This window comes from Tiliqua scincoides, chromosome 2, assembly GCF_035046505.1.
Source record: "Tiliqua scincoides isolate rTilSci1 chromosome 2, rTilSci1.hap2, whole genome shotgun sequence".
NCBI classification, from domain to species: domain Eukaryota; kingdom Metazoa; phylum Chordata; class Lepidosauria; order Squamata; family Scincidae; genus Tiliqua; species Tiliqua scincoides.
In genome coordinates, this window is record NC_089822.1 from 165,117,814 (window position 1) to 165,189,902 (window position 72,089).

Consider the following 72,089-nt stretch of genomic DNA (forward strand, 5'->3'; position numbering starts at 1 on the left):
TCATTTGAAATAGTGTCCCCTTTCAGGCATTGCATTTAAGACAAACATTGATAAGGTGGAACAGGCTCAGAGGAAGACAGCTAAGATCAGGTGCAGTCTGGAATCAGAGTCCTATGGTTAAGAGTGTGATGTTTTAATCTGGAGAAGAGTAAAGACCCAATGGGCCATCACACAGATGAAAGGTCTTCTGCTGTGGCTTACGGCTTACTTACTAGAAACAATAGATTGAAACTACAAGAAATCCTTAAGTCTGGCTCCTGGAGTTGTAGGCTCTTACTGGAGATTTTTTCAAGCAGAGGCTGGATGAGTACCTGTGAGGAATGCTGTAGCAGCTCCCTGCACCATACTGGGGATTAGACTAGGATGACATCCAAGATCCTTTCCAATTTACTATTTCCACAATGACTAGTCATGGTGCTGCTGCTTTATGATTTGTTTGATACTTCTAGATTATAACCTTGTTGTCTTTTTCCTTAACTTTTGTACTTTTTTGCTATACCCCACACCACTTCAGATAAAGCTGTTAAGAGGGTCATAAATTTATTACATTTGTGCCAGTAAGTGATTCAGCAAAGCAGCTCTGCCCCCAACAGCAAGTTATGGAGAAATATTACCAAAAGGCAGCCACTTCCAAAGCTATCCTGTACTTCTAGTCTGTAACACAGAATTTCTCTGATAAGATGCAACACATCCCCCACCCCCAAATGCCAGAAATTAGGACCACAAAATCACACATAAAGCAAAGGCAGAAGCATCTTTTCTGCAAAAGCCAATGTGTCCACGTTAAAAGATCTTTATTTTGGACCATCTCTTTTGTTCAACCACAGGATGGCAGTCACCACAGAAATCTGATACACTGTCCTAGGGAAAGCATGCCTCAGAGATTCTGAATAAATAAAGCTACAAAGCCCAAGTTATGTACAAATATCTCAGGCAAAGATATTGTTTACAAACCTATGTACAGTAAAACAAATGTAAACAGTCAATGCAGCAAAGGATGCACAGGAAAAGGGCAGACTAAATCCAACCTGTGAGTGGCAATATGCCCTCAGCCTGTTTGGGCATGGATTCTCTTCTCCTTCCCTTGCTCTTGGGCCACTTCACTCAGCTGCCAGAGAGCCCAATCCACTGATTCTTTTGAAATAGAATAGACCGTCAGCTTCATGAATGAGGCTGACTGAAAAGGAATTGCCAACTTGGAAGGGGGAGGCGGAGGGCTTCTTCATTTTAAAAATCAACCAACTTTGGTGAAGACACATAATTGCACAACACACATTTCTTGTGCTCCATAAAGGAGATGCAGCCACACTTAAGTATTTTCCATAGCTCACAAACTAACTTTTTTCACAGAGTGCTGTGCCACGTCCCAAGAGCCCTTGGGTATATCACAGGTTCATTGGAAGTATGGAAGGTCTATACCTTAAATGCAATTTCATCCTGCATCACCTGTCTCAGTTCAACAAGCTTGCCAGAAAAATTTTAGGCTTTCCTCAACCTCCTTTGAACACAAATTGACTTGGCCAGGTGGGGTGGGGGGCAGAACAGGTACAGGAATCTTGTGTGCCTAAGTGCAAGGTTTGGAGAAAAGGGAAGCATTATGAAGAGGTGAGGGAATTGCCAAGAGGAGAGTCGGCATCAAAGCAGGCCCACATTAGCAAAGGTACAAAATGGTGGAAGGGGGAAGAAGTAAAGTGATTTGGGCAAGTGCAACTCCAGCATCCTGTGAGATAGACATCAGCGGTGACCACGTTAAAGAACGTCCACGATGGAAATAGAAGAAAATAGACTGTATTGACATAAGGAGTGCTCTGTGTGTGCTGGGATCTTCTCCAGGCAGCTTCTGGGTGCTGCAGCACCCACTCTTCTCCAGCAGGGGGCACTAACAGAAAAGCAGCTCTTTCCTTCAAGAACCAATTTCAAGTCCCAACATAGCCTTGTAACCATTCATACACTCAAAGGAAGCATGCCTGGTGTCGATGTTGGTCTTGAACCTCCTAGACCCAGTGGTGGGCCTTGGTCAAATCCGTTGACTGCCCTATGGAATAAGAGAAAATGGTTAAAGAACTGACAAACAAAACCACTTGCAGCTGAACTTAGCACTTGGGTGCAGAGCTGATCCGTATCTTATAAGGGCCTCAAGGGATCATGGAAGAGGGGAGGGTAGTGCTCTGCAAGCAGCCAAGGGAAATCATGCTCATCAGTGTGTGGAGTTAAACTGGGAGACGCCAAACAACTGTTAATCTGAGACCACAGACCAATAGAGTAGGCCTCAGAACCCATGAGGCAAAGGCCAAAGCACCACCCAGGCATGGCAAATTCCTTCACAGACACCTCTTTGAAAATTTCAAATGACTAGGAAAACTTCCTGCATAGGTACCTAAGCTGTTGGGCTGTCACCAGACAGGTCTGATCCAGAGATTCCCCATATATGCCTGCCTGGTACAGGTATGTGGGCCCAGCATTAGTAAGACACAAGCATTCCTATATAACCAAGCACAAATCACTTCCCATTTTGCCAATCTCTTACAATCCTCTGGAAAGCAGGAGAGACACCATGCAGGTACACCAAGCAACACTTCATCTAAGGAGTCCCTTTTCCACTCCAAAGCTCCAGCTGCACATGCACCCCCAAACCAGTTTGTTTCTATCATCTTAATTCTTGAACCCAATCTTCATTTGACAAAGAAGCACACAGAGGAACTGGATGCAGAAAATACCACATGCGAATAAAGTCAGGCTGCATAGCAGTGTGGTACTTTCCTATCACAGAACAAGAGCCAAAATGAATGACAAGATGGATCGCAGAGACACTGGATATGGGTTTGCTTTTATTAAACTGTGGTTTGAAAGCACAAGTGTTGAGAATTGTTTACATTCACAGGATCTAAAAGTCAACTTTTTAACTGTAAATTGAAAAAGCAAGCTACTAAAGTGTTACAGAATAACTCACACCATCTAGCCCGCTGTTTCTCAACTCTGAGTTTGAGCCCCAGAGTAAGTCTTTGCAGGGGTGGGGAAAATGGCAGCAACATGATCTTCAGGATTGCACTGCTGCAGGGAAGAGGGTTTTTTTTTCTAATGTCCTTCACTTGCTGCCAGGATCCATGCAAGTCTCCCTGCAGCTTATAGAAAGTAAGAAACCCATCACCTTTTCTTTCTACAAGCCACAGGGAGCTCTGCAGAGGCTCTGCTGAGGCTCCCTGCACCTCCTGGACCGTGGCAGCAAGTAAGGGACATTAGCAAGAAACCCCTCTTCCCCTACAGTGGCACAATTCCAAAAATCACATTGCTGTCTTTCCCCTGCCCCTTGAAGGGAGAAGTACAGAGGTTCTCAGGCTGGTGGGTTGCAACACACCAGTTTGAGAATCACTGATCTAGCCACTGTGTGCCCTGTCTAGATCAAGCCTGATCAGCACAAATTGCCTTGGTCTTGAAGTTTTTCTCCACTATTTGCCTGTGGTAGACTTATTTTTCAAAAATATTGTCAAGAGGCAATACCCAGTTTTAACTGGAAGCTGAATTCCAAAAATCTGCAGCATGGCCATGAACCATTCAGTTTCCCAATCCTACAAGCAGATACCTGTTTGGTAGAAAAGCCCATCTCCAAAGGGACCTGGCACATGGCTGACCAATGCTTCCAGAGACACTACCTCCAAATGCATCTGATGTTTATTTCTAATTTGCATTTGGCTTCAAGCTCTTGAAGTACTTAGCCTGTTTAGCTGGACACTTAAAATACAACCTTGCAACTGAAGTGAGACCCAAGGTGTTAGCTCACTTCAAATATTTTTCCGGTCACATGGCTTGTCTCATACAGAATATTCTTGTCTGGATTGCAGCAGAAGGATGCACTACAATTATGACACTTCCAAAGGCACTAAATAGAGCAGAATCCCTAAAGATTGCTTATCTTGGTCAGTTGCACAGTTCTGGCTTCCAGGTCACTGGCTCTAGCAACCATCTAGTGAAGTAGCTGGGGTTTCCCAGGGCATATTAAATAATGGGGTGTGAACATCAGACTGAGAAGTGAGCCAGAAACAGTGCCTCAGGCAGTTAGGCCTGCTTGTTCCTACTAAATCCATGAGGAAGCTGCTAGACTGACCACATAAGGAAAGCCAAAAACTAAGATATAAAACTGCTAAATTCCAAGCCACTGAACTACTGCTCTGATGCATGTAGGTTCACAGCGCAGGCAGAATCCTTCTCTGTAGACTGTTTTCATGGTAGGAATGCTAATTCATCGGCAACCAGCTATTTCCAGCACACTTATCCCAGACTTTGTTTGGTAATGACCTTGATGCTGGCTTAGGCAAGGCGGTTCACTAAAACGTATCTGTCCTTTCCTGTCACAGCAAGATGGGACAGCCAAACCTCTTTCAGATCTCTGCCTATGATACTACTACCTAAGGAGCTGTTTGCATCCCACTGGAAAGAAGAAGTGCCATAAAGCTGCACTTTCCAGCACACAAGAGGGCACTGCACACTCCCCAGTCATGCAATCATCACTGGTTCTGCTCAAGAGGCATGCATAAAGATGGCAGAAGCCAACAAAAAAGTAGTCATCTGCTACACTGAATTAGAAGTTTAATTACATGACAAATCATCTCAAAGTACAGCCATAAGATTAGTATCTCAGTCCCATCCTTGTGATGGTCAACTAAGTTCCAAGTACCAGACAAGCTCATCACACCAGATAGTTACCCATGAAATATGCAGGGAATCTGACCTGGCCGGAGAGGGGAGATGGAAACAAGTCATGAACACATTAAAAGTATCCTCAGAAGCCACTAAACCAAATTTAGCGTTGCCAGTAACTGGGGTGCCAATTTAGAAACCAATCCTCCAGCTCAAGAATTGGAGAGAGGAGACTAATCTGCTAATTCTGCTGAACAAGGCTAGAGCTCTGTAAAATCAGTACCATTTTACAATTCACTTTTATGTTGTGCTTGGGAAATATTTAAACCAAACACTTCATCCCCCACTCTAGAGACAGCTGTGCCTGCCTGTGTGCATCAATGTTTATTGTACATACAGTATTATGGTCCCAGAAGGGCTTAAGGGAAATGGGTTTATAGCAGTAACTGATACAGCGTCATAGCAACCGTGATCAGAATTTGAGAAAGCAGAACACTCATGCCAAGCAAGTGCAAGGTACAAAGTTGACATCATGCGGTTTTGCCTTGGATGGCATTCAAAGCATGCTCTACTAATGGCTCTGTCATGCAGCAACAGAACCATGAGCCTTCAAGCTTGATTTGAGCTACTCTCAAGTGAAGGAATGCTACCCAGCTGAATTCATTTAGCAAGGAAGAACTCAGAAAAGACTTCATATGTTCTCATTTCAGACACACATCAGTCACCACCCAAGCGTACTGCAGTGAAGTTGTTGACCTGGAAAGACACCACCTCAGTGACCAAGCTAGCTTTCAGATCCAGCCTGAATACCAAACTATGTGTTATGTTAAACATGTTTGGTCCCAAGTGGGATTTTTTTCTTGGGTATTTAACCCTTTCTGTTGTGCCATGTGCCCAAGAAAAGTTATACTCTCAGCATTACTATTAGCCACCTATTAGCAGAAATTAATGCCAAGGAGAACTTCTCTTCCAGGAAGAACTTCCTTTCCCTTCTTTAAGCAGAAGCTAGGCCACCATTTATTAGGGATGTTATAGCTGTGGACAGTCTGCATTGGCAAAGGGTTGGACTCTATCTTCAAGGTCCCTGTCAACCCTGATTCTAAAGATGAATAGCAGTTTCAGGGATACAATTTTCAGGATTCAATATCCCTTTCTCAATCTTGATCAGCCCACTCACTCACCACTCCTATTTAGCTGGGAAAAAGAACACAAACCCCAAATTTCTAACCCCACCTAAGTTCAGCCGCCATGACATCATACAGACTTCAAGTAGGCTCCTGTATAAATACCACTTAAGCAGTTTCTGTAACTCACTAGGCAGCCCAGTGCCCTTCCCACCAAGCTGAATTGGTGACCATTCAACTCAACTGCACCTTTGAGAGTCCAACAGAGCAGACAATGCAACTAGCAAAGCAGCAGCAAAGCCAGCAGTACAGCAATATACAAGTTACCTCAGTCAGTCCCACCACCTAACTACAGGTTGTTCATAAGGCGGCGGCGGCAGCAGCAGCTTGGGTCGGGTCCACAAACATACGTGGCTGTTTCAGGATCCAACGACAATTGGGGGCAGGGAGAAGACTACAGGGGCTAAAGAGAGAGAAAGAAAGAAAGAGGGGAGGAGAAGAAAGTGCATGCCTGAGCTCACTTTCCATGCCACAACGAGCTATAAGCCCTAGCCAGCACTGGGTCCAAACAGGGAGATGGTAACTAAATTAAAGTTACTCAGTGGGTTCTAAACACTACACAAACAGTTCGAATTAATATGACAGGGCAGGAAGAAGCAGCAGCACAAGGAAAGGGGCATGATGCAAGATCACAAGGGGGTTTTGGGACCAAAGTAGAAGCAATTAAAAACAGGTCCTTTAATGCTTATCTGAAAGCTTCTGGGTCACTCAGGCAAGTCTTTGCTGCCCAAGAACCACGTTTTTCATATTCATGTTTTCATGGTATACACCTCAAGTTGGCTTCTGCTTGTTCCTCAAAAAGCTGCAATCCTACACTTGAACATCCACAGAACAGCCATTTCCCCAATTATGCTGGAGACAAGTTGCAGAGATCCCCTATTTATTGCCTAAAGATAGGACTGCCTCTAACACTTATTTGTGCCGTGGGTGCACTAGCTACTGCACATAAGAATTCTTATGTTCTAAATCAGTGTTCTTCAACCTGTATAGGGGTTATGGCAACCTTTCAAAGTCCATGCAAGAAAGGGCTTGGATCCAATCCAATAATGGCAGTGCCCTATCAAAATTGAGTTCTTTTTATAATTCTGCACAGCGTCTTCTCACTGTCTTGTCCCACAGCTCCTAGGTCTGCTCAGACTGCTACCTCACATGGTTGTTATGAAGGCACATGAGGTGGGGGGAAATGGGGTGGGGTGGAGGCGTGCAGCAATGCAGGAGGGGGCTGGGTGGATCAGGCTGTGGGAAGGGGTGGGATCCCCAGTCTTTATTAATTTATTTACTGGTTCATGGCACAAAACTGATGAAGACCACTGATCTAACTAAAACAAAAAAAGGGTAGGGTGGAGGAAGAGTTTGAAGACTGGCAAATGAAAAGTGAAAGGAATCTGGTGGTTGTGAAAATGCAGGCCATAGGTATGCAGCTTGTTTGAGGAAAGCTTTGCAGAAGGAGGGCAACTTGAGGCAGCAATCGGTCCCAAAGGGAGATCAATATGGTGGAAAGTACAGAGAGCAAAAGGCAAGAAATTGGGCCACTGTAGGATGAGCTTATGCAGAGAACAGATCACAAATGATGAAAGATGAGAGCTATGACTGAAGCAGCAACAGAGGGGATAATACACATGAACTTTGAAAACTTCCATGTAAATACACTTTACATGACAAGCCAGCCCAGCAAGCAGGTGCAATAAGAATTTGGCTAATGAGTGACCCTTCCCCCCACCCTGCAATCTGCTTATGTTCCCAGCATTGGTCAAGATAGCAAGCCTGGGTTTTAAGACACTTGCTTTGGGATTCAAGATAAGGAACAAGCAGCAGTTGCATTAGTTTCCTTCTGCTGCAGTGCTGGACATGAAAGGTAGGTATCCATTATGAAATTAAATGGGTCTGCAAGCAGTTTCTTCTCCACGTGTCACAAGCTTGGTCTACAAGATTTCCAGAACACACCACTCAGCCAGGCACAAAGGCAGCCAGCAGAATTCTAAACATGCTTGTCCCTCTCAAATTCTGACCAACTCAACTCCTAACATGGACTTTTCTCACATTTCACATAGCTATGGTTTATTCGTGTTGTAGTCATATCTTGACTAAAATACTTTAGTTTAACATGGAGTTGTCTTTGGAAAGTGTCCAGAAATAGCAATTTACTCAAAATGCAGCATTCAACTGTTGAATAGCATAGATTAAATGGCAGGTAAGACCCTAAACTTGCAAGACCGTCAATGGCACACAGTTCATTTATGGGTTCCATTTAGAGTGCTGGTTTGGGTCAACATTTTATCTCAAGGATAGTGCTCCCTAATGAACCTATCCACGTGTTGATATATTTCTCAGAGATCCTATGTTAGGTGTTCTCACCATTTAAAGTATGGTGGACAAGGTCTACAGTGGCACCAAAGCTTTCTAGCAAAATTCTCCTTACTTGTTTCCTTAATACCTTTTCGGTGTCAGGTCAAGGCAGCTCTCTTCCAGAGGACTTTTGGGTTATCTTGGTTACCTCTTTTTCTCGTTTCTATTGATTGATCAATACTGCTGCTAGTAAGTGTTTATAGAATGTTTTAAACATTCAGTATGCACTACAATTTTAAATTTTTAATATGTCAGTTATGTTGGAGATTTCTAGTCAACATCAGGCTACAAATATTTAAAATAAAATACATTTGTTGGGTAGGCCAACTTTCCTGACAATCTTGGATCAGTGTGAAAAAGAATAGGAACAGGGCTAACAGTCCACTATTCTACCTATTCCTACAGAACCTTACAAACATGGCTGTGGCACAGCCCACCCTCCCTTCACAGTGGCCACAGAAACACCAACTGCCCCATGAGGAGGCAGAGAAGCAGCAGCCAGCAAGACAGAGAACCAAAACTGTCCCCTCCATTTGCTGCTGCCTCTAAGCATAGACTGTACCCCTCCTCCCATCAAAACACCAGCCACCCTGTGAGGAGGAAAATATTATTTTCAATGTTTTCATTAGTATGTTCTAATTTTATATGTTGATTTTAGTTTCCTTATACTGTTTTAATTTCTGCCCTCATGGCCCCTATGGTAGTGGAAGGGTGGGGTAGAAAACTCTAGTCCAACAGATCCTAGCTAAACATTCTGTGGGAAGCCTAGGGAGGAGAATTGAACACTATGAATGTTGAGATTGGAAGAGTCAATTGTTTCTCACTTAAGTCACATTCCCCTAGGAAGGGATACCCAAGTAGGAAATGCTCCAGTCCAAGTCACACAATTCCAGTTTCCCTGTGCCCTGCTTACTCTGAGGAAGATAGCTCTGTCTACTGTGCTTTGCTTCCTCCAGCAGAACACTATGAAGGATCTACTATGATTTGCTATATGCTCCTCCACCAGCTCCCCAGCATGCCAAACTGGATGCCAAGAAAACCAAGGTTTCCAGCCTCAAGGACACAAGGCATGGCTTGGAGAGGCCTGTGGATGAAGCCTCTCTCAAGTGCTGCAATCCACATCATAGAGCAGCAATTTTCAACCTTTTTAATCTCACAGCACTGACAAGGCACTAAAATTGTCACGGCACACTATCAGGTTTCTGGCAATTAACAAGGCACACCATGCTGGGAGGGGGCTCATATCCCCCATTGGCCCTACTAATAAATGACCTTCCCCAAATTCCTGTGGCACATTTGTAGGCCACTCATGACACACCAATGTGCCACAGCACAGTGGTTGAAAATGGCTGTCAGAGCAAGATGCCTATAAGTCACAAGTGAAAAGCTTCTGCCTATTAGAGTGCAACAATGAAAACCACAGTAACTTACGCTTTGTCGTAGAATGTTGTGTGTCCTGAATGACAGAACTTCATGCCATTGCTATTGATCATGCTGCTATTTATATTCCCTGAAATGTATGATTTCCGTGATGCCTGGTCCTTTGCAAAGTTTCTGCAAGCAGCTAATTTGGATTCCAAAGCCTGAGAAAGGAGTGAAAGACAGAGCTCATTATTAAAAGTAATTAGTCTTAATGAGAGAATGGGGAAGTAGAATCATCAGCAGAGTCAACACAATAAGAGTTTGAGGAGCCATGGGCCAGACTATTTGCAGTCCCTCAAAACCATTGGAACACTACTTTTGCATTCTTCAGAACAGCAGCTTGGGAAGACTGAAGGCAACAGGCCAATAAAAGTCCTAGAAGTGTTGGTTGCAGGGAAGCTGGGAACATCAGAAAGATTATGCACAACCACCACTTACTGGGAAGTGATAAGAGATACAGAAGTGGTTCCTTGAGGCAGCTCCCTTAATGGATTTCTAGGGTGACTGATACTTTGGGGCTCTGAGATTTTAACAACTGCCCACCAACTTAAGAAATTATCAATATATAAGAAAATCTGAGCATTTCAAGATGCAGAATTCTGCACGGGGTGAGGGATTCTATATTTAGGGGAAAAGCCTTGTGTTCAGAGTCTCCCTGGCCCTTATCAGTTCCCATTCCCCAACTAATGCCTGGTTATCCTTATCCAGAACATGCTCACACTTGCTCTGGCAATCTTCTCACTCTGGCTAACTAAGGAGGGTAGGAGAGAAGGAAAGGCAGAACATATTCAGATCATGCCCTTTCAAACACACAGGGGGGACAGGACACCCAGGACACTGCCTGATGCTGTCGCAGGTCCACCACCTCTGCACTTAAAACCCTTACCATATTCCTTGCATGCTGTTGTGAAACTCAGAAGTATGGACTTCCAGTTCCATTTACAGGGACAGCACAAACTTGCATGTGTAGTAAGAAGAGGAATTATCTGCTTTGTGCTCAAGTTAACAGGAAGCAGATCAGGCTGGAAGGAGATGGAGGCAGACTAAGGTGAAAGGCAGCCCAAATCTATGTCCCTTTGCAATCTACCACTGATGCAACCTGCTGCAGGTGGGTTTGTGAATGGGCCAACACTGCACACAAATGCTCAAAAAGACACAACAGAAGCTCTGTGAAAAACCCTGTATTTGTACAGCAGCTTGTACTGAGAGGGATTTCTGTATATGGAAGGGAGAAACCTCTTCAAATTTACATGGTCCTGCTCTAAAAGCAAGTGGGAGAAGTAACCCTTATCAGGATACCCTTTTCCATTGATGGAGAAAACTTTCATTTCTCAATGTCATTCAGTTTTACATCACTTAACCATCTTTGTTTACAGGAGCACCAGCTGAAGCCACCCAGCTCATATCAACAATGCCTAGTCTAAAACAACTGACAGTATCTGGAAAGAGCTTTATGCCTTGAAACTGCAACACAGCAAAGGAGCCCTGCATGGTGCAGGTCTAGGCTCTTACCCCAACTTTCCTTAGGAGATCACTCACAATGCTGAGTGCAGATATCCTAGCTGACGGAGTGAGGGGGCTGGTTCCAAAGCCATTGGGAATTGCTAAGGGGAAAAAAAGTAGTTACAGATTGACACATTCACAAAATCCAATCATTCAGGAGCAACTTCTCTCTTAAAGTAGGGATTGATAAATCCCAGGCACCAGGCCACCATGACACCTAGAATTTTATCTGGCATCTAGTATGGCAATAGTTAAGTGGACAGTTATTCACTTTTTAAAGAGTGAATATTTATTCACTTATATTACGTATTTTTTCACTTTATTTTCCTATGATGAAAAATATGACCAGCAGTGACTGTTTCCCTAAACAATTCACCTCCAGCAATGGATCCGAGCAATTCTTTGTTTTGCAACATTTGGAATTGTGCACCAACAATATGGACTTGCATCACTTGAGGGGGATGCATTCCTACCCCCCGTCATCAAGTGATGGCAACATTAAATGATGTCACCTGCTCAAAGCCACCAGCACTGAGGGGAGCTGTACTCCCCTCTTCTCCAGGCTTTTCTGAGCCCTGCACACATAAAGCTGTGGGAGCTCCCTGTGTGCTCCCTGCACACAGGAGCTGGGGAAGCTCCTGGAGGGCTTCCCCAGGCCTCAGAATGCCTTATAAAGGTAAAAAAAGTCACTTCTGGTTTCCCAAGGAAACTGGAAGTTGCTTTTTTTTTTTTGCCTTTTCAGCCATTCTGAGCCTTGTAGAGGTCACGCTGAACAATGATCGGTGACAGACTGTCCCATATGCAGACCGTCAGTGATAGGACCGTCACTAAGCAACAGTCAACTATATCACTATGCACGCATTTCACGAGTGCCTGGATGAAGCAAGGAGCAAGCGATTGGTTTGTGTGCTAATTTGAAAATCTACACAAACAGACATTTGTAAAATGCTTTGTTTAATCATTTCATATGTTTGTGTGTTTAAGTATTAATTTAATTGGCGAGTTTCATAAAAATGAAGCATGCAGCAGGACCTGGGAGACAAGAAAACACAAAGCAATAGCAGAGACAAAAGTTTAGCTATAGCACATTTGTAATGTCACATCAGAATGTGCTATTTAATATCACGTAAGTGACCAGAAACTTCTCAATGCTTTTTTGTATAATCTAATGTATACCATTCACTGATGGCATGCAAGATTTTTTTGGCCATCATTAATACTCAAAATGAGAAAATTCATCCGGCAAGGGCTCATGAGATGGGGTAGTGGTGGTAAATTATGACCAGTCCCAAGATCAAAAAGGGAGCCGGGGAGCCAAAGGAGAGGACTTATTAATTATAGGGGAATCACATTTTCTGATCTCATCCAGACTAGCTGCCTGCAGGATCTCTGTAGCCCTCACTGAGCAGCCTCTACCACTGCTGACATTATACAGGTCTGACCTGGCCTCCTGCAAAGCTTGCTAGGGATGCTACGAGGGCTGTGTGGCAGCGACTGCTGCCAAAAGCTGTATGTGCTGGGCCAAGGAATGCATACATAACACTCCTTAACAAAGTGTCAAATCTGGGAGGAAACTAGCCTGCTACAATAGCTCTTTGGCTTGTGGATCCCATTACTATGAAGGAGTGTATAGGAGTTCAGGGATACAACTGCAGGACTAAGCTGCTGCAGAAGTTTTGATACTCAAAAATTTCCTGGAATCTCAGTTGGCCTTGCGGACAGCGAAAGATGGAGGCCGGGCCAACTAGTCAACCAGGTCGACCAGATAGGTAGACCTGGGCTCTGAAGATCTTTACAGTTGGCATCACCCTGTCCCATCTTACCCCTGCCCCCACTCCCTTTGGGAAGGGACCCAAAAGAACTTTGTACCCCCTGATAAAATTTTTCTTGAGAGTCCCTGCAACTGGCTCCTAAATTTTGGAGCTGGTTGCTCCAACCAAAACAAATCTGTCAAGCCCTTTCTTAAGAATAGGAAATGGAGAGTGCGCACACTCCAGACTTCCTGGACCTGAAAAGGATGACAGTTGTGCCAACCATCTAGGATAACTATAAGCCATCGGAACTTTGGGAGTCAGGATTACCGCAATTTCATGCAGACAACTGATTCAGTGATATCCACAATATCAAGGGGTCTAATTACCCTTTAGGTAAAAAACATTATGGCATTTGCCTTTTTGACTGCAGGAAACAGCTCAGTGTGTAGAAGTGATGAATATGACCTTGCTGCTTCCACATAGGAGACCACCACCACACACTCTTAGATCCCAAATCTTATGGTAAGTCACCTAAATGTTTGTCCCACATACTCCCAGTCTCTACATAAATCACCTTTAATAAGATTTAGCAATCAGAATAATTGAGGGGCAACAGGGAAAGAGTTGCATATAATGCATAAGAAGGCATATGCTTCCTTATATACTAAAAAGTGGTCTTCCAATTCTACGATATTGAAGTTACAGTTACACAATATAGTTACTGGCTGCAAGACACCCAAGATCTAAATGCTCAGAATCCACATACAATGTAGGCAATGAAACTGCCTCAAGTAGTCCAACATTCATGTACGTGTTCTACCTTTTGGAGAGGGAAAACTGTTCTCACAGCTTTTCCCAACAGGTGTTGCTGGAAGAGACAGTGAAGCCTGGACAGCTGAATCCATCTTTTCACAGTCCAATGTTGGGGAACTAGGAGCTGACTTCCTGGTTACTTCCTGCTGTCTTTCCCGCACTGCTAATTCTTGCCTTAAATCTGTAGGTTTGAGGGGGGGGAAATGACACAGACAGAGAAACAGAGAGAAAGAGAGAAATTGTCTTTGCTTTGATCACACATGCATCACCATCCATTAACCCAGAGATGGCCCAACCAGATGAGTCACTTGATGCTGCGCCTGACTTACTATCACCACATTCTCCCCATCAGAAAGAAAAGATGCAACCACTTATCTTGCTCTTTCCTGCATGATCTTTTTCAACAAAACAGGAAGTGTGGGTCATGATGGGAACTCCAAAGGTCTCCCACACTTCTATTTAAGGGGACTGCAAGAAGGAACAAGGTAAGTTGATAGGAAAACAGATCAGTGCAACTCCAGCTGCAGTGTGCTGGTGGGAGGTGGCGGCAGACTCAGGGTGATTGGGCATTCCAAGTCTGCTGCTCAAACCACCGCAAGCCATATCCTTCATGTCATGGAGAGGCCAGCCCACATTAACCCAATCCAAGTACCAAAGGTCAAGAGATACATGACTAAGACTGAAACTGCATGCCTTGACCTCCAAGTACGAACAGGATAGACATCCTTTGCACTAGAGCTTGAAGTCAACAAGAACCAACCTCATGTGTTTCAATGCAGAGCATGTAGAAATAGTTCAGTCAGTAAGCACAACAATGGTAAAATCACCTGTGTCCGCTTCAGCCCTTCCCATTTACAGTTAATGAGATGTGTCTGGCCACTGACATCAAGAGCACCTTCAGTCACATCTGCTTACCTAACAGTCACAGTCATGTTTTAAGTGGCAACTTATATATACAGTACTTTGTTGAAAAAGAAAATATCTGACAGTGCAATCCTATCTTGCACAGGAACAGGAAGGTCAAGAGGCTTACGCTGTATCCAGCACAAGATAGGGCACCAAAGTGGCTCAGTTGGAGATAAAGGGAAACTCTTCCCTTTACCCCTGGGGAAGCCACTGCAGCCCCTATGGGTCTCCTCGGACTTGCACCACCTTCTGAGGCAGCACAAGTGCAAGGAAAGTGGAGTTGCTCAGCAACTGGGTTTGGGACAGCCAGATCCCAGCCCCACCAACGACTCCTCCCTCCTCACTACCTACCCCAGAGCCTTGCGTCAGCCAAGCGTGGCCAATGCAAGGCTTGCTCCACAGGCCACCACGGAGGCTGGATGCAGCCTCTGTGTGCTGGTGCGACTTGCTCACAAGGAGGCACAACTGTGCTTTATGACACATTTGCGACCCTCCTAGCCTTGCGCCAGCCTAATATGAGGTTATGATTGTGTCCTGAAATGCGAATTAACCCGTTGATAACATTTCATCACCTCAAAGTGGAAACAGCATACCCTGTCAGGGAAACAAAGTGGTAGAAGTAGAAAGGTATAGCAACATCTTAACATCTTGCCAGATATTTTCTCTTAAAAACTGGAAAAACGTATACAGGTCAGCACTGAATTTTGAGAAGATTTCAAGGCAGTGAAAGTGAAAAGAGAAGTTGATACCAGCTCTCTTCCTTCTGGGCCTAGCTTTTTCTTACTGCATTATGGGAGACAGACACAGCCTCTGGAAGCCCATAGGTATGCAAGTGACTGGAACAGGTTTCAAGCTCAGTTGAGTGGGCAAACAGCATAAGAAGTTATTACTGAACCTTTTGTGCACACCCTCAGTATGCTGCAGACCAGAATCATACTAAAACTGTAAAGCCAAGTTCAGCTGTAGCATATTTTGAAAAATGTTCCCTAAACCATGGATTTTGTTGAGGAGATTAGAGGGGTGCAAATGAATTTCAACTTGCCCAACATTTGTTCCCCCATTCATGACACTCATGTAGGAGGGTACATATGTGGACCTGATCTGTGAAAGTAATTTGGGTAACACTGGTGTTACTGTTAACACCAAAGCCACTGGATAAGGTTTATGGCTGCACCTCAAGTTTTATCCCACAGAGTCTTATTTATCCCCTTCCCCGGAAGGTGCATCTGCACACAGAGTAACTATCTTTGTTACAAATTAGTGAATGTGAAGTCACCAGTACCTCTTGCTTCATCCTTCAGTCTTTGTACAGAAACTAGCAGAGATTCCTTGTCATCCAACTCACTTTCCAAAAAGGCATTTCTCTCAATGGCCTGATTTAGCCTTTGCTCAAAGTCTTCCAAGGAAACAATTGTGGCCCTAAAAATAAAAACCCAAAGGATATAGGTCTTCAGTAAATGTTTTAAGACTGGGAAAAGGTACAGAGTCCAATACTTGACAATAAGAAAAACAAACGTTTGGGAAGTCACCCTAGGAGCCAGCAGTGTACACTTAACCAGATAAAGAATTCAAAAAGCAGGGGACCGAGACATGTTGTATAGAAAGATGTAGGCAACCAATTTTTTTGTACAGATATTCACGGATGGGCTACTCTCAGAAGCTTAGGGCATCATAAAAGATGTTTGAGACACTCCTATTTAGAAAGTAAAAACACATGAAAATATGTGCTATAACGGAGTCCTTGGCACCTGTGGTGCCTTTTAGCCTCTGTGGATTTTAGAACAAATTTGTAGACACAGCTGAATGCTAGTTGCCATCCAAAGGAAAATCAGTCAGCTTCGCATTACAATCCACACAGATATTGTTTTGCTGACTGGGGACAGCGCAAACAATAAAGACTGGAACTGAATGACGATGACGTTTTACCCCTCTTAAATTGATACAGCAGACTTTTGAAACTGTTCCAAGAGTTATTTATTTTCTGCAGACTTCTGAGACAACTAAGCAAAAGAGATTTTGGAAATCCAATATGAACTGTAGCTGTGTTACACAACCATATGAATATCAAGTTGCTGTTTGCAACACAGTTCTTTAGAAGCTCCCTGAACAGAAGTCTGAGTGACAACACAATATCTAGAGAAGCATTTGGCTCAAGCAGGGAACATGCTCATCACAACTATCACCAGTATGATGACCCTTACCTCTTAGCACGCTCAAGGTCATCATTGGCTTGCTCTAGCTCTCTCACATATTTATGCAGCTGGTCTTTAATTGCTCGGGTCTGACTCAGGTCATCCTCCAATAATGACACTTGCTTATAGCTCTGTGCATACTGGTGTTCAAGCTTCTCCTGAAAGTACAAGAATGAATGAAAATTCTCCCGCTTTGAAAGCAAACAAAAGAGTTTAAAGCTATTCCTCTCTCCTTCTCAGGAGAGGGCTAACCCCTTAAGACAGGTTGGAACCATGTCCTCTCTCTGTGAGAAGTGTTCATCACCCTTCCGGCCCACTCAAACCAGGCTCCTCTGGCAGATCCCACCTGCCATGACAGCAAGGGTCATGTGCATTTGTACGGCCTCATAATACTAAGAATCCTGACCACATTAGGCTGCACAACCCAAAAAGAATCTACCTGGACTGGATGAACAAATGCAGAGAGTGCATCAATGTGAATTAATCTAGATCAAGGCAGAAATGAACAGTTTTATCCATAAAGGGTTTTGCAAACCGGTCACAGTGGGCCACCGTGGTGACCTCCTCTTGACTCTACAGACTCAGATGAAAAGGTCACTATCACCTGGGACAGATCCACTGGATGGTTGTCAACAGTGGCAGACGAATACACCTTTGATGCTGTCATGGCCATAATGGCTTTTGACAACCTAATGCAGCAGTTCCCAAACTCCTGGGACCACATCACCAGTTACTTCCAGGTTCGGAGGCCAGAAACACCACTACAAATGCAGGTAAGGGTCCAGGACAGACAAGCTTTTCTCAGCACACTGTTTTCATGTGCTGAGGCCCTTCCCACAACGTCAAGCCTCCAACTGCTGTTTGGAGCAGAGCAGTGTGGTCTCCCTGCTGGACTCCCCTCCCACGGCATTGTGACACACAGTTTGGGAACTGCTGACCTAATGCACTAAGATTGTAATACTCTCTCTCTCTCTCTCTCTCTAGGAAAGGCAGTTCACAATGAACGAACTCTCCAACCTGTACATATCATTCAAAGCAATGGCTACTTTGTCAAACACTCCTCATTCCTGATCAGTAACACCATTACTGGTGCTGTTGTACCTTTAAGGTTTCCACTTCCTGCTTCAATCTTTGGTTGTCTGCTTGCAAGTCTCTATTCCTCTGCTCAGCCTGTACCAGCTGGGCCTCCAACTCTGCTTCCAATTCTCTGCTGCCCTCTTGGAATTCGGCCAGCTCTTCACGTGCTTCCTGGAAACTGTAAGAGGAATGCAAAAATGAATAATTCTTCAGACAAGCCATGTTCCCATCTTGCCAACTTGGCATTAGCCAGTCCATTACCTTTCTCCCCCACCTACCTGCCCTCAGCAGAACTGAAAGCATTTATTGCTGCTTTAATTAAATGATTACCATGTGCGTTTTAATCAGAATTCTTTATTTTGAAAGAATACCAACAGGACTAATGCACGTTTTCTTCATATATCTCCTATAAGGCTAAAAACTTTTTCAGAACATTATACTTTAGTAGAAAAAAGTGTCGTACAAATACAGTGAGCCCTCCTTATCTGAGGGCTCTGCATCTGCAGATTTGCGCATCCACAGATACCAAGCATGTGCCTCAGAGGGCTTCCCGGATGTGACTGGAAGCCACTTCCCGTTTGCACCGCCAACTTCCAGTCACGCTCAGAGGTGTTCTGAGGAGGCCACCACAACCTCCGGAGGGCCAGTCAGGCCCTCCAAGTGAGCAACTGTTGCACCATGCCAATCCCCCCCCCCATGATTCCAATATCTGCAGGGGGTCCTGGAACGAATTTCTCAAGGATTCCACTATCTAAAGGGGGAGAGGAGGAGTCTGGAACCAATCCCCCACAGCTGCCAGAGGCCCATTATCGTGTTTTTTTTCTGAGATACAGTACTGTAATGTTCAATTTAACAAAAACAAATCCAAACACAATTTGCTGCATTATTTGGAATACTGAAACAAGAATCTAATCAAGGCTATTAATCTGTCTTCAGGTGCAGTTGGGGAGACTGAAAAACCTTGATCACTAGAGATAGAATGAGCACGAACTAGAACCACCAGAACCTGAAATGACTGCTTTTGAACCAAATCAAACCATAGTGATCTCTTGAGTTTCCTTGCAAGGCTGGGAGCCAAAGAGATGGCACTGTGGCAGACAGACCTCAGTAGGTGGGGCTAGAGGACTGCTGACCCACCCTATGAAATTTATGTAAGGTAACTCAAGATTTCATCATCTCGCCAATGCTTTTCTAGCATCCATACATGAAAGATTGCCCTATGACCCTCAGCTTGATTTCTCCTTTTCTACAGCTCCTGGGGTCAATGATGGCCTGGATGAGGATGAATAAATGAAACCAAGTCCAGGCCCAATAGAGGTATGGATGGTGGCAGTTTGATCTGGGAGTTAGTGGCCTGAACAGGAGTTATACTTCCCCAAAAGGATATGAGGTAGACGTTGCAAATCTTTTGACAAAGATGGTCTGCTGGCCAAGCCTGACTTTTAGTTTCTTAGAGACTTGATAAAATCTGTTTCAATATTTTTTTTTGAAACAGAGGTACCTATATCAGCTTGTGTATGTTTGTATGTATTTTGCTCTGCTGCTAATTTGTAATTTACAAAATTTTATGATATTGCTCTACAATTTGTTGTGAACCACCCCAAGGGTTCCATAGAGACACAGTAGCAAGATATACATTTTTTAAAATTATATCATGCATATAATCAAGAAAATTTACTTCCATGTATTCAGAACCTACTGTGCTCAAAAGAGAAAGCATTTTAGATACAAATTCACATACTGAAATTAGACAGGGGCCGATCAGTATATGAACTTGTTCTTTTTAAGACCTGGATACAAACAGAAGAACAGCTAAATTCCACATGTCTAGCTTTGGTCTTGTTTTTCCCCAAACGTGACCTCCTCCCCCCCCCCCCCACATCCATGTCAACCTTCTTGAGTCTGTGGGAAAGTTTCAGGAGTAGTGTGGCATGGGATACACCCAAGCCCTTGGGTGCCTAAAATGTACCTCTCTGAATTCAAGCCAATATGTTTCAGAGATGTTTATCAGCCAACTAACAGGAGGAGAATTTATTGGAAAATTGGTTTTGGAATGCCACTGTAGCGATAGTGACTGGGCTCTGAATGGAGCATTCACATCTTGCATCTTATTAGCCACTTTGATAAGGTTCAACAAATATTTATTCATGAGTCCCAAAAGGTATTAAACTGCTCAAAGAGGCCACACCACTTACTTTGCCAATTTGGCCAACATCTTTCTCCCACCACACTTTCTTTGTTGCTTAAAAAAAAGCACTACTCTAGGCAAACAGCAGCTCAGACTATACAAAAGACACACTAGGAGGACAATGAACCTACTATCTCGTCTTAGGAGGTTGGGGAGGGGTGCTTTCTTGTGACCCCTGACAGCTGCCTTTGTCTTTCACCCCACATCAGACATATTCTGCATTCAAACAGCAAACTGAATTCATTCAGACCATGCATTTGCACTCACACAATATACAAGGGCCAAGAGCTTTAAATATCAGGAGCTGAGACAGATAGCTAATCACTGTTAAGCTACAGGAAGTAGCAGCCCATACAACCAGTGAACTAGGAATGAGCATATTCACTAAAGTTAGGCAGTCCTGCCTCTAACCTAAACTTCAGCAAATCCAAAACTTGAGCGAGACACTCCAAAATATATTAGATACAATATTAATCCAACAGTTAGGAATGAGACAGTCTGCCAAGGGCAGCAATCAGCAGCACTCTTGAGAAGAGAAAGGGATCTATTGTTTGTAAAGACCAGTTTCAAACAGTGCAAGGCCACCCTTGACAAAGAAGCTCTATTCTGGCATCCCAGAGCATGGAGTTCACACTGATGCCAGAGACATATGGCTCTTAATTACAGGCTGCTAGAACAGACACTTTAAAAGTTAGCATGAAGAAAGCCCTTTTAATGCATCAACATTTATCAGTACAAAACAAAAGTCCAAATGATACCTTTGCTTATACTTTGAAGATAGCTTCTTCCAGTATGTAGTTTCCTCCTCTGGACTTGAAAATTCTGGGATTTCTTCACAGTCCATGATCAGGAAAACCTGCAAAAAGCAAGTCACAGAACATGTACACAAGGCGACACAGCTTTGAGGATATCCCTCAAACGTCCTCCTCATGCTAGACAACTCCCACAGCTACCAGCTTTCCAATGCTACAAGCAGGTATCAGGCAATGAGATTTAAACTCCAGTGCCTCTTCCAGTACTTAAATTAATAGATCCAGAGTATCAGCATATTATACTTGGCAATGAAAAATCAGTCAACAAGCCAAGAATGCTAGCCCAAATATGAACAGAAGTCTGTAATGTTATCTAAAGATGCCTTACAAGTTTGAGGATCCACATCATCATTTTTAACTTCAAAAAACTCTCCAGAATGTATGACCGTCACAGAAGGGTGATGGAAACAAGGTCAAGAGATTACCAAACTCATTGTCCAATTTCAAGCACAGCAGAAGCCAAGGGGAAAGATGCACATTAACATGCCTAGAAGCCACTGAACAGGGCAGAAGTGAAGGTTAAGTATTGAGAACCACTTAACCTCCATAAAGGTTTGTTCTACTACAGCAAACAGAGGTGCAAGTGCACTTTCATTAACTTCATGCTTCAAAACGCCACTTTTCTAATAAGACGACTGACAAGCTACCAAGGAAAAAAGTCTAGTTTAAATATTTGCTTTAAATATTTCCAGTCTTTATGATTAACATTCTACCGAAGCAAAAGTGCATACTAATTGTTTGTTATAAAAAAACTATCGATTTGATGCTGCTTCTAGACCTTGTATCTTTTTTACACTCTTTACATTTGCCAATTTTAACCAGCGAAGGAATTTCATCAAACTATTCCCAGATTGAATTTTTTTACAGCCTGTAGCAATGACAGGCTTTTGTACGCAGGTGCTAGCTGAAAACCACATTAGAAAGTGCGCCTACAATCCACTGTTCCTTTCTGTTCTAGCTTGCACCACATTACCCCATCTCACCAAAAAAAATAGTTACTGGAAAGATCAGTGTTCTCCATGAGATGAAAGGCAACTGTGTGGGAAGGTGTTTGACTAATAGACAAGGTAATAAATATTTATAATTAGAGTACTGACTCTAAGCCAGTTACAAAGACCTGGTAATTACTAGGCATAAAATAGGAGTAAACGATGACATCTGTGCTTGACTCACAAGTGCCTCACCTTCAGTATCAAGCTATGATAAAAGTACAGCTGTGCTCCCATATCCACGGGGGTTCAATTTTGGAACCCTCCATGGATAACTGAAACCACAAATACAAGTGAATGCCCATTCCCATGGTTCAGGGGTCACCCTGCCCCTCCAAAGGGGGCGCGTGGGGGGGGCCTGGAGCCAATCCATAGATAATTGAATTCACAGATACAGGGCCCCTCTGTATACGAACTATTGCACTCTATGAAGACTAGTAAAGATGTTTTCTTCACAGTTTGCTCTTTACAAAGAACAGTAAACTTTTATTCAGTTATAAGAGATTGTGCATTTGCATCTTTCAGGTATCATTTTATAACAGGTTACTTTAAAAAGAAAAAAATTATAATTTAAAAAATCATTTTTAAAAGAGCACCATTTTAAAACATCTTTTCTCTAACAAATGGACAGTGGATAGACTGCAGCAGCAGGATGGCTCAAGCACATTATTTGTTGGCATAGTCAGAATAGTTGATACAACTATTAAAATGGCAGGTAGGACTCTGAGGGTACCATGAATGCATAGAAAGCCAAATAGTGTACTTACATGGGGCAATGTGTGTGCTTGTGAATGTCGGCTGCAGCACTAGGGCAAGGGAGGTTTAATGATTTTCCTTACAACAGCACTTCTGATTTAAACCACACCCCTTCCAGATGCTGTTCACAGGAGAAAATATACAGGTGCAGTATGTACCTGTACACATACCCTCACACACAAAGCAAATGAAAAATAAGGGGATGCATATCTGTAGAATAGCATGGAAAAGGATAAACACCTTGTAGAAGAATTTAAATCAGTGGTTTCCAAGCTTATTTGATTGGCAGCTCCTTTGACCTACTGGGCCATTGGACTGCTTCCCATTAGGATTACAACCCTATACACTATATAGGGCAGTGGGTTTTTCTACAAGGATTCCACGGCTCCCCTGGGTGGTTTCTGCAGGTCCCTGGGGAGCCACAGCTCACATTTTAGGAACCGAACCAATTATTTAAGAGACTGAATAAAGAAAATGATACATTTATTAAGTATGCTCTTAGAGTTCTCTGTTAGTGGGAAGTTCAACAATTACATGCACAGAATACGTGACTTTTATAAGGTCTGGGGGTGCGATCATACAGTCTCTTATGACATACAAATCATATATAAAAGTTACTAACACACAAATCTGATTGGCGTCTTCTGCATATAAGAAACACAAAAAGGTAATAGCGAAGGAGGACATAAATTGGCTATGAATAAGGCAGGAATCTAATAAAAGTTACTGTAATGGCAACAAAATGGGGGAGAAACAAGTATAAAATGACATCTGGATAGATAAGCAACTAAAGAGCATCAAAAGGAGAGAAGGATGTATCAATACTAAAAAATTATGAAGTCTCTTGACTGAGGTCTGAACCCACCAGCAGACTCTTATGAGGTCATTTACTGAAGCTTTTAGTTCCTAACTCTCAACATAGCTGCCTGATCTTGTCACACACAGAGAAATAAGAAATCAAGCTTTTTTCCTCCCAACACTTCTTCTCCCAGTGGGAAGACAGGAGTAAACTGCACTACCTTTCTGAGAAGTGTTATGCATTTCTTCACTTCCCACATGCGCCCAGATGCCAACACTTTCAGCCAAACAATACTGCGACAAGCATCAAATATCCTCCCATCACAAAAACTGGCACATCCTGCAGTTCTCTGACCCACATTTTTGACCCTGGCATTCAGAGAACACCCACACATTATAAAATACTCCACTGTACTTGGCTCTGTAATGAAAATGACAAATAAAGGACAGTACAAAAAACAAGGTCCAGTATAAGGAAGATATTTTGTAGAAGGGCAGTAGAGAAAATACCAACACTGATCTCATTACATCATATTATCTTATGCCTCCCTTCTATTCCCACACATACAGCCAATGGATTGATCATAAACTGCACAATTGATCCAACAAACTCAAGCCCTATTTCATCTGCTTGCATGCAAACACACAACTTCATGAGAAAAAACTCAAAGATACAAACCAGCATTAAAAAAATGTTTTTAAACTTAGCTGCTTGTGACCAATGAATATTTCTCCAAAATACCCTTCTTGAAAGTGTTGACTTCCTGCTTTAGAGATTACATCCTAGAATATTTAAAATCCCATAAACTTTGGTACACGGCTATAAACCAGATACTCTGAATGCATCTTGGAGACTCCGCCTGTTCTATTCAGAGGCACTTCCTCAAGTTTCTGCACCAAGTTACACATCCAAAACCAAAGAAAGAATGTCTTGCACACCCAAGTCCCAAAGTCTTGCACTAGCTATTAACAGATTTTGAGATGCTTCCAAGCACTGTTCAATGTAGTTATGCCAAGAGCATTTATTGCTGTTATGACTAGTCTGAACTGCTATCCCCAATGAGATGTAATACAGTGGATTCACACTTTACAGGAGGTTCACTTTGCAGTGGATTCTTTGTAGTCAAGCAAGGTTCACACTCACACTATACAATAAGTTATTCATTTTACAAAAGGTTCATGATTGCCAATAGGACCTCATGGGTGACGGATAAGCCAATCAGTGACACAAACGCAAGCTTTGGTAGAATCTCAGTCAATGGCAGTGTTTTTAATAAGGCTTGTTTGTACAAAGGGAAAGATATTCAGTAGTCAACGTGCACACAAGCCTTCTAAGTAGCATCTCAGCTGGTAGCAGCATTTTTAACAATGGCTGTGTGTACTGAGGGAAGGATACAGCCTTGTAATTTGTTTTATAATTACAACAAGTGTAAACTGATAACCATGACCCCTAAAGAACACAATATGCACCTTTTAGAGAGGAAAATAGCTTATGGCAAAAATATCAACTTCCACCATCTTGGAACAAGTTACCAAAAAACAATGCTTTACCACAGTAGTTCTCAAACATTTTTTAGAGGCCCTAGAGGCTGCTGTCTGATTTATAAATGCCAAGGGCTGTGGCTATATTGTGACTGGGCAGCAGTGCTACACCTGTAACAGCTTGTTTAACCCTTGATGTACATAGCTTGGTTTGTGAAACTGACAGGACAGATAATAATAATAATATAATATACAGTATTTATATACCGCCTTTCTTGGTCTTTATTCAAGACTTTATTCAAGGCGGTTTACATAGGCAGGCTTATTAAATCCACGCAGGGATTTTTACAAATTGAAAGAAGGTTCTTTCTTTCAAGAACCACTACATTCAAGGTGTTACATTCCGATCTGGTTTAACATTCTGGCCTCCATCCTCCCACACTCCGAGCAGATGGAACAGCTCAGCTGCAGCTTGCCAGCTGCTTCAAGGTCGCACGGTGCCGGTGGCCTCGAACTGGCGACCTTGTGGATGTTAATCTTCAGGCAAATGGAGGCTCTACCCTCTAGACCAGACCTCCTGCCCAGATTAGGCTATCTTGTTCCATCTAGACTTCTTTCTGAATATAGCCAACATTCTTGCAGGCCAACAAACAACTAAGATGTGAGGGTTGTTTGACTATTGACAAACATTAACTAATGTCTCATCCTTTCCAAATGCTCAGGGGTTTCATAACAGTAGGTAAGGTACAAAGCAAATATCAGTTAGATCCCTTGTAGCACCTCCCAAAGCCCCTCCAAGGAATAAGTTACTTCAGGGACTACAAAATAGCTTCTCCAGCTCCAAATTGGCATTCCAGGGGCTAATTAAGAAGACCAATTGAGAGCTGGGCTATATGTATTCATATAGAGACCTGTTTCTCTGAAACCTTCTCCATGAGATGGAACCTTACCTGGCACACGGCCTCAGTATTTATTTATTTCAATAAGCAAGGCCACCTGATGGAATCTAATCCAGGAGATGGACACACCCCATACACTAGAACTGATATAGTGTCTGGAAATATGCTTTTCATCATTGTTTTTCAAACTGGAGAAGCCAAATGGATAGAATGAATGGTTCCAAAAAAAGCCAGTTGGGAGAGTATGCTCCAATTAGCAGATTATAGTCTGGCTTCTTTTCTCTTGGCATTACATCTCCATATTTCCAAATTCATGGCCAACAAACACACAGCAGTGCACAATGCAATTCTATATTCCATGTCTAACAAAAGCTGAAGTGAAGCACATTTGGCCCTGGTTTCATGATCCCTCATCTGTAGAATACTGAAACAATTTGCTTTCGAACGCAAGAAGCTGCAGAAAGAATATACCTCACATGTAACCATCTCTAGGACACCACTGTAAGCTTAAAACCACTTTATGTTAAGCACTAGAAGAACTTCATCTTTCAGCACACACACTACCAATACAGTTTTCAGAATCAGTGTCTGGAGAGAACAAAAGCTCTGGGACCAGAAGAGGGAAGGGATATTTTCTCTAGTAGGGAATTTGCTAGTCCTGATGCTTACAGGTCAGAAAGATTCAATGTCTGATCCTTCAAACAGTACCATCTCCTCAGCAGTCAGTCTTGTCCTATGGATGACAGCATACTTTGAGGGGTAAGAATTTACTGTACTTCCTGAATAACAACAAGGTGACAACATCTACAGAACAGCACTATCCACCAGAAGCTGAGTCAGCTCTCTGTGAAACAGATAATCTCCTCCTAATCATTCCCACTATCAAAAGCAGAAGAGACCCCTGCAGTATTCAAACTTGAAAAAACATCAGGCCTACTCAACAGATCTTCTCCATAAGACTAGGAAAGTGTAATGGCACAGCACTGGCAGCTAGCTACTTGGGTTATTTTATCTAGAAACAAAGAATTTGCCAACTTTCTAGAACTAGGGAATAAGAGGCCAACAATAAACTGGTGACTGCAGACAAAAGTATTTTCAGCAAACTACCCTGTCATTTCAGCCAACTACCAGTGAGAAGCCAATTAATACAAAACAACCACACTTCTGTAAAAAAAGATAGAAGATCCATGATCAAATCTCTCAGTCTATTTGTTCTTTATTTAAAAGCAGTAGGATGGAGAAAGGTGCTAAAGCAGTTAAGCCCTATCAAGTTAAGCCAGTGCAGTTTCACTGATAAAAATTTCCCAAGTTGATGTCAGCTTCAGGCTGGGGAAAAGACAGGTACAATATACATTACTTGTCTTTCCTCACCTTGCTCCACAACTAACATACACATTTCTTTTTGGGAGGGGCTGAAGCCACTTAAGTTGGGAAAACTGTATGGGGTGGGAAGTTTAATCACACACATACTTTCCCTAGTCCTGATCCAAATTACAGCTACCTGAAGCTGCTTTTGAGGAAAGATAACACAGAGACTTCCCATGTCACTTTTAATTTGATACTTGAGATCCAGTATTTTATCTACATAGAATTTACCACTTCAAAAATAAAGGAATTGACCCAAGATTTAAAAGAAAAATTTCTCAATGATAGTGTTCATCTTTGGTTATTATACCAAGTATGAATTTGCTAGAGGGGCACTTCCTATCAATCACCCCCATGACATTAGAACTTTCCACTATGCTTCACTCACATATCATCCTCTCCCATTAAAGTCCAGTTCGGCCCTCACAGTGTACCCATTGCCATCCCATGGTTCATTGACTGGAACAGGAATGGGTTCGTACACTCTACCCAATATCACTTGTCCACTCCACCCAAACAAATTCACCCTTCCTTTCCTGGTTATACTACCATAGTTAATACTAGGGGACAGATGAAAGAGGAGAAACACTTGAGCCCACAATTTGACAACTGGGCTAGTATAGGGTCAATGGGGCACAAAAGAAAAGATTTATCAGGAACACTAAAGTAGCCTTGATATTGTCTCCATTCTGACAAGATAGATTTTAAAAAAGTCAGTCTCCTTAAAATAAACCTGCTCTGAAAACTGTCTATCACAAACATAATACAGTCTATAGTTAAGATCTCTTAAAATTGAATCAGGACTACACTAAATTGATTATATTAATATGCGTTCTTTATGTAAAAATTAAAAAGAACTCTAGGGAAAAGGATTTGATTTCCCAGGTCAAGAATGATGAGTGACACAATGTCTTATACTATATTATTGTGGACTTTTTACTGGACCCAGCATATCCACAGGCTCCTGGATCCAAGAGATGTCATATTGTGTATAATCAGGATCACATACAGCCCTGTATTACTTTGCATTTTTATTTTACATTTATTGAAGCTATGCAGTACAGTTTTCAAATAAGTACTTATGACTACTAATGAAACATGGGCATTTACTTATGTCACTCAGACTCGTATACCTATCAGTCCTTGCTTATGGAAAGTTTGGAACACTTACAGCCTGATCTTTATGCAGAAATAAGCCCTACTTTATTCAGTAGTAATCACTTCCAAATACAGTGGGCCCTTGGCATCTGCAGGGGTTCCATTCCCAGACCCCCCCCCCCCATGGATGCCAAAATCCATGGATTGTCAAGTCTGCTTTAAAAATGTTAGAGTAAAATACATTTTTAAAATTGTGTTCTCTACCTGAGCACCACAAACCTGGCTGCAGAGCAGTGTTTGGCGCTTCTGGAAGCTAATTCTAGGTCACACCAAGTGACACCCCGCCTCCCTTGGTCCTGGAGCAGCCAGCAGAAGCGTTTAGAAACACTTCCACAATGCATTCTGGAGCACACTACCACCAGAGAAGGAGATTGTGGAGCTTGGTGTGACTGGGAAGTGGCTTCCAGGAGTGCTAGAGACTGCCCCTTGGTCCACAGTCTCAGGATCTGCAGATGGTGGAATCTGCAGATACCAAGACCACGGATAAGGAGGGTCCACTGTAAGAAAGCATAGGATTGCAGCCTTACTCTTTAAGTAAGTGACGTAATCTACTTTACAGGAAGGTAAACTACTTGACTCATAAGTAACTGGCAAACTGTCAAAAAAGTGAGTTGTTTGCAGTCACTTTCTGGCAACTTTAAATAAGCAAGGATTGATTTGTATCTTTGCATGTATAAGAAAGACCAACCAAAGTCTGTCTCCTTTCGCCAAGACATCATTCTACTATGCATCTAAGCTGCATAATCAAAAGTTTTAGATCAGGGGTGTCCAAAGTTTTCAGCAGGAGGGCCACATCATCTCTCTGACACTGTGTCGGGGCGGGGGGCACGGCGGGGAAAAAAGAATTGATTCACATTTCAAATTTGAATAAATTTACATAAGTTTACATAAATTAACATACTAGAGGTGGAACTTATATGAATATGAATGAAGGTCTTGTAATAGCTCAAGGCCTATAAAAGGCCTTCCACAAAGCAAGGTTGGCATTTTCTTTGCTGCCGCTACTGCATCACAGATGTGAAACAGCAAGCAGTGGAGGCAGCCTTCATCCCACAGCTAACTTGAGAGGTCAAACGCCCTCACGCTGAGAGTAGTTGCGTCGGGCCAGTGCGGGCTCTAGCAAGTTTCCAGAGGGCCAGAGGTTCACTGGAGACTGGGGTGTCCCTGAGGGCCGCATGGGGAGTCCTCAAGGGCCGAAAGTGGCCCTAGGGCCAAGGTTTGGGCACCCTGTTTTAGATTATGCTTCTAGACTGTACTGGAAACCAATGTGTTATTGTTATAGTCATCAGGTACTAGCCATATTCGTTCAGAAGTTTCCAAATTGAAAATTTGATATACAATAACTATTTAAAATGGCATGCTTCTTGGCAATTAAAATTATCTTGATCTAAGAATTTATTCCAGCTCCTAATATAAAGAAGAAGTAAAAGAACAACATTCACACTTATCTTTCCAGCAATCTGATGCTCTCCACTTCTATGCTCTAGCATGCTCTCAAGCTTTGTGCAACACCTCATAATAGGTGTATTAATTGAATTACTACAGTCAATTAGAATTTCAACAGTATTATTCTCATGTTGCATTTTAAGTGCATTCAAGGAAGCTCCGGACTAGACACATTTATCTTTATGATGCAAAATGTCAAGGTACAAAGCACAAGACACATGAGTGACAAACTGTCAGACTCTAATGACAGATGCAAGTTTGTGGTCACTTTCTAGCTGCTTCCCTATACATTTTAAGAATGCACTCCAAACTAACTGAAATGAGGGCAACAAGTTTATTAAGGCTGCAATCCTATTCACCAGTGGTTCCTAAACTTCTTCTACTGGTGGCTCCCCTGACTTACTGGGCCACTGGCCACGGCTCCCCATTAGGGCTACAATCCTATACATTATATAGGAGGACAGCTTTTTTGCAAGGATTCTGTGGCTCCCCTAGTTGGTTTCCAGGGCTCTCCAGGGAGCCAAGGCTCACAGCTTCAGAACCACCGCTACACACACTTACTTGGGAGTAAGTCCTACTAAAGCCAATGAGACTTACCATAGATACTCGCCTATAAGTCGACCCCACAGATAAGCCTAGAGCAGATTTTGAGCCAACAGTCATGAAATTTTCTATGACCCTTGGATAAGTCGGGGGTTAAACTTAGGGGGGTGTCTGACTATAGTTTTGTCTGATTTTACCGGAAGCCAGATCCTGAAAAATAACCTACCAGTAATTGTTACCCAAGAACTGTACAGTCTCTAATTTTTTAAAAACATAGTAAAAGATCATAAGATACATTTTTATTCTTTTTAAATTCTGGCCTTCACCACCTTTTTGTAAACACTATCAGAGCAAGTGCACTGTAAACTACATACTAGTAAAACAGTGGTTCCCAACCTGGTATTCACGTACTCCCAAGGACACTCAACAGCACCTTTAGGGATACTTGAAAAAGAATGAAATAATGGCAGAAAAAGGCAGGTCATGCTCCAGAATGCCTTGCAAGGCAGGAAGGGAGGTAGCTAGTTGGCTGTGAAAGCCCCACCAGAAGCTAGTTTTTGCTCATCAATTCATTTATGAACCAGTGACTGAAAACCAGCACAGTAAAAATGCACAGTAAAAATGCTGAAAAGTGATCAATCACCCAGAATTTCTCAGCACACTTCTCGTGCAAAACAGTGCAAAGGCAGAGTCTTCTGTTCTTCAAAGAGATAAAAAGAGAAAACACTGTGATAAATACACGAAGTCTGGGTTTTCATATGAGGAGATGAGGGCTTGTATTATTAATTACAAACATTTTCCTAATATGAAGGGTACAATTTATGGAAATGGGTTGCCAGGGGATATGCATGTGAAAAAGGTTGGGAACCACTGCAGGAGAGCCATGAATCAAATCCACCTTTAAAGTGTCTCGTGTGTTAAGCCAGAAGCTCTACATACAACATACAACCCATAACACATAACTTGAGAGTGTGCAATTCAATTCACAGCAGAGAGATGCAGCTGCATATATTTGCAACCCTTTTTACTCAGAAGTAGACCCACTGCTTTCCATGGGAGTTATTCTTAAGTAATGGTGCACTGAATTGTAGCCTGGGACATTACTTCAAATGGAAAGAGGATCCCATCCTGGTGTTGAAAAAAAAAGACCTCTGCCAAATGCAAAGCCTTTGCAAAAGGGAACCAGGTTGCAGCAGCAAAAGGGAAGGGAGGAGAATATAAGGTTAAGGTTGGCTGGAATTTCTCAGGAAAGTTACTATAGAAACAAATGAGCCTGCTTGAGCAAGCAGGCTTTCTAATGAGCCTGCTTTAGCAAGAACAGAAACTTTTCAGAGTCCTTCAGACACTCTGGTGCCTGCCTGAGCTTAGTGGAGAAATCAAACTGTTCAGAGTTGAAAGGCTCTGCCCTCTGATTGACCCAGAGATAAGGTAAAGTGATAATTGGTGCTTGATTACTTGGCAAAAATTTCAGGTACTATAGTGAGTATCTACAGTACTTCTGAGTATACAGTGTACATATGACTGCGCAATAACATTTTACAAGACACTTTAATAGACAAGTATTCAAGAAAACAGTAACCAATCTTCCTCTGAAGTGAATTTAATCACTACTGTAAGTTCTAGTCAGCATCAGATTCATGGTGAATCATATGCCTTTTGAAAGTAGCTGGAAAAGTAGCATTTCCTGAGACTCACTGCTTAAACCTCTAGTTCTCAGCTAGTGATCTGAAGTCTGTAAAGACTACTAAAGTACTAAGGCCCAAAGTTCTCACTTCAAAAGAAAAACTAGTTTGCTTTAATCAAAGAAAGGAATAATCTGGATAACCAACTAGACCAGTGATTTTCAACTTTTTTCCTCTTGTGGCACACTGACAAGGTACTAAAATTGTCAAGGCACACCATCAGTCTTTTGACAATGGACAAAGCACACCATGCTGTTGGTGGGGGCTCACATCCCCCAAATGGCCCTACTAATAAATAACCCTCCCACAAACTCCTATGGCACACCTGCAGACCATTTGCAGCACACCAATGAGCCATAGCACAGTGGTTGAAAATGGATGAACCAGACCCACTGGTATCAGCTGCCCAGTAACATAAATGAGAAAAGTTGTGCACCAAAAGGAGAAAACAGTTCTCATGGGGGCCAAGAGCTATGATGACAGAAAATGTGTCCAATGAACAGTGTTTGGATCTGACAGACCAGCAACAGATATTAATGTAGAGCAAGTCACTCTTCTGGCTTAATTTCAGCATTTTTTCAAACAGAAAAAGTAGCATACTTCGAAGTTATGTAAGTGTGAATAAGACTTGCAAAGAGAGTTTACACAGCAAGGCTGTAGCATTTATAATAAAAATGTCAGCAAGCAATAGAGATACAAATGCTGGGGAAAAGACTCACTGATATGGTTAGGTCCTTTATAACTATTCTTCTCTAAAGAGACATCAAATGTAGTATTCAAGCCTGCCCTGCCATATCACCCAGCAGGAAGTAGTTCAATGTTCTTCTGGCAAGTACATTTGTTGTGACAGAAGGATTCAGCAAGTTGTCCACAATGCACTTTTATTTCAAGCTACCAAACTTGGATCCAAGAGAATTTGAGAACTGAAGAATGAAGCCATCATCTATCCAGACTTGACAATTTGTACTCAGGAGTACATCAGAATACAGTATTTGGTTTTTGAGATCAGTTTAATATTCTGTCATTAAACTGACAATATAAACATCTTAAACTGTTTACCAAACCGACTCAACCTGTCTCTTTTCTGTTGTGACAATTTGCCTTCTTTAGAAGATGACAACTGTACTGAGATGGAACAATTTTCTGGACTCTAAGCTCCCTAATACACTCCTATATTTTGCACTTATACAGTACTCTATACACAAATCAACACATTAGCACTGAACTCTTCTGTATTGTTTGTTAACCTATTTACAGAAACTCCAAATGCAACATAAAGATTACAAAACTTTATATAACTATATTATACTCCAGTCTAATATCCAAGTTGCATCAATTTATCATTCTATTTAGAAGTTTGTTGTCATATATTAAAGTCTCAATGAGTTCAAGCTTTAAAAGCAAAGTACTCATTTCATAAATGATGCAAGCTTAAGCAATCAGATGTCCTCAGAGCTGCCGAGTCTCACCCTCCTCAGAGTCAACGTCAGATGTGAGTCAGCTACTCCCTCCCCTCTGCTCCAATTATTTCCAAGTGGCAAGCTTACTAGGACAAGCTCTGCCATAGTCAAGTATTTATTACAAAACCATGTACTTTAGAGAGGTGTTTTTACCTTCAGCCTCCAAACCCCTCAGGAAGCCTATGAAAGGTAGCAACCCCTAATTTTACTTTGCTTTTTTCCAAAATGTTTGGAACTTAATTCCTACAAAATCTACAGCAAGTGTCAAATGTATTAATAGGGCCCTATCATTTGGCCATCACATCTCTAGACATGCAAGGTTTTAAGCTGATGCTATACCACAAGTTCAACCTTTCCTGGGTTTTTCAACTTTTGAGGAAACTGTATGTATCAGGGGCTTGTACTTGTGCCTTCAGTTCACAAACTGTTAAAACAGAGAGGTAATCAGAACTTGACAATTTGGCATCAAAACTACAAAGTTTCCTATCTCCCTTCTTTAATTTTAATGGTGTGTACGTTTAACACTACTGAAGAGAGCTCAAATCTCTTCAAATCTCAGGCACTTTCCTAGACCTAATACCTTCATTTATCTGGTACACGATACTGTATTCCATCAGATGACTCCTTTCACAGTGGAATACTTTTTTATTGCACTTGAATCAATGTTACTGTACTGTGAAAGTCAGACATGCTCAATACACAATTAAATAAACTGCGTTAGTGGTTGCAAAGCAAAACCAAATGAAACATTTACCAAGTAAAATAGACCTCACAAGGCAGGGTACAACAAGGACTGCAACAACTATAGATTTCACTCAAAAGCTTTCCAAAATGAACAAAATGTCGCTACCAGTTACAATATAAGACTATTGAATCTTCTCAGATGAGGCAACAACATACAAATGTGCAGTGGGATAACTCATTAGCTTTTATCAAAGATCAGTCCTATTTCAAAGCTTCCAGATGAGATAGAGTTGTGGGGGCAAAAACAATAGTATGTCTGTTTACCTCAAATGCACGTGATGCAAAATAACAACCTTCCATAAACCTGATATTGCTGGCAGAATATGTAGCATCTACTCCTAAACTTGCCACTTCACTGCACACAGCAGTAGGAAAATATTTTTTGTGGCTCATGGGAACTTTATACTCTGACATCATCAGTATATTTGTGTAACATAGCACCCACCTGACAGCAAAACATTTTGCAGACTTTTCATTTTACACAAACATGGCAAGTAAAAGAATTCTACAACAAAAATCAATTGGTTTGAAGGCTGAAGAGCTCTAGCACTAGACTTGAGCAAGGCTGGGGAGACAACCAACAAATTCTAGTGTGGTAAAGTGAGAGAGGAAGGAAGATTCAGCTCTTTTCACCTGACATCTTTGGATAGAAACATGAGACCCACCATGTTTCATACAGACAGGTGCGTAAACGCTACTGTCCCCATTGTGTCTGGTTCAACTCTGTGGGGCTGAAGTTTAAACTACGAACGTAAGACAGGCAGTTTACCCAACAAAGCTTAACCCAGCAAGAGACTCCAAATGAACAGTCACACCCTCCTCTGCAGTTGTTGCACCTTATAGCAGTGCACAGAGGATGACTTGTTTCACTGGAAGAGTTACTCACAGGCCACCTGGAGTAGCAACTCATGCCAAAACTGGAAGGAGAGCAAGTGATGCAGCAGCTACCCAAGATTTGCACACACATCTAAATAGGTCCATGGATTTGGTCTCCCTACAAAGGGAATTTTGCTGGACCAAGAGACCAAGTGAAAGGTGCCCAAGGCAGACAAGGAGCAACCACACCCTAGAGGAGGGCTGGGGGCCGGCTTGAGAGGCTGCTGACCAGCTCCAGGCTCAGGAGGGGCTTCAGCAGGACTAAGTCACTGCGCTGGCACGAGAGCGGCTCGTGCGGGCTTCAGCAGAGGCCAGGCCGTGCCAGGCCGCCGTGACCCAGCAAGAGTGAGCGCGCCAGGCGGCGGGGCGTGAGGCGAGTCACGGGGAGAGCAGCCGCAGCCCTTCGGCGTCCACGGCCTGGCGGGGCCTGGGTGAAGGAGAGCAGATGGGGAGCGGGCGCTGCTGAGGGGGCTCGGGGCGGGGCAGGTCCAGAGCGTGGCAGGCGAGGTAGCGCTTGACCCCCCCACCCCCACTCGAGGCGACAAATCCCAACGGTCACCCCCCCCCCCAACGGTCACAGGTAAGGGCAACGGGCTCTCCTCGCTCCCTCAGGGAGGTGAAGCCCAACCAGTCCCGCCCCACCGCTCCCTGGTCGCTGAGTGGCACCTCCTTAGCCAATCAAAACGCTCCGTGGTTCCACTTCCAGCCAATCGCAGACTCGGAAGGGCGGAATCTGCCCCGTTGTCATTTCGCGACCAATCGGCACGAGCTTGCGGGAAAAGACTGAAGCGGCAGTGCTCGTGGGGGGGGAAGCAACGACTGGGGGGGCTGGATATACCCGGGCATTGAAACCTCGGTCCCTCATGGGCGCTCCCAACGCGCGCACCCTCCCGCCTCGTGCAGCCTCACCCGTCCCGCCGCGCGTCCCTCTCACGACTGCCGCCGCTCTCACCGACGCCGAGACATCGCCTCACTGAGTCGCTGACTCGGCTCCAAACCCTGCCTCATCCGGGCACGCGCCGCCTGGGCTACGTCACAGAGGGGGCGAGGCCGGCAGGGGTGAAGCACAACCCCTTGGGGGGCGGGGCCGACCAGCGATTCTACGATCGGCTTTTGAGAAGGGAGGCGTGGCCGTCGGGATTAGTCCCGCCCTCTATGGGCGGGGCAGCGCAAGGATAGGTTTGTACCTCGCTTCGGGTTCGAGCTGCGGTTGGGTGGAGATGTTGTCCGTCTTCTCTCCTTGCGGCTGGCTGTGGAACGCGGAGACCTGGAAGTTCAAACGTTGAGCTTCGTGCCGGCGTGCACGTGGGACGGGCAGAAGCCTTTCCCTGCCGGCTCTTGCTCCCTAGTCCGGGGCACGTGGCTAATTATTTCCTTGCATGGAGCGGGCCCGTCTCTGCCCACCTTCAGCGCTTCCCAGTGGAACGTTCCAAGGCTATTTCTTCTTCGCGCTGCCCTTAGCGCAGGGGCGGCCAGCCTTGAAGATCCTGGCCCTTCAGCAGCTGTGTGGAGGAGCGTACTCCCAGTGACCACACTCTTTCAGCCAGTGGTCACGGGTATCACTGGCGGTACTCGTGGGACACCCGGACACCTACGGCCAGCAGCGAGACCAGCGACGCAACTAACAGCAGCAGGAGGCTCAGCCTCGCGGGCACAGCTCCTTCGCACTCGAAAAAGCCCTCCCAAACACCCTCAACCCAAGCCTAGGCAGGTCTACTCAGACGTGAATCCCACTGTGCTTAATGGGGCCTGCTCCCAGGAAAGTGTGCGTAGGACTGCAGCCCCTGACAGCCCAATCCTGTCCACACTTTCCTGGTAGTAAGCCCCACTGACTACGAATGGAACTTACTTCTGAGTAGACATGCAGAGGATTCAGCTGTCAGCCTCTTAGTGGTGCTTATCACATCGCATTTGGCCTCCCAACCCAGAAGTAACTGGCAATGATGTCATCACCAGATACTTTCACTGGTACTTCCAGTAGGTAGACCCATGTGAAGTGGTAGGGCAGGGGAAAAATGTTGAGAAAAGCCTGCAACATAATTGTTAAAGGTTCAGGAGCCCTAACGGTTGACCGGTTGGACAACCCTGCAGTAGTGGGGGTGTTTTCAGTAGCTGACTTACTCATCCCCGTCGTCATCCTCCCCCCCCCTCATAAGAACAGCACCGCTGGATCAGGCCATAGGCCCATCTAGTCCAGATTCCTGTATCTCGCAGCAACCCACCAAATGCCCAGGGAGCACACCAGATAACAAGACACCTGCATTCTAGTGCCCTCCCTTGCATCTGACATAGCCCATTTCTAAAATCAGGAGGTTGCACATACACATCATGACTTGTAACCCATAATGGTTTTTTCCTCCAGAAACTTGTCCAATCCCCTTTTAATGGCTCCTGGGGCAAAGGTCCACAATGCCACCCTCCCTGAGATGCTGCCCCTTCCCAGAGCCTTGTGCGACATTAAGACCAACTGGGGAAGCCTCCTCAGGTTTCCCCACAGTCTTAAACTGTACTTCCAGAAAACTGGTAGTACAGTTTCCAGCCCTGTCAGGAGCCTTACCAGCTACTCAGGATGCATGCCTACTCAGAAGTAAGTCCCATTAGAGTCAATGGGACTTACTCCCAGGAAAGTGTGCAGTCCTATGCATGTCTACTCAGAAATAAGTCCCAATAGTGTCAGTGCGGCTTGCTCCCAGGAAAGTGTGGATAGGATTGGGCTGTCAGTGAGGCTTCCCGCATGGTCCTAGACTAGAGCCTCGCAGATTCAGCACCCAGGACATTTGCCCCATTTGTCCAGCGCTAGGTCCAACTGCTGGTGAAAATGTTTTTGTTTCAGTGTCCACACTCCAGGAAAGGTTGACTATACATCTCCCCATTGTTTAAATAACTGCCAAGTTGCTTCCAGGTGCAATTCGCATATCCAGTTTTAACCTATACTGAATCCGAAGGCTGCAATCCTACACACTACACACTTTCTCAAGAGTAAACCCCATTGGACTCAGTGGCATTTCATTTTGGGTAGATATTCATAGGATTCTGCTGTAAATGTTCTGGGGGCCAATGTAAGTGGGGCCAGAAGTAAAAAATTTTACTTTTTAGTCTGTTTTGTGGTTGCAAGCTGCCTTGAATTTTAAAAGTAAAGACAAGGTCAAATTTTTTTATCATAATGTATGAAGGACCACTTGCTTCCATATGAACATGTCCATTTACAGTATTTAGCATTAGGTGAGTCACTAGCAGGGACTTTAGCATTAGGTGAGTCAGTAGCAGGGATAGGACCTTCTCAAGTGATGGACCCAGTTTTAAAACTAACTCTACAATCCTATTCATGCTTTCCTATGAGTAAATCTCATTGAACATTATAAGACATACATCTGAGTAAACAGGCATAGGGCTGTGATGCAAGCCTAAGTATACATCATCATCCAGACCAGTGTTTTTCAACCAGTGGTACTCATACCACCAGTGGTACTTTAGTTCAAAGGGAGCTCCAGCCCCTGCCACCTGGAAGTGAGACTAGCAACACAGCAGGACAAGCAGCAGTAGGAGGCTCGGCTTGGCGGGTAGAGCTTCAGGGTGTGCTTTATGCATACTCAAAAAAGCCCTCCTGTCTGACCTGAGCCTGTTACTGGTGTTTGTCATGTCTGGCCTCCCAATCCGGAAATAACTGGAGATGATGTCATCGGCAGTTACTACCAGTGGTACTTCCAAAAGGACACTGACAGCCCATGCAAAGTAGTACTGAGGCAGGCAAATACTGAGAAACACTGTTCTAAAGTGCATTTCTGAGGCCAGGAATCTATCCTTTCTTGATTTGTAAAGCACTCTGTATGTGGATGGTGCTATATAACTGAAGAAATACAGCAAGGCAACCATATTCACCAGACCTTATTGTTATCTCCTCAGGAATTGACTGAAAATATTTTGTTGACTCAGGGCCTAGTCCTATCCAACTTTCCAGCATTGGTGCAGCTGCAATGCAGCCCCAAGGTAAGGGAACAAATGTTCCCATACCTTGAGGAGGCCTTTGTGACTGCCTCCCCAGCACAGGACGCAGCGTACACCCCATTGGCACAGTTGCACTGGCATTGGAAAATTGGATAGGATTGGGCCCTCATGCATTTAATAGCATTTCAATTGTGAAGACTAGCTTCTTCTTTCTTCCCCTGGGGGCTGGGGATAAGAATAGGCCCTCAGTTTGGCTGTACTTGTCATAAGAGGCGACTAAACAGCCACCGGGTAGATGGGACTCGTCAGCCTGGGAAGGCAGCTCATCTGAGAGAAGGAAAACTCTGATCCCAAACCTCCACTGCCTTGTGGCTACATCCAGTTATGGAAAAGGCTTCAGGAGTCAACCTCGAGGCAAAATCCGGAGCCAGAGTCCCTGAGACAGTTCATGGCTGAACACAGTCACGTTCTGGCAACTCCTGCGACATCGCTGGAACCAACCGTATTGGCCTCTGCCTTTCCATTGGACCATTTCAGCGACGTGGAGAGGGGGGATTTGCTGCATGGGTAACAGCCTATCCTCCATACCTACTTTACCCAGGCTTCGCGCACTGGAGAGGACACTCTGTTCCAGAACCACCATTCAGAGCGTGACACTATAGTCTTCCGAAGGATGCCAACATGTAGCTTCTTTCACATTTTGCCTGTTTTGTTTTGCCTGTTATTCATGTGTTTTTCATATGTTAAGCTGGAATATCATGAAAAGTATTTCATGGTATTTTTCTTTTAAGTAGTTTTCCAAGACTGCAATCCTATGCAGTGCCGCTTTAGCTGCTTTATGGTTGTTGCAAATGGTGCTCTGACACTGCGTGAACCCGCCGGCTTCTGGAACACCATCGGAGCACTTGAAGACAATGGTGAGTCAGCAGGGAAGGCAGAACAGGGTGGGGGGTAGAACAGGGGAAGGGCTGGGGGCATGACAGAGACAGGAGGGGTAGCACCCAGTGCAGGTGACTTGCTCTGGATGCTCTCCCCTTTCTTGCTTCCCAACACACCCTTTTCCTCTCTTCAGACATGGTCAGCTAAAGAGCTGGCACAGGTCTGAAGAGACCCACTGGCCATCAGGAGACTTTCATCCCAATCCTATGCATGTCTACACAGAAGTGGGTCCCATTAGAGTCAATGGGGCTTACTCCCAAGGAAGTGTGGTTAGGCTTGGGCTGTTACATAGGCATAAGGGAAAATATCTTCCCTTTCCCCTTCCAAGCCTCTTGATCTGCCCCACCCCCAACATAGCATAGAATTTTCTCAGCTGTGGCAGGAGAAAGGATAGGATTGGGCTGTAAGGGCCAAATCCTATCCAAGTTTCCAGTGCCAATGCAGCTGCAATGCAGGCCTGAAGTAAGGGAACAAATATTTCCTTACCTTGAGGAGGCCTCTGTGAGTGTCCCCACCACCACCACCACAGGTTTTAGCACATGTCCCATTGGCACAGCTACATCAGCACTGGAAACTTGGATAGGATTGAGCTTTAAGTCATCATGGAGACCAATATTTGAACCAAAGGCATGATGTAAATCTTTGAAAGAAATTTTTTTTCTGCACATGCTTTGAATATTTTAGCTATACTTTTACAGTTGGATCTAGTGCATCATTACTTGGAAGAAAGCCCAACTGACTTCAGTGGAACGTACTCATCTGATAATATGCTTATCCAAATACTAAACACAGTAGGCTGTACATCCCATGTTTCCCATCCATCACTTCGGTTACTTTTTTAAAGGTGTTGTGTATCCTCCTGTGATGTTCCAAACTCTTTCTACAGTAATAGGAGCTTGTGGGTGAAAAACTCTGCTTCCTCATATGTTGTAGAATTCTCTCCATGCAGAAGGGATCACTGTACACCATGTCATCATAGAGCAAAAAGCAATATGCTTATTTTGAACTGTGTGGGAAAGTCAGTCTTGTTCATAGGAAATAGAAAACAGGAAGTTAAGAAAGGAAACAGACTGACTTCATAGAGCTGCTTTTCTGTCTCTACATTTCCTCACGCATTTAGAGCATCCTGAGATATAGTTTTGTCAATGTCAACAACAGGCATGATGAATAAAGGTGTTCATTGCCCTTCGGGAAGAGATTGACGGGAAGTGTCCACACACGTAGCTGCAATTCTTTCTGAGTGCCTTTAGTGTGAGGTGTTATTAAGCTCTGCTGCTTCATTCCCAGCATTGCCAAGCTATATCTTTATTTTTCCACTATACTGCCAAAAATCTAGTTCTTACTGTGTTTTGAGTGACAACTGCAACATTTTCCTCACTGAATTTTTTTTACTGTGTGTTGCCCATTCCCTAAACACAGTCACCATTAATCACACAATTCTTACTTACAGCCCAAGCCTATGCATGTCTACTCAGAAGTAAGGCCCATTATAGTCATTGGGACTTATTTCCAGATAAGTTTGGATAGGATTACAGCCTCACTTGGTTCAGTCAGTGTACTTGCCTTGATAAATAAAGTATTTTAGAAATTTCACTTACAGTTAACATGTAAACAGAAGGAAGTACCATTCTGTTCAGTTCAGATTCCGTCCAAGTCACTTCTGTTCAACTCAATAATATTGAGTATTACCTTAATACTCGGAGTTAATTGCATATAGGTTTACAACCTTATTGATTCCCAAGCTGTGACCTGCCATTCTTTGAGTGTTACTATGATAAAAAATAAATAAAAATAAACAAACACAACCTTTCAGTTTAAAATCTGTATTACCTGTACTGTGCTCGCCATCTTTCCTTGTGCCCCAGAAAGCATGGGAAATAGGAAATTAGTCACCTTAATTTCTATGCTTTGTCAGCACTCAAGATTTAGTACAGTCTCATATGTTATGCTGACTGTAGAAATTAAGTTCCATGCACCCACACTTTGCCCTAGTCTTTCATCTCTATGTGGGGCTCTGGAGATTTACTCCAAAGTGGAGAAGAAAGGGAGCAAGGGAGGAAACTAGAGACCATCTCTTCTGAGTGGTGAGGGCACCCACCAATGAATGGCTTCCTGCATTTATTTAAAGTAACAGTACAAATTTGGCATGCATTTTCTCCAACAAAAGTGGCTACTTTAATAATGGGCAGAGGGGCACTCTATCACTAGACGGTGTTGAACTTTTAAGTGTAGGAAGTTGCACATTGTGAAAAGTTGCGGGGTGTTTTGGATTGCTGGAGGAACCCATTCTTCCAGTAAGCTGTGGATGTGGGTGGCAAAGCTCTATAGGCTGCTGTCAAGGTGCTTTGGAACAGCTTGGCAGGCAGTAGCTATGTTTGTTGAAGGCAAGAACATACCCTCAGAACTGACTAGACTTGACTTTATTCTGCCCACTCATGCACCTGTGGAAAACAAATTACAAGTCAATTTTTTAAAAAACGAATTCTACTTGATGAGGAGTAAAACGACAAATTGTAAAGGAAAGCCATTCAGGAAAATTGTGAATTTTTGAAAACATGTTCAGAGACATAATCTTCCAGCTCCAGATTTTATCAAAACTTAGTCACAAACCATGTCCATGGTCTCCCAAATTGGATAATACTTTAAATTTGTATAACTCCCTCAAAATTTCATGGTATGGTGGAGGCTGTTACCTGGTTACTTCATGCAAAATCTGAAGAAAATTGAATGGAGGGTCGAGATTTTACAAGAAATAGAATGCTCAGGGGTTAGAGTGGAAGGACGCTGCCTTTTTCACTGTAATATATAGAAACTAGTGTTTCTGTACAACTAGGGTTTGACTTGAGGATGATGTAATTGAAGCTTTTGTCGTTTGATTGCAGTGCCCCAGAAGGGCATAGAGCAGCAATTTTCAACTAGTGTGCCACGGCACATTGGTGTACCATGAATGGTCTGCAGGTGTGTAGGTCTGAATGGTCTGCAGGAGGGTCATTTTTTAGTAGAGCCATTGAGAGATGTGAGCCCTCCCTCACCAGCAGCATGACATGCTTTGTCAATTGTCAAAAAACTGATGGTGTGCTTGACAATTTTAGTGCCTCATCAGTGTGCCATGAGATGAACAAGATTGAAAACCGCTGGCATTGAGCAACCTTTCTTGTGTTCTGTGTGCAGAAGGAGAAGAAGCAACAGGTACAGGGTTCTTCCTTTAGTGCAGTTTCTGTCCCAAGTAGCTGCTGCCCCTCATGTGGTATTGGAACATGGCCTTGTTTACTATGGCCAGCATACTTAGGGCCTGATTCATCTGAATTCTTGAGATCCAAATTTCAGCACAGACTACTATAAGGGTGCAATCCTAACCCCTTATGTCAGTGCTTTCCAGCACTGACATAAGGACAATGCAGCTCTGAGGTAAGGGAACAAACATTCCCTTACTTTGAGGAGGCCTCCGTGAGTGACAACCATCTGCAAGATGCAGCACATGCCCTATTGGTACCACTATGCCAGTGCTGGAAAGCACTGACATAAGGGGTTAGGATTGCGCCCTAAAAAGGCCAGGAATGAATTGTTCCTAATGATCCTAACTGCATTCCTTCATTCTCCCAGCAACATTCCTGCACTTTACTGTCCTCTCTGTCCCCTGAGACTGTATGAATGCCATCCTACTCTAAAGAGCAATGTGCCTAGAGAATAGAGTCTCGGATGAAGCCTAAGAGATAGAAGGACCAATGTAATGCTGCCTCTTAACTTCCCCTGCATTCTCCTTCTTAGCTGCTGCACCTGACACATGGCAACATCCCTTGCAAATTTGGCTTTGTCCAGTATTGACAGGGCTTTCACAGAGTTAACAAAGAGGCAGTGTTGAGGCCCCTGTTTTCAAACTTGCATTATAGGGACTGCCTGTCTGGTTAACACTGATTTAAAGCCAATGTTTGTTTTGGGGGTTTTTATTTTCTTTTGCTTGCGCCCTGTTGTAATCTGCAGTCGTTCCCATGCATTCTCGACAGGCTCCAAGTCCCTGGACTCACAAAGGCATAGTCACTTAGCATTAATTCTTTCCTGCACCAGGCAGGCAGCACTCCCCTTTTGCCATGCCCAGAGCTGTGCTTCCCAGGCAGAACCAAGTCATCCATTGAAAAGAAGACCAAAGAAAAAAGGCATAATGGATTCTATTGAAGTACGAGCTGTCTTGTGGGGTGGGGCGGAGTGGGGTGAGGGGAGTGCAGAGGGGCTTGAGAGCAAAGTCTAAGGAGTGTCACATGAAGTTTGGGGTCAAGAGTTTCACAGAACTCTCTCTCTCTCTCTCTCTCTCTCACGGGACAGCATGCATGGGCTGGGCATTGTGAATCACAAAGTGGTTTGGGGAAGTGACAACCAGATAGCTTCCAGACGCTCTGAGGACTTCAGTGAGCACAGGGTGGGCACCAGGATCCATTTCTGGTCCCCTTACTCATGTGCACACACTCCACCCCATTTGCTCTTCCCCTCTTGCCCTTCCCTGCCCTGTCCTCCTTTTCCTCCATACCCACCCTATTTGTTTCCCCTCCTCCTTCCCCACCTACTTTTCTCCAAGCCTTGTTGTTTTTCTCCCCACCTCCAGGTTGGTCTTCCCTGTCCTAGTTTCCACTGCCCACCTCGTTCCCAAGTAGACTTGGCTTGGCTCGGCTCACCCTTTCCTTCCCCCTAGCTTACCTGGGGGCTGGCTGGGTGGCAAGCTGTCCATGGGTGGGCATGCAAGTGGGGGAAATTCTTCCCCTTCTCTCCCTGCGATGTTCCCAGATGGTAGGATTGGCCACTGTGGAAGTGAGGTTGGAGGATGTGCTCAGGGCATGTCCTCTTCCCTCCTCTCCCCAATAGTAGATAGGCATCGTTCCCAGGGCCCCTAGACCCTCAGAAGAACCCTACTGGCTTCTGCAGGACTGGCAAAAATAAAAAAGCCAGTCTGTGATTCTTGATTTTAAAAGTGCACTTTTTGGGGCTGCCATGAGTCCCATGGGGAGGGCAGGACAGGCACGGCCCCTGGGAGGGTGTGGGATCACAACACCTGCCCAGTTAGGCCCATACCCTGATGCTTGGCACTGAGCACGGTGTTTCCAACCACAGTATTCATGTATTGGTGCTGTGTGGTACCATTCTGAATCCCAGTTACAGACGTTTATTGACATTCTACCTAATACTGGAGCCGACTTTGCAACTTGATTCCATAACATTCTACAACTGAATACTGGTATTTGAAATTTCAGGTGCTCCAATTTGGGAATTGGAATGCTGTGTGACAGTACCTGGGTGCCTATTTATGATAACACAATGTGATTTTTAGGTTGTAAGCACACATCTCTTTGGAGGTGAACATTTGGAAAACAGTTTGGTGGAGTAAGCCCCAGAAGCAACTTGTGCATGCAACGTTCTCACCAGTGTATTAACCTCTTTGTTTAATGTAAAACAAGTGAATTTGTTCTCCCCTGTTAAGTGTCAGAAGGTTATTGAGCTTGTCTGATGGGGAGTAATGTTCTGGCAAGGAGCAGGATTGGTTTTATATAGCAATTAGACAGTCACATGTGTAAGGAGAAGAAACATGGAAAGCATTAGGACATACGTGCAAATTTTCCTCTTCAGTCTTCGTTGCATTCTTATTTGGTCCCCACGTATTGGTCCCCATAGATCTTTGTTCAGATCCTCTGGTAGCAGTCCAGCAGAATTATAAGACCAGTGCAAATGACACCCACAACTCCTTGCTAAAAAGAGGATTTTGGTTTTCTGGTTCTGCTTCCTACACCTCATAAAGGCATCCATGTGGGGAACAACATTCAACTCCTTTCTGGTGACATAAACTTAACAGTGATGAACAATGGGGGCAACAAGTACTGATTCAGAGCCCCTCCCCCCAATCTGCAATGAGGTGTACTTATTTGGAATTTTTTTTTTTTTATGAATTTCACATCAGAATTTGTGGCAATTATTATTGTGCATCTGCATTTACCATAGATACTTACCTATAAGGTGAGAAATTTCTACCAATAAATCAAGCCTTGATTGATTGAGTGATACCTCATCTGTGGATCACTTGGGGCATTTGTGCTTCCTGGGGCATTTGGTGGGCCACTGTGAGATACAGGAAGCTGAACTAGATGGGCCTTTGGCCTGATCCACCAGGGCTCTTCTTATGTTCTTATGTATGTAAAGGGGGGGAAAGAATCTGAGCCACACCACTGTTTTTGAAGACATTAACAAGGTGCTTATGTAGTACTGTGTGCCATTTCCCCCCCACAAAGCAGCAGAATTGAACATTACATTGAATTTCTTAAAAAAAAATCCAAGTTTGAAACTGCAGAAAAGCATTCCAGGCAGGGGAAGGGCCGGCAGAGGGTGGTCCAGGGGGTGGGCGGGTAGTGGGAGGAGGGGCTGGGACTCAGCAGATATGCCAGAACCTAGCCCCCATTCCCGAGTAGCGCAGAGCGGTTACAAGCTGCTGCACTCTCCTCAGATGTATGCTACCTCCAGAGGTGGCACAAGTCCAAGGAGACCCATTGGGGATTTGGTGGTTTTCCCGGGGGTAAGGGGAAGAGTTTCCCCTTGTCTCCAGCTGAGCCACTTTGGGCCCCTATCTTGTGTTGGATTCAGCGCAGGCCTCCTGACCTGCCTGTTCCAGCACAAGATAGAATTGTGCTGCCTGTTTTTAAATTTCTCATGGAACTGTACTTAAGTACAAAAAAAAAAAATCATTAGTAGTAGCCCTTGGGCTCCTTAATTCAGGATTGTGCCCAATGTCATACAGCAGAATATTTTGCTACCAACATAGCCACTTGTATCCTATACAGTTAGTATCCTGGCTCGGATTAGAACAAATGGATGGCACTTCTATATAAAGGCGAGGGAGTGACTTTTTCTTGTTCCCCCCTTTTTGGTAATGCCTCCTGCCTCATTATGTCCTGCTTCAGAGGGTCCTGTGACCCTCAAGAGTGGAATGTCAAAGGCCACAGCAAGGGCTGCTGTGGGGAAAGGTGTCTGGGAAATTCCATTGCAGAAATGTCTTTCCCCGCCCTAGGATTAGGACACAACTCTAAATTTCTAGTCAGTGGTTTCCAGTAAAGACAAGGAAGGCTGCAACCTTCAAAGTGCCTGTGGCTTAATGCCAGTTGGATATAGTGCCTATGTGATCATGAAGGAGAGGAAGCCACTGCGCACCTCTCTGAAGCACTGCCATAAAGGAAGTGCCCAGAAGCAATGAATGGAAACCTGTTGTGTAGTTCCTGTGCCACCATATGGTAGGAACGCTGCTGGACCATAAAACCCAACAGGAATGGGCTAGCTCCACACTGTGCCAGTTCCCAGGCACTGATGTTTCAAAAGAAGGCATGTGATGGATTCAAGGCCATTGATATTCCATCAGTGGAAGGAAGTTCACTTTTCAAATGCAAATTGCCCCACAGGAATGATCATGGGATGCTGCCAGAGAGATGAGCCTGCCTGTTGCTGGGTAACAATTTTCTAAAAGAATGAAAGAAAAAAGCCATTGCTCTTCACAGCCAAGGGGTCAAGTAATTGAGCCCAAGCAATCCTCTGTCAGGCAAGTAAATGAAGGATTTTTCACCATAGATATGCAGAGTGGACCCAGCTGAATCCCCCTGCAAAGGGAAGGCACCAGATGATAATCCAAACTGCAACAGCCCTGATGTCATTTCAGAGTGGGGACCAAGGTGTTGAAATGAGAGGCATCCCACATGGTCAGAAAAAGCTGGATATGGCAAGGCCTTGAGAAGTGATGCCAACATGCATCATTTCCTTCTCTTCAGGGAAAACGGGGGGGGGGGAACAGTTTGGGCAAGAGGTTTCCATTAAAAGGTCTTCTTTTTCAAATGCTCCTTTGTTCTCCATTGACCTTTCTGTGTCTCTGCATCTATAGTGTGTGCATATAGCACATCCCACAACATTGCACCTGCTCCTTTCGCCTTGACTACGCTCCTTCCTGTTCTTATATACTAAATATATTGGTGCAAAATGATCCTTTTATCTAATATAAAAGGATGGCAGGATGAGCAGTAGTAGCCTTCCAGTGCATTCCTATACAGGTTTATTCAGAAGTAAGTCACATTGCTTCCAGTGTGGATTACTCTCTGCTAAGTATGTATAGGATTGCAGCCTTAGGACCCAATCCTATCCAATTTTGCAGCACTGGTGCTGCTGTATTGCCGCCCCAAGGTAAAGGAACAAATGTCCCTTCACCACAGGATGCAGTGCATGCCCCATTGGCATGGCTGCACTGGTACTGGAAAATTGGATAGGATTGGGCCTAGTCACTGCCACACATGATTAATGCTTCCTAATAACAGCCCAAACTGGTTTAACTGTAATAGTGTCCTCCCAGAATAATTGGAAGGTGGGTAAGATTCCATAATAGAAAATATGCAGCATTCTCGTATAACCCCCAGGCTCTTGGAGGAAGCAAGTCAATGAAACTGGTTTGACACTACTTTAGGTCTGCATTATAGATGACAATGTGTACTCAAAACATGGAGCTGACCTTCAGAAGCAGATGCTTCAAAAGAAGAACGCACCGTAAGTCTTGCATGCCCAGCATATTGAACTGGAGTCTCTTCTGTGGGATACCATGAATCTGCCCACTTTCTCCTGCTGATTTATCTTCCATAATCAGAATACATCTTCAAACGGGAACAGTCTGACTGGGGCCCCATCCCCACAAAGTGATGAGATAAAATTACTGATTTACAAGTAGAAATTTTTGAGAACCAAAATAAAGGCTTTTGAGCTTCTGGACAATCTCAGCTCTTTCTAAAGAAGAATTTAGAAGCTGACGTATTCTTGCCATTCAGTATTAGCCCATGATTATCTCACTTTCTATGTATCTTGAAACCAAAGGAGATGCTAGATGTTTCAGCCCCTTTATGGTGAACATCGAGGCCCACTGCATATAGTCTCCCTGCCCTCATGAGAGAGTGGCTCACATTTGGGTCTTGGTACATTGCTTGGCCAAGAAGAAGAAGGGGGGGGGGGAGAGAGAACTTCTATGAGTGTTACAGAGTGAAGGCTGCTGAGCACAGAAGCCATGGGAAACAAGAACCTCGCTGCCTGTTGCTGCAGGAAGAATGGGTGGAGACAGCCCTCGTGTTGCTTGAGGAATTCTAAAAGGGCTGAGGCCAGCATGCAGGGCCTCCCAGGACTGCCTCTTACTCAGGCAGCTGTGCCGTGCCAGCACAAATACATAATCCGATTTGCTTCTGCGCCTTAAAGAACTGAACCTGCTAGGAAAGTCCCTGTCAGGGTTCAATTGGATACTGAGTTAAAAGCCAGAATTACCTCTGCTGTGTGTATAATCAGGGATAACACTGCCTAAGTCTTGGGGGAAGAAATTAGGTTTATTGGACATACTGGAGAAAATTACATCTATGCACGGATGCAGAATGAGAGATGGAGAGGTAGGGTGGGTTGGGGGGTAGGGAAGGGAGTAGAGGATGGATAGTACTTAAATCCCAGCAGCCAACTCTTCCTGCCTCCGTATTAACGCCATCAGCATCTTTGTTGAGGTGCGACTGAGCTGAGACGTAGCTGTGAATTATGTGAGGAAATTAAGCCCCTTGCCTGCTTTGCTTATCAATGCACTGGGGGTTAGGAAGAGAAGCCAATGCTCCGGCAATTCTGTCATCATTTTATTGGAGAGGGAAAGGAGCAGGAAGCAGGCTACCCCTGCTCTTTCCTGTCAATCACAGAATAACAGTGCTTTCAGTAGGATGTTCTTCCAGCCTCTTTCGAAGACATGGGACAGTATTCAGATAGGACACTTCAGGGACTGAGAAGCCAAAGGAACTGGATCAGTACTGGGTTTTCTTCCTTCCCCTGTCATCTTGCCAAGCTTGATCTCCTTTACCTAAATTAAACATTAAATCAGAAAATACCACTGAGATCACCTGGACCAGCAGAATCTCTTACGATTACTGTCTCTTGCAGTCAAGGGTCTCAGATCAAATGGAAGGTTTGGCTGCCTCATGCCAAACACTGATCTCTTCTCCATTCTAGGATCCAAGGAAATCCATTCTCGGACACTGGTGCATTAAACAACAGCTGCCCCCAACACAGGCTCTTCATGCCACACATTGTTTCCAGGGATGATGCCTTGTCTTTAACAGCCTCTTTTTCTTCTGCCTAAATCCCTCCAGGAGCTCTTCCTCTGTTGCAATTACTTCAACTTCAAAACTGAGGACCGAGATCAGGGAAACGCTGCTTGTTTCAGGTGGGTTTGAGTGAAAGCCTAATTGTTCAGAGGCAAACAGCACACTAGAAGGAGATCATGTCAGGGTAGAGTTCTGCTCATTTTCCCTAGTGAAGCTGGAACACCAAATGTTAAATGGTTTAATAACCAAAGTAATAATTTAATGATTTTTTCCAGTACTTGGATGGGAGACTGCCTGGCAATAGTGGGTGCTATAGGCTTATACCATAGTCTTTCGAGACTGACGGTTGCCAACCATCTGTCTCAGGACACATAGCCCAATTCTGTGCATATCTATTCAGAAGTAAGTCTCATAAAAGTCCATGGGGCTTACTCAGGTGAGTGTGTATACTAGGATTGCAGCCACAATGGGCCAGGAATCCCTTGTGTGTTTAAAACAAAAACATGTAATGCATGCTTATAGCCTCAGCCCATCTTCATACAGTGAGGTTAAAGAGATACACTGGTTCATATACTGAACCCCTCAGTTCATAAATCAGTTCATATGATTAAATTTGGACACAGACAAATTTGGGCATAGACAAAGTTGGTCATAGACAAATTGCAAGAATAAACAGAGGGCAAGGCAGGCATAGTGTCTAGTGCAGTGATTTTCAACCTTTTTCATTTCATGGCACACTGGCAAGGCACTAAAGTTGTCAAGGCACACCATGGGTTTTTTTGACACTTGACAAGGCACACTGTGCTGTCAGTAGGGGGCTCACATCTCCCAATGGTCCTACTGATAAATGACCCTCTCCCAAATTCCCATGGCACACCTGGGAATCATTCGCGGCACACCAGTGTGCCACGGCACAGTGGTTGAAAATGGCTGGTCTAGTGTTTAGTGACTGACACCCACCTTCCTACTCCCTACTGTCTAACTGACTTAAACTGGGAAATAACTAGGAAAAGGTAGTTCTTGCTGCCACTACCCAAAAGTAGAGATGAGGCAGACTTAGGGAAACTCACCTCCCTGTTTGACAGAAAGCCCAAATTTGGGGAGTGTTTTTAAAATCAAGTAGTAGCAGAATGGGGTGCTCTGGGAGATGTGGCAACTCACTCCCTCCAGAGTGTGCTGACATCAGGCAGGTAAAACAGTAAAACTATTGGAAGCTTACTGAAAATTTGAAATGGTATCAAAGCAATGGAGAGTAAAATGCAAGAAAGCCATGATGTATGTTCATGTGCAATAACAGCCCCACTAGGACTGCAATCAGCCCATGTTGGTGACTCTTGCTGCGGTACTCTTTCCTAGGGGGCTGCTAGAGGGGTGTCAGCCCAGCAATGGCCAGTTGTTGGACCTGCATTTGCCTCCTGCTTGGTTCACCCTGTTGTTGCTTCTCTGGGCGCTGGTATTGGGGCAGGTATATGTGGTGATTGGCTCCTTGCACATCGAGTCAACATCAGGCCACCATTCCCTGAATGATAGGCTGTGTTGAGGTTTCCGTGGATAGTGGCATGGGAAAGCTGCACCAGCAGGTGGTGCTTGACCTCTGGTGTACCTCCTTTCCCTCTGCAGTAGACAGGCTTTGGATACAGCGGTTATCTTGTCATCGTAGCTGTGCCACTACTGCAGCATTGGTATAGGACTAGGCTGAAAGGCTTTCAGAGTCAAACATGCAGTGAGTCATTCACACTCCCTCATGGTCCTTAAGCAAGCAGTACTGTTTCTCCTAATGATTTGACTACTGGTATTTTTGTAATTTACTGCAACTGGAAAATGCTGCTATCTCTTGGCAAGGGCGGGTCATACACTGCATTACGAATGTACAGGAATGTTAAATCACCTCAGCACAAGGCGACAGATGGTTACACTTCTTGTATTGGGATATCCCCGATAATTAGACCATAGAGGGGAGCTCAGTTTAACCAGAGACTTGTTTGGTGACCCTTAACATAATGCCTAATAATCCCATCCTGCTGCTGACCTGGGTGGGGTTAGTAGTCTGTGGAAACCCTGACTGGGATTAGGGGGAAGTCCTTGAAGATGGCAGCAACATATGCTGAAAAAGCCTGCTTTTAAAAGGCTGGTTACAAAACGAGTCTGATGTCTCCACCAAGAGAGTAGCCTACCTGCACCCCACAATCTCAATTCCCACAAACTGCCTGATGTGTCTAGCAGATGGTTGAAGTTGGATCATTTCTCTCCAGACAGTCTAAGCAAAGATAGGTCAGTCGAATGCTAGCTTAATGCTTCCCTGACATGGATCTCAGACAGGCTGGGAGGGATAAAGCATTAGCTGGTGGCTGGTTTACCAGGGCTGGCAAGCAAAGCAGACAGTTGAATTTTATGTTGAATCTTCTGATTTGCACAAACTGGTGCATTCTGGTAGCAGAGCTGTGGAACAGGATCTACTGCATTTGCATCTGGGGTGTTAAGTACTCCTATACCAAAACAAACTACATTGTCAGCCCAATCCTATCCCCCACTCCCTGCTTAGATAGCTATTTTTGAACATTCAGAATGTCATTAGGATGTAGCTTAGAGACAAAAAAAAAAAAAAAAAAAAGGATTTTCCCCCCAAGTTCTCATCTTTAGCCCATTACTTCTTCGACATTTCTTCATTCATGTCACAAAACACCCCCCCCCCCCACTCTGGCCCTAGTCCCATTTTCAGGTCTTTCATATGCTCCAATTTCACCATTCCTCCTCCTCCTTCTCCTTCTCCTCCTCCTCCTTCTTCTTCTTCTTCGAGTATTCTAACTTTATGCTTCTAGATATAGTGCTTCTTCTGGCTACATCAGGGATTTCACATTCTGACAGGTCCTTCAGGCCTTCTCTACATATTTTTGAACTCATAGACATACATACTCTTAACTGTCTTGGATCCCTGTGGACAAGCCAAGAGAATCTCTCTCAAGTGACACAGAAATTGTGAGAATCTTCCTTATGGCAACCAAAGCTACTCATTTTAGAGAGATGAGGGAGATGTTTTGAGGTAATTGAAAGGCTGCAAACTGCACCCTTATCATCAAATCTTCCATGGGGCTGGTTACACAGTTGTCTTGGGCCTTTGGAAAGTGGATAATTGGGCTGTTACTCATGCGAGCTTGGCCCGCATACAACTAATAAAGGCAGCTTGGAGCTACTGGCACCTGCAAGATTTGAATACCTTCTTTGTAGCTCTCAGTGTAAGGGGCCATATGAGCTCACTAGAAACTTGGCCATGCCAACTCCGCCCTGGGTGTTGTAGGGTCCAGGCTGAGCACTGGCATGCCCAACCCCTGCAGCTGTTCTCCTGTAAGGCAAGGAAATGGGAATGCATTAGAGAAACACTGGGTGAGGATGTGCCTGCAAAAGCAGATCTCTGCATCAATTGCCTTTCGTGACCTGCCCCAGCATGGAGGAAAGCCTGGGGTTCCCTTTTCTTGCCAGCACTGCATGCCAGCTGGCATCAGTCGAGCTCAGTGGAGGAAAGTAGGTGCCTAATGAGATAATCTCATGTTTCCCAAATGTTTTCCAAACTCACTGCCTTTGTTTGAAGGTGGCTTGAAGTCCAGCCACACATGGCACGAGCTTTGGCCTAGTCGATCCTTGATGACAGTAGAAGACTTGTCAGTCTTCAGCCCACTTTGGAATGTATTGCCCACATTAAACTAATTCCAAGCATTGCATAGCAAATGTGCCGCTCAACTCCTCGATGGTCCAGGAGTCCTCAGCTGCCTCAAAAACAAACACCAACAAACAAACACTGGACTGTCTTCCAGTGGAATTTAACTTACAATGAAGCCCATTGGAACAACCCTCTGATTCAAAGCTCTAGGTTTACTTCCCTGAACTTTTATAATAATGTTACCACTGAGAAGACATTTATTTTCCACATTTATATTCCACCCTTCCTCCAAGCAGCTCAGGGTGGTGTACATGACTCTTCCCACTCTCCCAACAAACCTGTGAGGTAAGTTAGGCTGAGAGATAGTGACTGACCGAAGGCCACCCAGTGAGCTTGTTGGCTAAGTGGAGATTTGAACCTACTCCTCCTGGTCTACATCCAACATCAAGGCAACACATCACTCGGTCTTAGGATTTATGCAAGCAGCCCAAACAAGCTCAGTGTCTGAATTGGTCACTCTGACTGAAGGCTACATTACTGAAATCTTGCTTTGCAGTGGATCTAAGGAAAGCACTGTGGTTAGTCTACAAACAACTCAGGTCCCAATCCTAAAGAGTGTGTGCTGGCTGACCACTGGCACGCACTGACACAAACAAGCCGTCAGGCAAGTTTGCAGGCCCTAGTGCTGGTGGAGCACTGGAGCTCCGCCGCTCAGCAGTCTCATGGACTGCCATGTAGCGGAGAGGTAGGTGGCGGCATGGGGGGAGGAGGCATTCCGGGGGAGGGAGAGGCAGAGAGAGGGTGGGGAGAAGGCAAGGAAGAGGGGCAGGAGGGAGGCGGGACTGGTGGAGCTTTGCTTTGCTTTGCTCCACCAGTTCCCGAGCCTCCGTGTTGGGCCACCCGCCCAACATGGAGGCTCTTCATTCTACGCCGAACTTTGGGTTGTCATAGAATCGAGTAGCCCCATTGTGGGACTATTCGCTTTATCCAGGGGAAGGGGACAAAAGTTCCCTTCTCCTGAGGAGATGGCAGTGGCTGCCTGGGGTGTGCTGGATGCAGCGTCAGCCATGTTTGGTGCCACTGCAGCCCCGTGTGCCGGGCTCAATGTTGGGCTGCCCCTGTCCTGACCAACCCTGGGCTTGGTTTCACATTCAGCTGTCAACAATATGCATAAATCCATTCTAAAGCATGAAAATCAGTTGGTGTGACGAAATCTTGGACAGAGAGGGGTAAGTGCAATCTCTTGAATCCCAGGACAATGCATATTTAAAGTTAAACAATGAAATATTCACTTAAAAATGAATGAAGCATTGCAGTCTCCGGTGTCCTGGGAAGGACAGAAGGCTGAGCACAACTTTATCATGCTGAGTGTACTCCTGTGCACTGACAGGCTGCACAGCTTGGCAAGTGCAGCCTTCCAACCTCAGCTGCACTCGGTGGAGGAACTCACATGAGAAACATTAGAGTACAAGATCAAAATGTGAATTTGGCAGGAATTTCATGACACTGTTCTTGTTCCCAGGACAAGTCATCCAGGCAGAAAAAGAAGAGCAAAAGATTCATATGGAATAGGAAAGGGCAAAAGCAAAAAGATACATTTCATTTATTAAAAGATGTTTGTTGTACCTTGCAATAAAAGTTTCTAACAGCCCAAACCTATTCTTCCTCCCCACCCCCTGCCAAAATGGCTATTGCTGCATCCTGTGTGTGTATGGGGGGGTGTAATTGCAGAGGACTCTTCTGGGTGAGGGAACAATCCTGTAAAGGAGGGGGGGATACTCGGACCTGCACTAGCAAAATTGCTGGTGCAAGTCTGTGTGAACCCATGCTGCGGCATCAAATTGGGGAAGGAGGTTAGCATTTGATAGCACAAAAGGTGATGAAATCATGGCAGGACCTTTAGTACTTCACTCACGTTGAGCTTGATCACAGCCCGCTCTGTGTTCTTACATCCAGATTGTGCATTTAGGTGCACATTTAATTTTGTGATGTCCTCTGGATCAAAAAACCAGTACTGTAGCTAGAGAAGATGTCTCTGTTTTGCTCTCACCACCTGGAATGACTCCGAAGGAAAGGGAGAGGGGCTGCTTGCATGGCACATTCAGGTGTCTACAAAAACTTAATGCTGTGACCTATGCTACTTCAGAAAACTATTTTTTCATTCCTTTTGCTCTGTAAATGACTTTGGGCTCAATCCTATCCAATTTTCCAGTGCCGGTGCAGCTGTGCCAGTGGGGCATGCACTGCATCCTGTGGTGGGGAGGTAGTCACAGAGAACTTCCCAAGGTATGGCAACATTTGTTTCCTTACCTCTGGGTTGCATTGCAGCTGCACCAGTGCTGGAAAGTTGGATAGGATTGGGCCATTTGAGAACTTTTTCGTTGTTGAAAAGCAGTATATAAATGTTCGAAATAATTATAATCATTCATAACTGCACATAACTCTGTCATGCTCTCCCCTAATTTGTCTTCTGAACACAATGCCTCAAGAGCTTTTGACTTTCTGGTAGGAAGGGGGCCAAAGCTTTGATCACTCAAGGTTGCTGTCCTATGTGTACTTACTTGAAAGCCATATACTTAAATTATTGGAGGGGCCAGAGGGTGTCTAGCCCACTTAGGATGCAATCCTAACCTAACCCACTTAGGACGCAATCCTAATCCTTTCCAGCACTGACATAAGGACAATGCAGCTCTGGTAAGGGAACAAACATTCCCTTACTTTGAGGAGGCCTCTGTGAGTGACACCCAACTGCAGGATGCAGCACACGTCCCATTGGTACTGCTATGCCAGTGCTGGAAAGCACTGACATAAGGAGTTAGGATTGTGCCCTTAGTAACTGTTTCAGGTGAGGGCTGCAGGAGAAACTTGATAAGACTAAAATTGTGAAGAGTTGGGTTGGGGACTTGGGTTGGGACTGGAGGATGTCATGAAGAGCTCCCTACCTCTTCCGCAAAGAATTCAAGCACTGAAGTAATTTTCAGTGAACAGAGTGCAGCTTCTTTCTGAGTAAACAAGTTTTGGATTCATCTGCCTTTCTGTTCCTTTTGGAGCTCTACTTAGATAGGTGTAACCAGTTCTGTACCCCATCTCAAATAGGCTGTCCTAGTGCAGTCATTTTCAGCGTTTTTCATTTCATAGCACACAGACAAGGTACTAAAGTGGTCAAGGTGCACTGTCAGTTTTTGGACAATTGACAAGGCACACCATGCTGCTGGTGGGGGCTCACATCCCCCAATGGCCCTACTAATAAATGACCCTTCCCCATACTCCTGTGGCACACAAGCATGGCCCATCAATGTGCTGCAGCACACTGGTTGAAAATTGCTGTCCTAGACTAACATCTGGGGGTTACTAATACTTGCATTTCTTCTCTGCTTGGAGAGAGAAAAAATAGAAATGTATGAAATGAGCCAAATTTGTGCTTTCTTTTGCTGCTTTGCTAGTCATTGAAGAACGAATATTTGGGAACGGATCCACTCAGTTTTCAAATGTAGCTGACAGCTTTGGAAAATGTGCTATTTAAATATGCAAACTGCCTGTTTAAAAATATAACTGTTTCTCTAGTTAAATATTTAACATGTTATATCATATTCCTTGCTCACATTTATACCTACCTTTCCTTCAAGAACTCATGATTCCTTCCCCTTCTTTTATCCTCACATGCACTCCTCCCACCTTACACTTCCCACTAGGCCTGCTGCCTACCAATTCAGCTGATTGACTTCTGGAGGGAGAAAGAGTGGAGGCACTTCTTTTCCCTCCCCATCTCAGAGACCAATTGAAATCTAGAGTTGCATTTTGTCTCTAGATTTTCATATCTCAGTATGTGGCAAAAATCTAAAGACAAAATGCAATTCTAGATTTTTGAACTTGGAGGCATCAGGAATCTGTTTTCAGTTCTCAGGAGAGTGCAGAGTAGACACTCAGACAGTACCCAACCTTCTGCCTTGCTCTGCCTTTTGAAACGCAGTGCCTCCCTCACTTTATAGTCTGAATTTTTTTTTTTTTAAAAAGCACTTCAGAAGCAGCCTAGTCAGGACCTCTAGTGTCAAGAGAAGGAATAGCAAAGGTTTCCTTGCTTTCTCATTCCTGCTTCCTCCCTCATGATCTGTAAACAACACATACAGATTAAACTTCACCAGTGGCATAGCAAGCAGGGGGCAAGGGGGACGGGCCTCTCTGGATGCCAAACCAGAAGGGGTGGAGCATGAGGCCCAACCAATATGATAGTGGTGGGAGAAGCAGCAGTAGCTGCATCCTCATGTTTTGGCAGCTTTGCGATCTCTACCGCCCTGTTTCTTTCTCTTTGGAGGTTCAGCTTCCAAAGGGACTGGGCAGCAGTGAGATCACAAATGCGCCTTGCCACCATCACCATATCTTTCAGAAGAACCCGGATGTGATGTCACATTCGTCACCACATCATATGATGTCATGATGTCACTGCCTTGGGTTCTTGGGCCTTTGGTTATGCTACTGAACCTTACTGACAAATTCTGGGCAATCAAGGCATTACCAATGAATGGATCATCTCAGCTGATAATGAACCACAAAGAAATAAACACGCATAGTTTCTTTCAGTCTGGTTGGTCTTTTCCTCAGCCACATAACATTTAAGGCAGGGAGATGGGAATGGGGCAAGTTCTACAGTTCTATCCCTAGATAGATTTTGAAATTTTAAAAATGTATTAAATTATTAATTATTAATTTAATTATTATTAAATAATTGCAATTCGCAAAATTACAAAAGTGAGTACCTACCAAATATTCTTGTAAAATACTTGAGGGACTCTTATCACAAGCTGAAACAAGGAAACAATTCAGAAACCATGTGGTTACTTTATTTCAAAGATTTATACTCTGTCTCACTCCTGAAGGACTTTAGGTGACTAACTACAATTTTAAAATGCAATAATCAAACAAAAAATAGAGATAATTATGCAAAAAGTTATAAAAAGAGCAGGAAGTGTTATAAAAACATGAGAGGAGAGCAATAATCAGCACAGAAAGAAAAACTACACATATCCTAGAAAGACCAAACAAAATAAATGAATTTTCAGGGAGTGGTGAAATAAAGGGAGGAGTTGCATCAAACCTCCCAGGGAAGCACATTCCATAAGGAAGGTGTCACCACAGAGATAGCCCTCCTGCATCTCTGATCTTACATTGGAGAATCATGGGATGTGCAAGAGGGCCTTGCCAGAAGACCTAAGGCCCCAGGTGGATTCATACAGAGGAAGGTATATTACTTTACTCAGTGTGTAGTTGATCTGTGGAACTCCTTGCCACAGGATGTGGTGATGGCATTGGGCCTAGATGCATTTAAAAAGGGATAGGACAAATTTCTGGAGGAAAAAAATCCATCATGGGTTACAAGCCATGATGTATATGTGCAACCTCCTGATTTTAGAAATGGGTTATGTCAGAATGCCAGAAGCAAGGTAGGGCACCAGGATGCAGGTCTCATGCTGTCTTGTGTGCTCCCTGGGGCATTTGGTGGGCCACTGTGAGATACAGGAAGCTGGACTAGATGAGCTTATGGCCTGATCCATTTGGGCTGTTCTCATGTTCTTAAGGTGGTCTTCAGATACCTGGGTCCTAAGCCATTTAGGGCGCAAACCAAGAAGTCACTTGGGCTGACACAAGTCCATTGTGCCGGCCCAGGAGTGTTGCAAAAGTGCTGTAAATGGACATGCGTCAGCCTCTCTGTGCAACATGGGCCCAAGGGAGAGGATGAGTTGAGCTTGGCCGATGCAGAGGTCTGGGGGGACGGGGGAAGGAGGGGGGAGGTGGGAGGGAGCAGTAACCTGACATATTCATAATATTTCACCTCTCTTAATAATCTTGAAGCAGCATTCTATTCCAGCTGCAAATTTCTAATGGTCTTCAAGAGTACCCCCATGCTGAAGACATTCCAGTAATCCAAATATTAAGCGATTGAGGCATGTCTACTCAGAAGTAAGCACCACTGTGTTCAATTGGGCTTACTCCCAGGTAAGTATGCATAGCAGTGCAGCTAAGATAGTGTAAGGTTAAATGACCTCAAAACAATATTCCACAGTGCCACCTTGTGGGCATACAGTGTCAACGGCTTGGAGTGATGGCCACCTAAAAATCATTGAATCAGGTATGGCGGTAAACAGAAATTTTTCACTTGCATCAGTAAATTGTGCTGATTTCAAAGACGTGCAAAAATCCTAGTTCCAGTAATTAATCATCCTTGGGTCCAATCCTAACTAAACTCCCCTCCACCGATGCAACTTTGCCAATGGAGCATCCAGTGTATCCTGCGCTGAGGACAGCAGTTGCTGAGATTTCCTCAAGGTAAAGGAACAATTCTCTGGGGTAGGCAGTGGCATATGCTGGGGGGCAATGGGACAAATGCCCCAGGTGCCAGACTTGGGGGGAGCCGCTGTGACCCAGCCCCCCCCACCAGATTTTTGGCATGGTTGGGAACCACGCTGACAGTGGCTGCAAGAGTGCAACCACTGTTGGTGCGATTCCCCACCGACCTGAGAGCGGCCTCAGAATGGCTGGATAGCCAATAGGAAGCAACACTCACCTCCTCCAATTCTGGAGGAGGTGGGCACGCTTCCAGCGTCGCTTCTAGCTTAGCAGCATTGTGAAAGGCTCCATCAGAGTTCTTTGGCTCTTAGAAGTGGTGGAGGAGCTCTTCGGCACCACAGGAGGCGAGCACCACTTCTAGCAGTCACTTCGAGGAGGCTAGAAGTGACACCCACCTTCTAGGAGCGGCTGCTAGTTGAGGTGCTAGCTCGCCTCCTGGGCAGAGCTTCTAGTCATGTGGAGAAGCTCCGATGTAGCCTTTTGCATTGCAGCTAAGCAGTGCAAAAGGCTCCATTGGAACCTTAACTGCCTCCTTCCTCCAACCCCCTCTTTTTTTTTAAAGGGGGAAAGGAGGAGGCAGCATGAAAGTAATTGCAGTGATGCAATGACATCACCACAATTACTTCCAGGTTGGAGGGCAGCAAATGGAGATGACCCCTGGCAGGAAAAGCACCAGGACTGCCACTGGGGTGTTGGTCCAAGGAGAATAAGGAAGAGGGAACAGGGGAAGGAACAGGCTAGCATACAGGCACAAGTTGTTGCCAATGGTATCCACCCATCTCTCCTTGTCTCCATCTCTCCTTCCTGCCCACTCAGATGCTCACCCATTCCTACCCCTCTCTGCCCATTCCCCTCCCCACCCATTGCCCAATCCCTGTGCCAACCTCAAAGGCTGCTGCAGCATGGCTGCTACCACCAGCTGTTTCCATTGGTGGTCTGGCTGCACACCACAGCATGTCGCACTTTGCGATGCCACAAATGACACTGTGCTGCCAGGATGCAAGTTCCAGCAGTGCACCCCTCAGGACTGGGCTCCCTGAGTCTTAATGAAGCCAGACTTGCAACCAATTTCAATTCACTTGCAGTTTGTATACTGAGTTGGGTTGACAATGGGATTTGTGTGATATTCATTTGCACCTTTGCTTCTGGGTTTGACTGACAGCAACCTGTAGGTCCTTTTACCCAAGATCTACTCTTATGCCTCTATCTGCATAGTCCCATAGTGTCCTTCAGCATGAATCAGAAAATGACTTTTAAAAAAATTATTTTATTTATTTTAAAACAGTGTATGTCATTTGGGCAGGAGGTCTGGTTTAGAGGCTAAAGCTGCTGTTAAGCCTGAAGGTAACATCTGATGGTCACCAGTTCAAGATCACCAGCAGCTTCAGTGAGCCACAAGACCTCTAGAACCTGACAAGCTTAGCTGATCTGCTTGGGTGAGAGAGACCAGAAGTCAGCTGCAGCTGTTTGTCAGCTTGGGAGGCAACGCGGCCAGAATGATTACCAGACTGAAAAGATCCATCAGGAATGTAGTTTGTTCTGTTAAGATAGAACTTCTTTGTTCTATTGTAAAAAACCCCTCTGGTGTTTAGAGAAGGTCTGCCCTACATGAACCATATTAATGTCAAAGGAGCAATTCCAATGACCAAGACCGTTGGCAACCTTCAGTCCCGAAAGACTATGGTATCGCGCTCTGAAAGGTGGTTCTGGCACAGCGTCTAGTGTGGCTGAAAAGGCCAATTCGGGAGTGACAATCCCTTCCACACTGGGAGCAAGTGCAGTCTGTCCCTGGTCTGTCTCCCTGGCTATGGACCTTCCTTCTTTGCCTCTTTGCCTCAGACTGTTGGCCAAGTGTCTCTTCAAACTGGGTTCTTTTACCTTGAGGAAGCCTCTGTGACTCTCCCTCACCACAGGATGCAGAATGTACCCTATTGGTATGGCTGCATTGGTGTTGGAAAGTTGAATAGAATTGGGCCCTAAAGCTACAATCCTATACACACTTTCATGGGAGTAAGTCCCACTGAGTTCACTGGTACTAACTTCTGAGCAGATATGTCTAGGATTATGCTGTAAATTACATCAGTACACTAAAATATTAACATAAAACCCAACAGCAAAAACAGACAAAAATCCAAATAAAATCCTGTTAAGCCAAAATGATTAACAGGGAAACCATCAGTAAAATAATACAATGCTTCAAGGTGTCAAAGCAATCCAGTCTAACAACCTCTTCACAACACCAGGGCTTGAGCAAGTGCCTGAAGGCATATAGGGATGGTGGCACAGCCATCTAAAATCTGGGGCAAGTCAGGCAAGTAGTTATTTCATGACATGCCGCAAATATATACAAGGAAAGAATTTTAAAGAGTTTAAAGAACAACGCAAGAGCAGATGGGGACAGTAAAACAAGAATCAACACATCCAGCTAAGCCTAACTAGCCTCCTTCCCTATGCTAGCCAGATTAAACCAACAGTCATATGAGATTCAACTTCTCAGTCTGGCTTCTGGTCTTCTCTGTCCTGGTCTTCCCTTTTCAAGAAGCAGTTCTCTAGATTTTTTGTTCCAAGATTGCCAGTGTTCTGGCTCAGCCTCACCAATACTGTATAGAAAAACACTGGCCCTTCCTCCCAGGTCTTATCCAATTATTCGCCAATTCTAAGTTTCCTTTCCCCAGCTAGTGATTTCCATCATGCTTAGCCAGCCCTGGAGCCAGAAATGACAATGGGGTGGGGGAGCCTTGCACTACACCCAGAACATCAATAAAGGTAGTCCAGTGGGAAACATCAAATGATAGGTAAAGTTGAAGTTGCATGACGTGATGTTAACAAGTGTTATATAACATAAAAAACAAGGTTCTAGTACTTGTTAGTTAGCGCAGTGTCTTTGTACTTATTAGTAGCCGTGTAGTGGTCAATTTTGAGGCGCAGGAATTTGTCATAACACACCCACCCAAGCCATTTGTTCTATATAGGATGTATGTCCATCTTAATTTGCATAGAACTGTAGCATATGTAGTATTAAAGTAGCTTGAGCTATAATATACTTTCTCTCAGGCAGCCCTGGAGAAAGATGATTATCTAGACATTGACATATGCCCTTAGGCAAATGTTCCAGTTTGCCTCCTGCTAAGCCTGATGTTTTGTTTTTCCCAGATGCAAGGGAGGGCGCCAGGATGAGGTCTCTTGTTATCTGGTGTGCTCCCTGGGGCATTTGGTGGGCCGCTGTGAGATACAGGAAGCTGGACTAGATGGGCCTATGGCCTGATCCAGTGGGGCTGTTCTTATGTTATGTTTTGAGTTTTTTTGGCTATGGTCCTTTGAAAAAATTTTCTGAGGCCACACCTTAGACAGCCTGCTATTGATATTATTAATATATCAATATAATTTTATTTATAATAAATTTTAATTTTAAAATTTATAATAAATTTTAATATAATTTTAGTTATATTATTTTAATATTGATGATATTATTTGCCCTTTGTTATTGTAGGACAGATATTGGAGCTCTGCTTCCCTCCTCCCCACCCCTTATCATAGCCCTGCTCATTTGCCAAAACACTGGAGGGTGGGAGTAAATATACTGTACATCTTACGTAACAATTGGGTAGAATACGCCTTACCCTCTTTCCCTTTTATCTCCACAAGCCAAAGGACCAGACTCTTACTATGTTTTCAATGTAAGGTGAACTTTCAGAGAGGGAACCTGGCAAATTGCTTATGGGACCGGGCCCCACAGGTCCCCTGTGACTGCAGCTATGATGAACATATCACTGAAGATGCAGTCCTATGCCTAAGTGGTGCAGATGTCCTTGCTACATTGCTACACTGTCCAAGCATGGAAATGTCACACATACACCTCAGTCATGGGGCATCAACCTGACAAAAGCCCCACATTGGTCAGGTGTGCAAAGTACCAATTGTCACAACCCACAGAGCCCCAATATTGGTGGCCAGGGAATCACCAACAGGATGAACCAATTGGGGCAGAGCACATGGAGGTCCAATGAGTGGCCACTGCCAGGCCAACACCTCCTCAGAAAGAGTGGCAGCCACTACCATCAACAGTAGGGAGCCACTCCCTTTCCAGCAGCATCACACCCCACTCACTGCCTGTCTGACACAAGGGCGCCTCAGTGCCTCCTACTGCAGAAGCTACTGCGACACAGGCCACAAGGGCGTCCAAGCCAAAAGCAGCCAGAAATTCCAGTACTCTGAGTCCCCTTATGCCATTCACATAAACACACATTGCCAACAAATACCTGTTTGACATCAGCAGAGCAAAGGAAGGCATGTTGAATAAGTACACAACCTCCAGGACAGGAGTTTGAGCCCATCCGCTGGACGAATCCATTTTTCCAGAGGTGAGACTGGAATGAACCTCAAAAGGAGCTCCAATAGCACTCAGGTAAGTCAGGGTGCTGGTATTTCACTGCACAGACACTCAGGGGTTTGTTGTGCTGTGACTGGCTGTGAAGTGTAGTCTGTATATTAGGCTGCATCATAGGAAAGTGGGCACGGTAGAAGAGGTGGCAGGGATTGTGATTTGTGTGTGTGTGTGTGTGTGTGTGTGTGTTTTTGCCACCTCCATGGTTTTATATGCTTTTAAAAATCTTGTTCTTCTTATGCCAGCCCCAATGATAGCATATCATTCTGACAATGTTTGGGGCATATCTGTCATCTGGATGATGTTTTGGATATGGCTGCTACCAGCTCCCCATCCTGACCACATTCCACCCACATCTGTTTTGGGTCTTATGCCAGTTGGTACTTCACCAGTGGTGAGGGTATGCCAGTACGGCGTTGCACCAATATTCAAACTGTGGAGCTAGAGCTGCCCTTGGTGGTCCTGTTGTTGCACCAGAGTCTGAGGGCATACACGGAATCCTACAGCATTTCTGAGGTATAGGACTAGACTGCCTGCCTGTTACCTAACTAAGGGTGCAACCCTGAAGTGACCTTGGGCTGATGCAAGTCCCTTGTGCTGGCCTGAGAGTGTCACAAAAGTGCCGTGAAGCACTTTTGTGCCACTTTGAGGGGAGATAGACCAGTGCAAGGATGTGCACTGCCCCCCCCCCCACACTGATGTGAGCCCCAGGCCTGGTAACTATGTGCTGGCTAAGCTCAGCCAACACAGGGATCTGGGTGTGTGTGTGGGGAGAGGGGAGGAGGCAGGCATTTTGGGGTGGGGGGAGAATGCGCAGTGGGCATTCCCAGGGCAGGTATGCGGGGAGCAGGAGGTGGGGCCAGGATCCAACAGTTATGCCAGATCCTGACCCTGTTCCTGGGCGGCCCAGGACAGTTCTGGGCTACTCGATTTGTGCCACCTCGTCAGGTGCCACAGATCTGAGTAGACCCTTTGGGGCTGCTGCAGCTTTCTTCGGGGTAAGGGAAAAAGTTTCCCCTTGCCTCAGGCCAAGCCTCAGACAGCCTGAAACTTGCACTGGATGCAGCGCAGGCCTGCTGGCCTATGTATTCCAGCGCAAATTAGGATTGGCTGTAAAACAGTGTGAATTTTGCATTAAATTTGTTTTCTGCTGCAGGTGTGGAAAGACCTTCCTGAAGGTTGGGAAGGATAGCAGTGCTGTATGATGACACAGGAAAAGAAAGAATCCTAGTGGAAAGTGGCTGGTCACAGTGACATGCATTCTTGTTAGTGGGTGTAGCAACTGTGATCAGTTGTGCCAAGGCCATTTTAGGGGTCGAAGCTCAAACACTAAAGAGACTATAAGGTTGGTAGACAACAGTGTGTCACTTGGAAGAGAATGGTACCTCTGAGTTAAGCAGCTTTGCTTTGAAGCTAAGAATAAGGAGTGTATGACTCAGACTGACTGGTTCATCCTGCTTCCAGAAGTTGGTTTCACTGGTCTTGCTGATACAGAAAAGTCAGGTGCATCATAACAAATCCTCCCAGTCATGAGATTAAGGAGAGGGTGCACTGGTCGTAACTATAGCATGGCTTGCATTGAGTTGAACTTGGAACAGCACTTGGGTATAGGCTTGGGAGGACAGTACCTAGAAAGAAGGGTGACTGCCTAGGCCTGAACTACTTGTGAAGCTATGCACCATCTGTTACATAATGTCTAGTTTTGTAATAAACCTAGTTGAAACTTATCTTCCGTGCTCTGGATTACCTGACCCAGCTGAGATTTGAGGGCAAAATGGGAGGGACAGTGGAAGATAAGTCAAGATTTCATAAGACATATAAAATCACTTTGGTGGAAACAGCTGTGTTGCAAGGACCTAATGCCTAAATATTGCACTGCCGTATGGGGAAGAATGAAACCTGAGCACCCAGATCTACAATCCATAAGACCTAGAGCGGTCCCAAATATGCCAAATAGTAAATGCTTATTCTTCAAACTGGGCACCTGAGAAATGTAAGTCATTGATCACTCCTAACTGGATTAAAAGACACAGATCTCAAAGTAACCCAACAATCCAAGGTTGCTGGACAAAGATCTTTTCTTATCTGGTGAAACCTCCCATAAGTTCTTCTGAAGTTTACAAGCTGTTTTCAAAGACAGGACTTTGGGTTCAGTGAGCTGATTGCCATTTCAGTGTTTCTCAAACTGTGGAGTGGGACCCACTAGGTGGGTCACAAGCCAGTTTCATGTGGGCCCCCATTCATTTCAATATTTTATTTTTATTATATTAACTTGATGCTACCATGGTATATGACTGCATTTGGGTAAATGTTACAGATCTGTACTTTTAACAAACTACTATGTAGGGTTGGGAACTTGAGGCAGTGACTCGGACTTGATTCATGAAAATGCATGATTTTGGGTGACTCAGTAACTCATGAATCACGTGCATGGAAGACTGAAAAAGAGTCACAACCCTCCTGACTCAGCGCTTGTCCTCACACATGCTGACTCGAGTTTGCCTGTGTTTGTGTATGCTTGTTTTCTGTTTTCGCTGAGTGAAAAACCTCATGGGGCCAGTATTCCAACGGGGCAAGCAGCAGGGAGGTTCAGGCCAGGAGTCAGGAAAGGGTTAATGTTGCAATGAATGGGGGAGGTGGGACTGGGCTTTCTTTTCCCATCTCTGATAGGAAGGAAAGAAGGAACAGATGATCACTGGACAAAGGATAGGCATTCTGGTATTTTCATTGGCTGAGGGAGAGCTGGAGGAGGAGCCAAGGGGGGTTCTTGCCTTACAAGATGCAGAAACCCAGGGAAGAAGAGGAGGCAGGGATGGGGGGAGGGAGTTTATAGAGATCACGCTTTGCACCACATGGAAAGGGAGAAGGAATTCTCATTGAATGACCAACTACAGTGGGACTACTTCTGAGTAGGGCTGCAAAGGATAAGCCTTTTAGCTGTTGCTCGTGACCCTCCTCCCTCTTGCCACTTTTGTCTTGCTCTCTCACAGTCCCTCCCACCCCTCCCACCCTGTTTACAGAAGGACGGGGACATCAGGGGAGGCAGCAAAGAGAATTCCAACATACACACACACCCTGGCAGCAACAACGGTCTTTTTAAAGGGAGGGGGACTCAACTCGAGTCCTTTAGAGTTACTAAAGGGTGATTCAGTGACTCGGAAAGTGCCCCTGTTATGACTTGTTTTCAAGTCGAGTCACAAGGGGTGGTCACAAGGACTTGAGTCGAGCCATGCTGGGTTTTCCCATCCCTGCTGCTATGTATATGCTTTTAACAATGATAGTAAATGGAACTTACTCCTGGGTAAGTATGGGTAGGATTGCAGCCTAGGATTGTTAAAAATTTTCCTGCTTGATGATGTCAATTCTGGTCATGACACCCTTCCAGTGGGCCCTGACAGATTCTCGTCGTAAAAAGTGAGTCCTGGTGCTAAAAGCTTAGCAGTTTCATTGCCATGAATAAATGCAATATCATTCCAGTGATGCAGATTATGCTCATTACATACACCAATTTTTGCTACATATGGTGCGTGTCAAGTACCCACATTAGACAAACCCATTTCCACCAAGGTTATTGCTTAGTGGTACAGTCCATGCTTTCTATGAAGGTTTAACTTCTGCCATCTCCAGGTAGGGCTGGGAAAGACCCACATCCACAACTTTAGAGAGCTGCTGGCAGCTGATGTGGTAGATACATTGCATTCTGACTTGATATAAGGTAGTTTCTTATGTGGAATAGCCCCGATGCCATCTGGGACTTTGACAAGAAAGATTCCAATCCTCTCACAAGCAAGCAATAACTGACAAGTCTCCCATAAGGCAGTTCCCTCTTCAATCAGTGCAGTGAGAAAAGCCGAGTAGCAACATGAGCTAATTTGTAAATTGCTACTGAGTTTGGAGGCTTTATTTATTTCAGATGCATCTTGGGTTGGTTCCAACTCCACAGATTCTTGCTATATTGTCACCACCTAAACCTGTGTGTCTGATGTAATTCTAGCTCTAAAATTTCCCAAGTGTGTTGACTATGTGTGTGTTGACTGTGAGTTGGCCATGTGTGTTCATACCCTTGGAGAACAGGGACAACACCCACCAGACAAAGCAAGGAGGTGCATGGTTGACCTGCCAAAACATCTATTGTTTTCATTGTAGCAATGGTAGCAGGAGCTGACTACCCTGTTTAGCCAGTGACTATATATAAATAAGAGAATGAGCTCATGGTTTCTCTTTGGCCTAGTTCTCACTCAGTTGTCACCCGCTGCTTTTGAATTGTACCACTTTGGTCTGCAGGTGAAGGGTCAAATAACTGAATGTTCCTCCACACAAAATAATTCCCTACACACATACCAACGGCATGTCAGGAAAAAAGGTCCTTGCCTAGCTTTCTCCTTGACATTCTCATTTTCTGTTGATGAAAATGCACTGGAGGTCAATAATTGGATCGCCTGATATTTCTGCTTTAAATTAAAAGCACTCATTTGTACAGTGGGGCAAATAGCTACTCCGGATGGAAGATTTAGATAAAGCAAACAGTGCCAGGGAATGTTTTATCCCTCCCCCCTTGTAGAACTGGTTCCATAAAAACTGGAACACCCCTCCCCACCATGGTTGCTTGCAAGTTTTGGGAGGTTTTGCTATGGATTGTTTGTGTCTTGTGTTGTTTGGCGCTAACCATTATTATGTGTTTTCTATTGGGGAGCATTCCATTCAAGTCCAGTTCAGTACAGTCGAGATCCAAGTTTGGATCCTCAGTAAAAACTCAGGCCCAAACTAGAAATAGCAACAAAGATGTGTGTTTGCATACTTACTGCTTCAAACTTTTTGCAAATAGCAGCTGGGCCATTCCCAGACCTTTCCCTTCCCTTATATTCAGAATTGGAACCATAAGGTATGGAGGGTTAACACCTTTTCCTCATGCTGTTTTGCTTCCTTCCCCATGGATATGTTTTTCCTAAGCCACAGAGAATGAAGTACAATCGATTCAAAAACCAAGAAGGATGTGTTTCAGCAAGTTTATGATGGAAGAGTTACATAGGCTCAAATCCAATAATCCCCTATGTTGACCAGAATATGTCTTTTTCTTGTCCTTCATGGGGATATAGAAGTGATTTGGAACTTCTATGGGCTGTGGTGGGTCAAACTTCTAACTTCCCACTGGATGACAGATGGGGTTACATACCTATGTTCCAAGAGAGGAGGGTGCGGGAAGTCCTGGATCAGGCTGTAGCCAGAAATAGATGCCTAACACATTGTGACACATAGCTTCTCTTCTTTGTGTTGTAATATCCACTTCTGTAAATGGGGACATGGATGATGACACAACTGTCCAATCCACCCAGCACTTTCTGAGATGCCCAAGTGTAAGAACCGAGCTACCTTACAAGGAAAAGTACAAGGTGCACTAGGAGCAACTAGTGCTGTGGGTTGGTTGAACTGTAAAGCCATTAACTGGCATCATCATCAGCAAAATTAGTCTCAACAAGAAAGCCTTTACCAGCCATCTTGGGAAGGGCCATAGCTCAGTGCAAGTGCATCTGCTTTGCATGCAGAAAGTCCTACTTTCAATCCTTGACGGAATCAGCAGGTAGGGTTGAGAAACACCCTTGCCTCAAACCGTGGGAGCACCATTGCCAGTCACTACAGACCATACTGACCTAGATGGACCAATGGCCTGTCTGACTCAGCAGAAGACAGCTATGCATGTCACATAAGTTTTAAATGCAAATAAGGGCATTATACTTGAACAAACAGGAATTGCCCTATACCTGTACTGTTTTTTCATATTTAACATTCAAAATGAAGCTCACTGTACAGCATATACAGTGGTGGGTTGTGCACTGCAAGGTGCCTAAGTGATCATACATGTGCTTTTTCCTATGCGTGTGTACTCAAGGACAAGTCACAGCAAGTCTCTACTTAGGGGCAAACTGGATGAAATGGCAAGAAGATCTATGAACAAACCTCTCATGTGTTTTTTAAAAGTTAAAAGCAGCCACAGGATTGGGCTGTAGTACTGGGGGTAAGGGGTTGACCTTTATATTTTCTCCATCAGGACAAATAGAAGTTGGGGGAGGCTGGGATTTCAATCAGGAAAACAACAGAGGGAAAGGGTTAACCATTTGCCCTGCAGCAGGACCCTGATCCAGTTTGCCTATAAGAACAGCCCCACTGGATCAGGCCATAGGCCCATCTAGTCCAGCTTCCTGTATCTTACAGCGGCCCACCAAATGCCCCAGGGAGCACACCAGATAACAAGAGACCTCATCCTGGTGCCCTCCCTTGCATCTGGCATTCTGATATAGCCCATTTCAAAAATCAGGAGGTTGCACATGCACATCATGGCTTGTAACCCATAATGGATTTTTCCTCCAGAAACTTGTCCAATCCCCTTTTAAAGGCATCTAGGCCAGATGCCGTCACCACATTCTGTGGCAAGGAGTTCCACAGACCAACCACACGCTGAGTAAAGAACTATTTTCTTTTGTTTGTCCTAACTCTCCCAACACTCAATTTTAGTGGATGTCTCCTGGTTCTGGTGTTATGTGAGAGCGTAAAGAGCATCTCTCTATCCACTTTATCCTTCCCCTGCATAATTTTGTATCTCTCAATCATGTTCCCCCTCAGGTGTCTCTTTTCTAGGTTAAAGAGGCCCAAACCGTAGCCTTTTCTCATAAGGAAGGTGCCCCAGCCCAGTAATTTCCCAGCCCAGCCTTTCCTTCTGCACCGCTGCTTAGGTCTTTGATCTGATGATAGATCTCTGGCTGTCCTATCTAGTTGCACATGCCTATGTTTAGCTTCTAGAGCAGAGATTTTCAACCTTGTTCATCTCATGAACAAGGTGGTTCATACTATATCTGCACACTGACACAGTGCTAAAATCGTCAAGGCACATCATCAGTTTTTTGACAATTGACAAGGCACACCACATTGCTAGTGAGGGGCTCACAACCCCAACAGTTCTACTGATAAATGATCCTTCCCCAAACTTTTCAGGCACACCTGTGGCTCATTCGTGGCACACCAATGTGCCATGGCACACAGTTTGAAAACTGCTGTTTTACAGTCTCAGAAGAGGACTGAAGCCACAAGAACAGAATTTCTAGGTCATGGGTACACAACCATTTTTGTTTATTAAGGGATTCCTAAAAGGCAAAACATGACAAAAATGGAGAAACAAAATAAGAGACAGCAATTTCATTGACCAAGAAAAGTACAGAAAAGAGGGACTGTCCTTGGAAAACAGTTGGAACAAATATGAAGTCACCACCAACCATTTCTGAATCACTGGAAGTCCTGGTGGCTTTTGCAAAGCAATCAAGAAGATTCTTGCCATACAAAGCAGTCAAGAAGATTCATTCTTGTCTGATGGAAAAGGCTGGGCTGAAAGGCACAGCCCTTATTTCATTTCTTTTCATTCTGGAAGGCTTCCACTCTTCTATCATTTTTTTCTTACTTGGAATCTAGCTGTTTTGATAAAATATAGCTATAAAGATGCTGTAGCATAGTAACTAAAAGGCTGTGTCCCTGATATGAACTGGGAACCAGAAAGTTCTCAATTTGTATCTTGCCTCTGCTATTAATATAGTAGGTTGTTTCAGGAAACTACTCTCAGTTTCTTATCTGCAATATGGATACAATAATACTGGCCTACTTTATAAGGATTTTTTAGACTTGCA

The 72,089-nt window shown here is 44.4% G+C and overlaps 1 protein-coding gene across 3 annotated transcripts; it reads right to left on the reverse strand.

Moving 5' to 3' along the window:
* Positions 1-756: 756 nt before the first annotated feature.
* Positions 757-36,057, reverse strand: NDEL1 (nudE neurodevelopment protein 1 like 1). Of its 3 annotated transcripts, XR_010793780.1 has the most exons (11): positions 35,940-36,057; positions 20,779-20,876; positions 17,857-18,010; positions 16,765-16,913; positions 15,846-15,982; positions 13,665-13,838; positions 11,100-11,191; positions 9,597-9,748; positions 6,087-6,222; positions 4,702-4,726; positions 1,966-2,035 (listed from the first exon to the last, which is right to left on the reverse strand). XR_010793780.1 is itself a non-coding variant. In XM_066615320.1 (10 exons), exons 2-9 carry the CDS (start codon positions 20,862-20,864, stop codon positions 6,120-6,122), a joined length of 1,047 nt encoding a protein of 348 aa, XP_066471417.1. In that variant the 5' UTR covers positions 20,865-20,876; positions 35,940-36,057; the 3' UTR covers positions 1,948-2,035; positions 6,087-6,119. The 3 variants fall into 3 exon arrangements, 2 of the variants coding, with proteins under 2 accessions (XP_066471418.1, XP_066471417.1); XM_066615320.1 differs by lacking the exon at positions 4,702-4,726 and having other exon boundaries at positions 1,948-2,035; XM_066615321.1 differs by lacking the exons at positions 4,702-4,726; positions 6,087-6,222 and having other exon boundaries at positions 757-2,035.
* Between the last annotated feature and the right edge of the window lie 36,032 nt (positions 36,058-72,089).

Excerpts from the sequence above, each read along its gene's own strand:
- NDEL1 (XM_066615320.1), bottom strand. The coding sequence starts at position 20,864 with ATGGACTGTGAAGAAATCCCAGAATTTTCAAGTCCAGAGGAGGAAACT. Across the intron at positions 16,914-17,856 it reads AGGAAGTGGAAACCTTAAAG|GAGAAGCTTGAACACCAGTA; the intron begins GTACAACAGCAC and ends TTGTACTTTCAG. Across the intron at positions 9,749-11,099 it reads ATCTCCTAAGGAAAGTTGGG|GCTTTGGAATCCAAATTAGC; the intron begins GTAAGAGCCTAG and ends CTCCTTTCTCAG.